General features: G+C 42.9%; 1 protein-coding gene across 3 annotated transcripts; it reads left to right on the top strand.

Annotated features, from left to right (window-relative positions):
* The first annotated feature begins 6,453 nt into the window (after positions 1–6,453).
* On the top strand, positions 6,454–64,543 carry kcnc2 (potassium voltage-gated channel, Shaw-related subfamily, member 2). Of its 3 annotated transcripts, none has more exons than XM_036520095.1 (5): positions 6,454–7,913; positions 52,430–53,363; positions 55,511–55,681; positions 60,797–60,893; positions 62,297–64,543. In XM_036520095.1, the coding sequence occupies exons 1-4, from the start codon at positions 7,353–7,355 to the stop codon at positions 60,856–60,858; spliced, it is 1,728 nt and encodes a 575-aa protein (XP_036375988.1). In that variant the 5' UTR covers positions 6,454–7,352; the 3' UTR covers positions 60,859–60,893; positions 62,297–64,543. The 3 variants fall into 3 exon arrangements, with proteins under 3 accessions (XP_036375988.1, XP_036375987.1, XP_036375986.1); XM_036520094.1 differs by having other exon boundaries at positions 62,216–64,543; XM_036520093.1 differs by lacking the exons at positions 60,797–60,893; positions 62,297–64,543 and adding an exon at positions 59,803–60,099.
* The last annotated feature ends 1,048 nt before the right edge of the window (positions 64,544–65,591 follow it).

Genomic DNA, 65,591 nt, shown 5'->3' with positions numbered 1-65,591 from the left:
TTGGCCCAAAAGATTTTATTCTCTGTCTAATTTGCCTTTTCTCAATCTATTTTCCATTTGTAAACAGATATGAAATTATTGTACATTTTACATCTTGAAACGTTTTTTACCTACTTTCTCCTGAAGTACACCTAAATTGTCGAAATCACAATGGAAATGGCTCGGAATTGTTCCATTCAATATTTTTTGTGTTGCCAATTTGAAGTATATTTTGTAATATCAACAACAGCTGGGTGTCTACAGAACCGATGGAATATGGACCCACAGAATCCTTACTGCTTAACAACCTCATAACTGCACCATCTGATAAAGCGCTACTAATGCCTGAGGTTCTGCCTGCGTTTTGTCCATGTAAAGTTGTCACGGTGCATGGCTGTTTCCAGCGTTGAAATATCTACCGACGCTTGGAGTGTGACGGGTCTGGGATTTGACACCACAGATTAATCTGGTTCCTCCAATTAAGAGACCGCATTTCAAAGTGCTGCGTTTAACCAAGGCAAATGGCAGACATGATAGGATTTGCCATCTGAGCGTGCCTTAATACTGGGGCTTGTAATTTACTGGGAATTCCCTCAATTAAAATCTCACAGCTGCTTTGGGTATGATCGCACTTGTGAGCCTGTGTTGTGAGACCTGGAAGGGCTCAACGGAATGGTCTTTGTCTAAAAATGGGCACATTTATCCTTAATCCCTCACAGGGAAGCTCGCTCATGAGAGGAATTTTCATTTAACAATTACAGGTCCTCCCTTAACGGCCTACTTTTTCCTTTCATTTTTTGTCTCATCCAATCCCGACACCAGAGAATGTTGGCATGGTGAGTTTTCATTGCAGTGTTAACCTCTGGGAAACCCAAACTCTTAATATCATTCAGTCTGTCCCCACTGTATTTTCTCCTTGTGTTGGTGTGAATTTTTTTATCCAGAACCTCCTCTTGAGTAGTAAAATGAGGCTTGGAATTGTGGGAATGTTGAGGGAATGGGGAAAATCTGCTGATCTGAGAGCATTAGCTTGGGGGCTCTGTGTTCACACTCTTTGCTGTTGCCTTATCTTTCTGCTGATCTGAGATCAGTAGCTGGGGGGTTTCTGCATTTCCTCTCTTGGAATATGTTATTGTGAAATACGCCTGCTTGGCTGCGGTGGAAAGTAGGCATAAATAAACGTCCTTGTGAATTTTGCAGGTTTTCCCTGCTCTCCATTCATGAAGCAGGTCTAATTCAAGCCCTGTTAGCATTCCTGCATCAAATGCATACTGTGGGAACATGTCTGTACTTTATTATAGGGTTTGCTGCCAGACTGACTTACAAAAAAATAATGAACTGGAACCTCGTTGTTAAGAGTGGGCTACTTTTGTGGTGCAGCCCGTGAGCAGCAAGCAGTAGCTGGTTTTGTCATTTGTGACTTAACCTTTTTCTGGAATTCAGTTTCCATAACGAATGCAAACCTGAAGAGCCAGTGTTGCTTTTATGCATGTTCTTAATTCAGGAAAAAAAAGGAAAAAAATGAAACCTCTTTGGACAAATGGCAGCAGTCCTTCTAGAAAACCCTAAGAGGTGGTGTGGTGATGTCCTGGAATTTTACATCCAAAACGCTCAGAGTCCTGCAGGCGATGCACCATTTCCAGGTTAACATGGGTCTGCTTTGGTTCCGTGCAGCAGTTAAACTTGGCCTAATCAATGCTGATACAGGGTTCTTACTACAGCTGCTGGAGTGGGGGGTGTGTAGGAGGGGTAATCTACTGTTCAATCTCCCCAAATACCCAAATACTATTGAAACAACCGACTGCAATCATCTCCTGCTAGGTAGAGGACACTACTCAGTCATGTGCGTTTAACTTTCAATGTGCACATTGTGGAAAATTACAGGTTGCAAACAACACCATAGGGTATTGGTACTATAAATATTGAATTAAACTATTGGCCGTACAATATTACAATATTTGTGAAAATTATTGTTTTTAATAATTTAAGTCAAGCAAGTATATATTTAGCTCCTGCAGGTTAGAAGAAAAACTGGTGAGCTGTAAGTAAAAATCCTGCATTGTAAAAAAATGGTAAAAATATCAATCTCTTGTATTTTACCTGTTTGTTAAACAATATATTTATTAATTACACAGCTCAATGAAAGGATGCTAAGCAGATCAATTGATTCTACAAGTATACAACATGATACATATGTGATAAATAATACGATTTTATTGTTGCTGTTGTTACATAGTTAAAATTCAGTTTTCTTACACATATACGATTTTGTATATTTTCTTGTGTTGTCATGCACGAATTTCTGAATAATAAATTGTGTATGGATACATTTAAAAACAGTTGTTACACACACAAAATAAATGACTAGTTTATCTTAGATTTCATTACTTTTGCTAGATTGTTGGAACTGAACAGAGAGTAATTATTTTCCTGCTATGTGCACAGTTGTATACAGATAGAAATTGTTACTAATCAAAACTCGATAAATATATAAAATCAATCCATTAGTCATATATTATGAACCAATAAAGCCATAATTTGCTTACTTTTCAGTGTTGTTGAAAGTGGAGTAAAATTAGGACCTAATTCTTAAAACTAGTTTTAATTATTAATAACTCACTGAGATATGCACTGGAAGAGAAATCCCGTTGGGAAAAAATGTTTCAAAATTTCCGTCATAATCTAGAGTATTTTATCATACCCTTAACTTTGATTTGCTTTAACTGTTTATGCATAATCCCAACATGGGTGCTCTTTCAAGTGACACCCATAACCATGTATATGCAAACTATATTTTTAAAAAGGGTGAAGATCAACAAGAATTGTAAAGAAATAGGTCCCCAGGGCTGTGCGCTATGAATGTACTCAGTGTCCGTCATCGTCTTGGGCCTCCCTTAAACTGAGAGGACATCCTCTGAAGTATGACGCCTGAATTGGAGGGACAGAGAAAGTCAAACATGAGTCCTGTTTGTGTGTGTGTGTGTACGTGTGTGTTTGGGGGGGGTGCTGTTGGATTTACAGATTTGAACGCTGGAAGAGTTATAGCTAGATGCTTGGTAATAGAATCATTTAAATGTCAGCAAGATTTTGTAGCAAGCCCACAGGGAGAACACAAGTGAAAGTGCCTGGATAAAATTAGGATGGGTCGAATATGACAGAGGGTGAGAAAGTGAGGGCTTTCGCACTGGAAAAAAGTATGAGGCTGTCAGAATGTCCGTTTTTAGGAACACATGCATCCGCTCGGACAAGGTCACATTCCTGCAGTCCTGTCCAGGAATTAGATGAACCCGGGTTCAAATCTGCCTTCTGTGTAAATTTCAGGGAACCGTGAAGGAAATGGTTTCACATTTTTGTGCAGTTCTGAACAGAACATTTTAACTTCTGTATGTGTCCTGCACCATTGGTCAGTAACAATGTTAGACTGTAGAATTTTCAGGTAACTGGTCTCATAAATTTGTGACAGAAAATTAGTATATTGGCTCCTGTTATACTATTAAACTGTTAGATTATGCCAAATAATTGGAACGGCTATTGTATAAGTAAGTGCTACTTTGACAGGATTACCCCATAATTACACAGCTGTGAGTCATACCGCTTTGAGGGTTTCCTGTAGGTATGACCAAAGTGGGCCCATGCTTACTGGCACAAATGCAGTGTAGCTCATTATGTAGCCCTTGCCTCTACGTACAGTATTGGCTCTCCTCTGTACCCCGTCTTAGTTTTCTTAGTTAAGTAGCTTGTGTGTAGATACACAAGCTTTATTGGATACTGCAATACTGATAATCATTATTAATATATAATTAATAATAATTATTACTCCTGAGTTCCCACATGTAGTGTTGATTAATAGCCAATACAGTTAATTGTATTTTGGAAGCTGTGTTTTTCTCCTCATGCCTCATGTTCTAAAAATAGACGAGTGTTCAACACAGTCACAGAAATGACCAAGAATGTTTATCGAATGTAAAAATAAATTAGTAATGCGCAACACCCCATTTTCAATATGCTGTTATGAATAATATGAATTTCTAAATATGCAAACAAATTCAGTCTATACTTTATGTACTCAGTTATGCATGTGTCTGTGTTTGGGTTTGTGGGATTACTAATAACATGTATATACAGTTTTACATTACAAAATGAGTGCTGTTTTATCAAAAGTGATTTCAATGAATAAAAATACCAAGTCAATCACTTCACTTGCTGCTCCCACCTATCAAAATATTGGTACTTTTTGAAGACTGTAAAAGCAATACCCAAAATGCTAGTGATATAAACACATTAGATACTGACATCTTAAATATGACAAATAGTTGTCTAACTAGTGCAATCCAGCTTCTCTGGATGGCTTCCCTTTTCATTGGGAAATCTATTTCCACATATTAAGATCTGTTTCATTAGTTTCAATAGGACATTCCTGTTCCTGTTTCATTTTTATATGGCACCTGCCAAATCGTAACTTGGCTGGAAGATATAGCCACTGCCCCGATAAAGCGAAACGTGATCATGAACATGAACATCCGAAGACCCCAGATTTTGACTGTCACAGCACGCCACTGCGCATGAAACAGAATGTCCAACCCCCCCATCGCCAAAATAAACAGCTAAGTTTGTCCTTGAATCGAGCCGCTGCTCCAACAGGAGCCCCTACAGATGTGTCAGGAAGACAGGTTGTGCACGTGAGGTGTTCTTGCAACAGACCGTTAAATGTTCAGGCATGGAAGCGACATGGCCCCCAGCTCTTGTTGGGCGGAGCCTCACAGCCGAACTCAGGAGAAATATGTTGCTCCAAAGCAGAGTCGACCTTGGGTGCAATCCTTCCCTGTGGTTCTCATTGTGAGCATTGTAATTATCAAGTGTGGCCTGGAAGTGATAACTGAAATGGCTGTTTCTTTGACCACCTAGAACTGGAGACTGAACATACGATACTGTAAACGGGTTACCATCTTATCCACTGCTGCTCTGTTATACTGAATGTTGTTCTATCAGTAATAGCATCTTCATATAGAAATGTTACTCTCCTCTCTTTTGCCTCCCGACCAACAATTTGCCATTATCTCTTGATAAAGATCAGCAATTTGCTGCTGTGTCTGAGAAGGCCGTTTTTGAGAAATGAGAGAGAAAGAGTAATGAATGGGTATGGCATGGCTGTGGTGGTTTTTCTGTGTGCGTCGGCTGAAAACAGTCCAAAGCTACAGCTCCTAAGAGATGGGAAAGGCCAGCGAAACCCCGCGGGTCGCACCTGAAACCGGTGTGCCGCGGAGGTAATGTGAGCTGCCTTCCTATGAGGTGATGAATCACCCTATTAATGTCTGGCAGTGAGACATTGAAGGGTTTGGCTATTCGCCTCTCCCATCATTATCCAGCTGGGATCCCCCCAGTCAAATTCTATGAGTTCCATCCCGCACACAGAGACTGGGACTTCCTCTGGTCAGGTGCGGCAAGGAATCGCACCCCTTGCACCCCTGTTGACCTATGCAGTTTTATTCCTATGCCAGGGTGTCATTGAGTGTGGGCGTTGGAAGCCTTGTGATTACTATTGCTCCACAGAGCTTGTGTCAGAGTAGCACTTTTTTAAAAAAAAAATGTTCATCTCTTGTACCTGAAAGACGGCAATTAGAATCGAAGAACAATTAGCCCCTTTTCAGATAACGACGGTGGATTAATTAGACTGTTTGATCACAGCATGGCAGTTTTTACAACCTCAGGGAATTCATTGTGTATAAGTATAGCAACTGCCTTTCTCCCTCCTTTTCTCTGGTGATTAAATAATTAACCACTAAAATACCCACAGAAGCATAAAGGGCAATGAATCTACACTTTAAATTAATTCAAACAATGACTAAAAAGGCTTGATGGTCCGTACTTCTGGTGAAGAAGCCCAGAGATCCCACAATTTCAGACACATCGTAATTGAAATGTTAAGTGTATCTCTTTGTGGAAATACTCGATTCAAGTGAGTTTACCACCTTTCGCACTAGGCTGTAATTAAAATGTCATCGAGTTGGAGAGGTAGAACGAATGCAGACACTTCAGTTGGCACATGGGTTTAAGGCTCACGACGGCTTGAACTGTGAATAGAACCCAGGGAATAAATATCTCGGGAAATTTGTTTGAGAAACACTATCACCAGGCCAACCGTGGTGAGTCCTTTTATAGCCAATCCTGCGAGCCGTTAACTCGCTAAAATAAAGATCACATCTTATCGGCCTGTTAACAAAGGAAACATTTCAGATTGAGTCATATAGAAAAGAAAACCTCAACTGTCTAATAAGGTTCTCGATCAGAATATGAACCCTAGCCTTCTTGGGACGTGCGGATCTGTCGCTGTCCGTATTGCGTTTCAGTTGCTGCTGAATGCGACCGGGCGTCAAGTGTGACGGAAATCAAAATGTGTGTGCGCGTGCTGAAAGGACAGCTCCCACGCTCCGGCGGGACAGGGTTAACGGCGCACCATTTCCATCATGTCAAGAAACTGCAGAGACGTGTTTGAGTGCAAGAACTAATTCCACAAAAATAACTCAGAAGTCAAAATATTATTTGAGTAACAATATAATAATCAACGGGTTGATAGGACATTGCGGAACCTTTTATTTGTAGGCTGACGTTTACGTTGTCAGACCTGTTGAGAATATAAATGCGCACAGAATATAAATATACAAGGTCATCTAATTCCCCCTAAATCACCAGCAATTGAGTTATGATGCAGCAGGTAGCAAACAAAGTACTATTAATAGTTCATTAAAAAAAAAATCTTTGTCTGCAACCTTGAGTAATACAGCGCGAACAGAAAGTCATTTGCCCATCTGACGGAGTGTCTGAATGAAGAACGCATGCCAATGAACGAGGAAGAAAAGGGTGTGCCGTCGACGCTGTTTCGGGGGGAAATAAACTGGTTTTAAATTGCCAACGTAAATTACGTTGGTTTGATATTCGGACGCTCGTGATGGCCAAGCCCAAGGGGTAAGAGTGTAAAGGTGACATGTGAGTAGTGAGAAGGATCTGTCATTCCCTTTGACTTAAGCTTCCCGGATGGGAAGCGGGGAAGAAAAGAGCGGGGCTGATACGGAGAGCCAGCACTGCACGTTCTCGAAGAGCTCCTGGCTGAGATCATTCGCACGAGGAGAAACGAGAGGAACTCTGACAAGCTGCGAGCTCCTTTTCCCCCCGCTTTATATCACCAGCAACGATGCGACTGCCTGACAGCTTGGCAGAGCTCGCGGAGAGCGGTTTTCCTCAATCACCGGTGACTGTCTGGGCAATTTCGAATGGTATGCTGAACTGCTGATCTCGTTGAAACCAAACTGCCTGTGATCATCGTTACTCCTAAGATACACTGTACTTCTTTATCGAGTCATGTCTTACCCAGAGCGATGGGCAAGATCGATGACAACGAGAGGATAATCCTCAACGTTGGGGGGACCAGGCACGAGACGTATCGGAACACGCTGAAGACCCTGCCGGGCACGCGACTGGCTCTTCTCGCCTCCGAAGCTGACACCCAGTCGGTGTTGGATCAGCTGCAACAAGTCCCTGGCTTCATCGAGTACAACCCGAAGAACAACGAATACTTTTTTGACCGCCACCCGGGGGTTTTTGCCTATGTCCTCAACTACTACAGAACCGGGAAACTTCACTGCCCGGCAGATGTCTGTGGTCCTCTCTTCGAGGAAGAGTTGTCTTTTTGGGGTATCGATGAGACCGACGTGGAGCCATGCTGCTGGATGACCTACCGGCAGCACCGAGACGCCGAAGAAGCGCTCGACGTGTTTGAGATAAACGTGGACAATGGAGAGGGAGAGGACGAAGAGATAAGTAAACGTCTGGGCATAGAAGACGTGGTGTCTCCTGACGGTCATGTCAGTCGCTGGAAAAAGTGGCAACCAGTGATTTGGAATCTATTTGAGGATCCCTATTCTTCCAGAGCCGCGAGGGTAAGGCGCGCCGCTGTGGTTCCCAAGCACGCGGAGAAACGTGGAGAGCGCGTATGGTTCAAGCATTTAAAGTTCCCCTGTTTCGTGTTTTCTCAGGAGAGTGGAATGGAATTCATTTTTATTCTGTCTTAATCAAATTCATTCGATTCATGTACATTTTTACTACCCCCGTCAATGTTAATGCCGAGATAACACGAACAAGTCCAAAAAGCATTCAGTGTCATTAACTATTAAATAACAATTCGCAAGCCATGCTCTCGAGAACAAAGCACCAGAAACGTGGCTTTATTTTGATTCTCTGTTGTTCTTGGAAGCAAATATATTAGCAGAGATTTACATTATCTTTGATTTCACATTTAATATGATTTCCCCTGCAATTTCAACAATGCAAGTCAATGTGCAGACCTGCGCGAGACATTACTCCACCCAGACAGACACGGAAGGTTGCAGAAGGGCGTTTAACTCAAGATGCAATATTTGGAACGAACGCAAATTCACTTGTTAGATGAGTAAAATACGAGCATTTTTATTCGATAAAATGAAAGTTAAACGTTGAAATTAAATTGAGTGTTGAACCGTCGTACCGAGCACAGCAATTAATGGACGCTTCTCATTTCCGAAATTTAATCTGAGGTAATACGTCTATTAATAGTAGTTTATAGAAATTCAAACGGAGGTTGTTATGGAAACCTGTTTTGGAGGAGGCGGTGTGGCTGAAGGGGGTGGGTGTTTTCTTTGAAAGGACTCTAGGTGGTATTTGGAAATAAAATCAACGATGAAAAGGGTAAATATTTATGCAGTGCAGTCTGTGTGTATTCAGACCTGCGTCTCAATCAGTTACTGCTGTTCATCTTTGCTGGTTATCAAGCTGTAATAATAACAGTGATAATGATAATAATAATGCTCTTTATTTGTAACGTTGATGACATTAAGTCAACAACATGTAGAGGTGTACTGACGTGCCAAGGTATGTATCAATGTGAAATATTTAATATTTGTTATTTGCTATACACCAGAATCTGTCCATTTTGACAGAACTACGTCAATATGTTATGCAGTTAGGTGGATGACACTAAATGATGGTGAGACAACACACATTTTACAGTTGACTTAAAAATAAGTCACTGTTATTAAGCACAAGTTACCTGTGCCCTTGGAATTAATCAAGGTCAGCCCGTGTTAGTCTAAAGTTAATTTAATTGCTGTACTCTTAGGTGTTAATTCAGAGAAGCTCTGCTCCACCCCTCATTAACACTCAGACCCCAGAGGAGATCGTAAAAAGCTGAGGTATGACTTTCCCCTCTGTGTCTGATCACCGCTGTTCCCAGAGCGTGTCTTCCAGTAGGCTGAAGAACTCAGAGCTGCAGTGGGAAAACAAATCGCCCTTACATTGACAGTTAATGGCAGACAGCAACATGTTGGGGTTTTGGCTATTTTCAGGACATCCATTCATTCTTTGGGGCTGTCAAGCCTGCTCACCCAAGCCTCCCCATTCAAAGCAGGGTTTATTTATACACAACCTATATAAACCTGGCACCCCAGGGATGAGACAATAATAGCCTCTTCAGGGGCAGTGTGTGCGTAGTGCTTTGGGAGGTTTGGCCCTGAACAAGACGGCCTAACATTGGCCATCTGAGATGACTAAGACGAGCTGTTGGCACCTGCTACACTTTGATATTTAGTGAACACTACCCCCCTGAATAGCTATGACAGATGTCTCTCTCTCTGTGTCTTGTGAATGTGTTTCTGGATTCTCGGATTTCAGATCAGCCTTCACTCAGCCTAACAGTAATTACACTAGGATTGAACATCCATGATTGTACTCTGTGAGAATGAAGAAAATGGCACCCTCGCATTGTCTCTTACTGTCGATGTGATCAATAATTAATTGTTTCTCTAGCTGTCTAATCTAAGACTCGGCCAGCAATCTACATTTTTAACAAGGTGGGACTGGGGAGTTCGACCTTGCCTGACGCACAGAGGATTTTGTGTTTGCAGTTTGCAGTGGCGTAGGCCGATGTTGCCGGAGATTGTGCAAACTTTGGCCCGAGGTCGATGTCTTGTGAGAAAACTTTCTACACAGCGGGAGCAAGAGACAGCAAGTAGAAGTTGAAATGACCCGCCACCTTATCTGGAGCAGGGAGTTCGAAATTGCACTCTTGAAAGGGTGTGTAGCATGCTGTGCTTCACCGTGACTCGTGAACGGCAAGCATGGAAATCCAATTTGGGGGGGCTGCGCTGCCTGCTTCTTTGATTCTAAAGCCTTCTCATGTTATTTCTGGGTTCCTGGCTGTACTTCTGCGTGCGCTTGATATTGCGCTCCTCTCCAGACATCCTTCGCAAAAAACGAGCGATCTTTAATCCTGCTTTGACAGGGTCTTAAGGTAGAATGATGTGGAATTATCCATACGGAAACTAAAATGCTACTTCTAGCTGTCCCTATGCCCCCCCCCCCCCCCCCCCCTCCCCAACACACACAGTATCTGCTGGAGTCAGTTCAAGAGACTTAAGAAAGAAGACTGATACAGAAAGGGCTAAAACAAGCACAAGTTTTTTTTTTTTCATCCAAGAATTAAAATGAACAGGAAGATGAAACCTCCAGTGTGCTGCATGTTATAGCAGACAAGTATTGCGCGGGCCATTACACACAGAGGAGGGCTGTCCAGCCCAGGTGGGACAAACAGATTTGATATTTTGTTTGAGTGTGTTGTCAGCTGGTTTACTGGTGTTGTTCCTCGACTCTCCCACTTTCCAGCTGGATCTCATACAAGACAGGAAACGACGACAGGATTTCCCCAAGGAGGAGCTGCCCATTCAGAACTCAGAGTGATGATGTCATTCACACATTCACAGTGACCACACCATCTACCAGCTTTGTGAATATGATCATTTCTTAGCTGCATTCCAGCCAGCACAACCATGGTATTGTATTGGAGAAAGTGCGAGAGGGAGGAAAATGACAAAGCTACTCTTTGTCAAGAAAGTACTGTTGTGCCTAATAGTAATAACAATAATTAAAAAGAAAAATATACCAGATGGAAGTAAAGATGCATACAGAGGATAACTGAGAGCATACACTGTTTTACAAGTAGATATCACATGCCATAATTTGCTTTTGCTTCCCTCCATAAATATGTGTAGAAATGTGTCTTTTAGTTATAAACACATTTTTTTAAATGTAAACTGCGTGAGGTTGTTTCATTTGTCCATTTAGTTACCCCTGGTGCCATACTGTGATTCTTTCATTAGTAAGCTCCTGATGCGACAGGATTGGTTGTCCTGTCACATGGCAGGGCCATCAAATATCAAAGACAATGACCTTTTCTCTTTCAGTGCGCTTTCATGTGTGTCTTACACAGACAGTGTGGTTTTCCCATTGTTGCAAGGTTGGTTGTAATGCAAGTGATGAATTTACAGTGGGCAGTAGGTGTTTAACATCTGTCAGCATGTCCTGATTGATGCTTGTGAATCATTTGCTTGTGCTTCTAAGCCCACTGATAAATGGTAGCTTTTATGCTTTTGCTAGACACCGATAGGAGTTATTGTACCACTGTATGCCTGTTATTACTATGATGTTGTCTCCAGACAGCAGAAGAATGCATTTTTAATATTTATTCTGTGGTTTGTGTGTGTGTGTGTGTGTGCACGCACGTGTGTGTGTGTGGTAGGGAGGGGGGGTATTTAATATTGGAAGTTATTATTATGGAAATAATTTTTGTTGTCCTTGATGATTAATGTCATGTTTGCATGCAGACGGGCTCAGATAATTAGCTCATCCATTTGTTCCTGGTCTACGGCTTTGGAGCTGAACAGTTGGGTGTGATGGCTTGCAATCACTGAAATGATTTGGTGGTGAAAAGATTTTCTCTCAGGGTTAGAGCTAGATAGAGGCTCCCTTTTAACCCATTGAACAGACTGGTAAGGATCCAGTGTCACATCACCAGTGAATGCATATTTCTGTCATTGTGTAACAGAAAAGAAATCTGAAATCATTGTGGGTAGCTATTATTCAGACCCTCGCTTAATTATGCACCAGTGGAGTTTTCCATTGAAGTCTGCTCTTCCTCTGCTGATTCCAAATTCTGCCTGTGTCCTCCATTGTAAATGTAAACCTGTTATCTGTCTTTTTTTATTTCTGTAGTTATCCACTGTGGGACTGACATGGTAAACCTTTTTCGTTTTTTTGGCATCCGATGTTTGAGTTTCCTTTTCTGGTTCTGTTGCTTTTTACAGCCATATATGCACATTGCACATCGCTGCTGCTTTTTGCCACTTAAGAGGTTAAACCGGTTGCTGTCTGGGTGTCTCTGCACGTTCAAAGATGCTACCTCGGCAGGCTATGCTTGTTGTCATGGCAACATTTCGCTCATGCTTTCCTGTTGTCATTGAAAGCTGCCCGGTCTATGAAACCAATTGATCTCAGGAACTTGTTCAGCCATGAACGTCACTTCTTAACCCTGCAAACACTGCATATTTGATGTGATTGTTTTGTTGGTCACTCCTGTGGACCCCGACAAGCCTCTGTAATAGCTTTGAAGGGGCTACGCAACAGTTATATATAGATGTATACACACAGTTGTTATTATAAGTGTAAACAAATGTTTCTGTGTAATTTTGGAACACATATTATCCACCAAGGAGAGATTTGTATTGTCTTTGAATGAACATTGTTTTTTTTTGGAATGAAATTATCAGTTATCATTTTACACATTCACCCAAAAAACTTGCAGGCAAAACTTTAAGATTTAATATAAAAATGTAGGTCCTGAAGGTTTGGGCTTCCCCTCACAATCATACTGGTCCTACTTATTAACAAACTTAGGTGTCCATTTTAGTGCCTGCTGTTTACTTTGCTGCAAGGGAAAATGCATGCGTTCAGTTTTTACATGAAAATGTGTAAAGAAGTGTAGGCTTTAATTAAGAAACTGATTTAAAACAAATGCACAGCAGGAAGCATTTTATGAGAAGCAGTGAGTAGGATAAGTGTGTGTGTCACGCTACTGGATGTTTGCAACCACTGCCAGTTATTTCAGTGTGACCAATCAGTCATTCCTGCGTTTATTTAGTTTGATAGTCAGGTCATAATTTACGTTCCCCTTCAACAACAGTGTGAAAATAGTACTTTCGTCCTCCATACGCACCGTTTAGATCAAAATTAGGGCTGCTGAGTTTCAGTAAAGCAGCTGAATTTTTCTCTTCGTCTGTGCAATGAAACACATGCGATCCGCAAAACTTGGTGCTAAATTATTTAAATTGCAACGCTTTCTCAATAAATTATTTAACTGAAGACAAAGGTTTTGTACTGAGTTTAGAAGACATAGTCTGTGTGTGTTCCAATGCTTAAATCATGTGAGTTTGGTTTGTGCAACTTGCTCATTTTATGTGTCACCCTGCTTGAATATACTTTCCTTTCAAAACCCTTCAAAACCCTTCCCACTTATGTGGTGCAGCATCTGCTATTCCCTTTCAACATTTTTAAAAGGAGAGAAGAGAGACTCGGGTTTGGTAAATGTGAGAATTGTGAGCATGCGGCTATGATGGCCAACTAATGCATTTCAGCATACTCATGGTTCATCTATGTAGATGAAGTGCCATAAGCATGAGCTGGCCTTTGAAAAGAGTTCCTCTGCGTGGAGTCACAAAACTCTTGCATGTTTTCCTCTCTGTGTTTTTTTTTTTTTCCGAGGTGTGTGCTCTGCAAATGCTTAATATCACTTAACCCCGTTGGTCAAACATGACTGCATGTGGGAGCTGTGGCTGCATGTATAAGAATGAGTTGCTCAGAGACAGTGATGTCTGATAGATTGAACGGCATCATGGTAAAACTCGAGACATGAACTTCCTTGCGAACGTGTGAACACTGGGCCCTTTGAATCTGAATACTTCGGGCATATTCTTTACAGAAAACCTTCAGTTGTTTCTGGGAAAGAACAGCATTTTATTACAGGATAGAATGCATTGGGACAATACAGTAAGTAACTCACTAATCCTGGAATTAATGTTCAGTTAGTTATATCAACACCAGACAGATTTGCAGACAAGCCGCCTAAGCATGTAAAATTGAATGCATCCACCAAAAAGCCACTTCTGTTTCCAGTTGTAAATGCTTATTGACTTTTTCCACTCGCTGCTCAGTGCCAGTTGGAGGCATTGCAAATGAGATTTGATTCACAGCGTGATTCAGCTTTTGTCTGTTGTCGGAAACAAACCCGAGTTAAACTTTAATGGCCGTCAGCTTCAGCGAGGAACGTTGAACTGGTGTGGATGTGGGGCTGACTGGACTTTCGGACGCTGGAGAGAGAGACTGGGTGACTTCTCTTTCTGACGTCTGTTTGTCTCTCTGCAGGGAATTAGAATTACAGCTGCGTTGTCTGAGCTCTCACAGAGGGGTGTGGGCAGCTTCCGTTTCTCAAACAGATGTCCCCATCGCAGACACACCACCCCCCCAAAGAATCAGCAGACACACAAAAAAGCCAAATGTGATGCACACCTCCTGAAACCCCCCTGCCCCCATGCTGGATCTCTAACCAGCTGAACTAGTGCCAAATGGGCCCGTCCGTATTTTTATTTGAGAGCTGTCTTATCACCTACGTTTACGCGTGTGGCAGGATATATGTGAGAAGCGTGCACCAGGAATTCGCAGATCACACATGGCCTTGCTGGTGTGACAGCCATGCAGGTCCTGCTGGCACACTCTGGGTGCATTAGCATTAATGGAAATACCATTTGTGGAGGGGTACTACATTATTGATACATCATTCCTTCTCAAAGATGGAGTGCTTCCCAAGGACAAAGAACTTATTAAAAATGCCATATTTCACAGTGATTCTTTAACATGTGCACTAGATTAAAAGTTGATTAATAAAAGTGATTGTAAATTCACTCATCTTTTAAACTGCCATCAGATCGGTTAGAGGTGAGTGCTGTAATCTTTGGATGATAACTTGGCATAATTTAGCTCCACCATGTATCACAATGTCTGCTTCTGCCCATTTCTGTTATCAGCTTCATTCTGGTGGTTTGTCTATGAGCTGCTTCATATTAAGAGACCTTCAGTGCGATGCTTGCAGAGACGGGAGTATCAGTCATGATCTGTGTCCTTGTCTTAATATTCAATGATCGATCTGTACTGTTTTTTTAGGTTTGTGGGTTGAGAACATATATGGATAACTACACCTATTTCCTCTGTGGCAGTTTACCAATGTGATCTGTTTTTAATTTGCATATCTGATAATTGAGTAGAGTTGGAATTAATTTAATTCAAGTCTCAAACAGAGACCAGATGAGAAATATCAAAGGATCCAGCCATAATGAAATGACACTTGCTTAGTTATCCCGACAAGGTGTTGGTCTCAACATCTGACAGCTGCAGTCATTTGAACAGCGGACAGGAAATTAATTTTCAAATGTAAAACGTTGCCATTGCAGTTCTGAAGATTGCTGTTTTTTTTGAAATGCTAATTGCATGCTTGGGTATCCTCTTGCCTGAGCTTTGTACTTTGAACTCATTTACTGATCATTTCCATGGGTTCAAAGTGGGGACTTTAGAAAAAACAGCCAACATTAATGAAATGTTTTTTAGCATGTGACCCCAGCAACTGTAGACTGTGGTGCTGGTTTAACTTGTGAATGAAACAAAATTGAGCTGCTCAGAGCTGGCAAAATGATTGGTTTGAATTTGGAGGAGATAAATTGGGCTGCATGAAGGCCTTCCTTGCTGGTTATTATCACAGTCTATACACAGTGAATAATTACCTCTACGTATAAACCAACAGGACATCAGGTGTAAATTGAGAGTCCGTATAAAATGTATTTCCTTAATTGTATTCTCGTCCTTTCATTAGGACTCAGATTCAGCCTTACAATGGTAATTAATTAAAAACATCAGAGCCAGGGCCTATGTAAGGTTGACTGCACTCAGGGATGATGATGTTCTGAGGGGTTCTCCTGATGGCCAACATCACATTACCAAACATTCGTGTGAAGCACACTGACATGGTTGACTGGATATGTCCAGTAGTCATAACTGAATGTCAGCCATGGGGTAACTATTGGTGCAGAAATCATGCAATAGATAACGGGTGAACTGTTCGTCTTGTAAGGCCTGTCTCGTGCCAGCAAGGCCCCCATCTAAATATGACCTTTACTCCTTTCTGGCATCTGCTAGCTGGGAACTGTCAGAAAACACATATAAGGGATGTGTGCTGTCAAGTCTGGACGTGATTTAATGCATTTAAAATGGCACCTTTTAGGTGTTCCTGATTGTCTGTGGGCTGGATCTACATTTGTGAAGTGCAGAGTCTCAGACTTATGCCTGGGGGATTGGGAGATACAGAGGGGGCTGGCCCACTCGCACACTTCATTATGTGTTTTGTGCAGGGGTCATCTCAGGTCTGCGTAACTGAAATAGGCAGGGATGTTTTTTTTAGTAATTTCCTCTAACGGGCAGTAATTTGAGAATGTAAAGCAATTGGAGAAGGCAGCAAATTACACTCTGTTCTATATCATATACCACATGAGAATGAGGAAAAAAGTGGTTTTGCCTGAATGAACGTACAGACTCTTGCGTAACGCAGCGTAAACGTTTTTGCCATTTCACGCAGATTCATTCACCTTGGACGTTAGCTTCTGCGTGGAGATATGCTTAGTGCTTGTCTTCTCTCTAGGTTTTCAGGTTTGTCACTGAGGGAGTGGCTGTGTTCAGGTATTCTAGGATATGAGGGCTTTGTTTTTAAGAGCTGTTACTCACAGGACCTCCCACCGCAGATTTAGCAGCCCCTCCAGTAAACAGAACCTAAAATCTGACATTCACCCCCTCCATCCCCACTCCAACAGCTATAAGAGATAATGGAGACTTTCTCCTGCCAGGCCACATGGAGTTGCTTCACCTCTTTCATTCTGGTCCCTTAATTTTGTTCAGCCTTGTGGAGTGCTTGTGCCTTCCAGCTGCATTTGATGAAGAAGGCCGGTTTAGACCGGTCCTCCACGGACCACAGGCGAGCCTTTGGGGCAGGAACCTGTTTTGTTAAGTGCATCGTAGCAGTCTGGGCCAGTTCTCTGGTTGCATGCATTATGGTGCGCAGTGCTCTGGATCGGGTGCTGCCCCCATTAGGCAGATCTTCGAAAAGCGTGTGTCCCATGCCCGGAGGCAGCAAGTTCCTTCCTGCTTCGCATGTCTTCTCCTGACAGCTGCCTCCAAGAGGCAAGCTTGAGTGCGTTTTGCGCTCCAGTGCTTTCAGCCGGCGGAAATCGTGATAGAACGAATTCGGGTGGAGGAGGTCGGGGGTGAGTTCTCCTCTTCCTCATTCAGTCTTCAACGGTCTGCGTAAAGTTTGCTCAAAGGCTGTTCCCGAAGCCATACTTCATCCCCTCTTTTCCCGTGTCTAATGCATGTGTGTGCACAGCGCTTTGTGCAAAAGAGCATGCTGTTGAAAGGAGCATGGGGGGGTTTGTAGCTGGCAGTCACTTCTGTGGATTCGCCTGCGATAAAATCATATTAGATTTTCTCAGATGTCTCGGAGGGCAAAGAAAGGGACAGGAGTTCTAGAGATTCCCTCTGGTTGTGACATGTGGGTGGGGCTCTTCAGTGCAAGTTTGTCAGCCACACACACACACACACACACACACACACACACACACACACAAAATTGAGATCCTGCACAGTCCTGCACATTGAGAGAGGGAGGGATAGATTATAGTGTCTGGGCCAGCCTGGTGCTCAATCACAACCTGCATTGTTGTTCATGGAACATAAGTGTCCACCTCTGGAAGCGCACTGGCCTGAAAAAGACAGTTGTTGTGGGAATAACAGGGTAGCAGCCAGAGTCGGTTTATACACTGTAATCACAGAACTGCGGACTGAAATAAAAGTCTTTCCAATGACCGAAGAGCTTACCCTGTTGAAGTCTGTACTTTTAAAATTTAATGTCGATCAATATCGCACACAATGCATTTCATAGCTGGCACAGTTTCAGTAATGGTTTAATAATGGTGTGATATCTGTGTAATATTCTACTTGATATTCTGCTTGATAGAATAGTTAAATAGTTAGTTTTTGGAGTCCTGTCTTTTCTTGTTTTTTTTTCTTTATCTTTGTACAGTCCAGTTCAGCCCAATTTAAATTGAAAAGGGAAGGTGGCATGGGTTATGTAAATTGACCAATCAGATATTTTTTCCTTGATAAATGGATGAGTTACCTATGAGTCATGTCCAAACAACTGGAGTATTTTTCAAATACGATCGATGCAATGACATGTTCAAAATGAAGCTTTCCTCCATTACTGGGCTGGGCACATTTTTTTTTTTTGCTCAAAAACAGGAATTTAGTTGAAGATATATGTGTGCGCACACATGAATATTTACACATAAACATATAAAAATAATATAAAACAACCTTAAATGCAAACAGGTGGAATAATTTTAAGGAAGCATAAGTGGTGTGTGTTGATAAGAGATGACTAGCATATTTGGAGAGAGTAACACAAAACAGTAGTGTATCTGAGCAGAACCCTACCCTTCCCCGTGAAATAAACTCAGGTTCCTTCTGTGGAAGTACAATACCTTGAAGGTTTGTGCACTTCTACTGTCAGCTGGTGCAAACTGAGTGGTAGGAGAGCTGGCGAAAAGGTGGGATTTGAAGATCACCTGTGCTGTGATAAAACATTGACCCGACAATCAGACAGTGCTCCTCATGTGCTTGAGGGGTTAAACTAAACTATTTGTTGCATTTGCTGAAGCGGTCATAAAGACAGATACAACAGATTTCGCTAATTATTTTTCTAATAATGGAAGAAAAAAAAAAAAACATGACAGCCTGTCACAAATTGTCTCAATATGACATGCCAAATTGTTTGTTGTGGCATTTCATGGGAACTAGTATTATATCTGAGTGGCTGATACTACTTCAAGCAATAAGGAGTTGTGATCTGTGAAACAGATTTGTAACTGGGATGTCATAAGTTCACATACTGGGCAGGGCACTGCTGTTGTGTCTATGCACCAGCTTATTAAGTTGCATCAGTACAGATCCAGCAAGTATAAATAGGTAACATTTAGAATGTATGTGTAGCGATTTGTCTGTGAGGCAAATAAATAATGTAACGTAGAATCATTTAGCGTTTATTGCTTGGCTTACTGCCCCGAGGAGCCCTGAGGATGATTAGGGTGATAAGGTCATGGATGAAGCGGAAAGCTCACGGGAAATATGGTGTTATAATTGTGCCATCCTCTTCTTTTGTAAATCACGGTGTAATCTTGCCATCTACATTATAGATGAATTTAGCCTGCCTGACATTTCAACCCTGGCTAAGTAGTTTAAGGGGAGGGTAGGGCTTTATTGCTGGATCAAAGCTTACAGCCTCTCTAACTGTCTGTTATTCACAAACCCTTACAAAGAGAGACAGAAAGCAATGAAAGTAGGCCATAGAGACTGTAATAGTGTTGACAAAGATGAATAAATACATGTTACAGGAGTATGACATGGTAAAGGCTCCAGAAACTACTAGAATCTGACCAAAGTGCAGAGGATATAAGACACGGATGTAGTGGTCAGAACAGTTGGCTGTAGACTTGGCTGTTGTACGCTGTAAGCTTGGTGGTCTTGCTTTCTCTTGCCTTTCAGGAACTGCTTCGATTATTAAGTTATTGTAATTTTTCCTCAGTCTTTTTCAGATGCATTTGTGGTGTGTGTTGCAGCAGGATGTCCGTGTTTGATAACGGCACACGCGTTTGACATTGACTGCGTTATCTCAAAGACGACCTGACTGAAACGGCGATGACACATACAGTCAACAACATGGCCGTAACACTGATCGCCGGCCTTGATAGCAGTTTGGGGGGCGCCAGGGAGCACAGCTGTTATCCTCTGATATACGTGACTGAATGAGGTCTCCTGTGGTGACATCACAGTCACACTTTCATTCCCCCTTACGGTTGCTCTTCTTCCTGTTAAATGGGCCGACGTGTTCGGCTTCCTGGCACAGAGTCATGTGACCACTCTGGCCCTGGCCTGCAGCAACCTTTCAGCTTAGATCTTTGAAGGGGAACGTCAGGGCTCTCTGAACATCAGTCGGTATCGAGCGAAATTAGAGCATTAACAAATACGAGCAGCCAGGGAAATCTTGCTACTTTTGTACTTGATGTACTTAATTACACAGCAGCATCCCCCCCCCCCCCCCCCCCCCCCCCCCCCCCCCCTTCACACCCCCTTTTTAACAACATTTTTTACTATGGTTCACGCACAAGTTCACTTGAAATCAGAGATTGCATCAGAGACAACTCTTCTCCTATCAGCTTTGACCTCTAGTGGCAAAATTTTATAACTGCGCACCTTTGATTGGGACATTCAAACAGTCCGGGCAAAATTCCTTGTCCTTGGGGTGCAGGTAATTACTGATGATTGACTGTAGCGCTTATCCATGACAGTATATATACATATGCAAGTTTTTTTTTCAGATAAATCAGTTTAAAACTGAGACCCGTTTAGACAATATGATTCCTACGAAGGGAGTTTGCTTTATGTGTAGTCTGCTGATGTCAAAAGCAAAGGGTAAAGAAAGCGCGCAAGATGAAGGCATAATATTGCTGATTTAAATCAAGGCAGAACAGCATTGGCTTTTTCTCAAATAGCATTCCCCTTCCTGTGCCACAGATGCCCTTGAAGAGCGTCCAGGGGGGACAGATTTGTAAATTGTTAATACGAGATGGTAATTTACGCCCACACAGACAGACAGTGTTCCTCTGCCGGGCTACGCAGTGAAAGCCCTGTGTAAATGCAGAAAACCTGTGGAGGAGGCATGCCAAGGGGCAAATGTGGGGAGACAAAGGCAGATTCTGAGCTGTGCGTGCAGCAGAGGTAAGCCTCACCACTTCAGGGGTTTTATCAGGAGAAATCTTTTTTTTTTGGGTCCAAGCTCAAACTGTGCACATGAGAGAAGATGGGCGTTCTTCCGAATATCTGCTGAATGTTTTCGAAAACAAAAAGTAAAGCCTTTTTACTTATGCCTGGTGTTGCACAGGTCGTGCACAGCTCATCCCTGAGCGTGAGATGACAATGCTTGTCGTAGCAAACACAGCACGAGATATCCCAATTGACATTGGCCTGCTGCACAAACATTTACCGTCATTAAAAATGCCATTTAAATGCTGTGATCATAGGACAGTTGTAAATTAGCTTGTAAATAATTATGCGAGGTAGAGAGTAGGTACCTCTGATATAATTTAGTCTGATTTGACTTTGTTAGCCAGTTAATCTACATTGCCAGCAACATCTGTGAAAACAGAAGTGCTATTTTTTGATTCCATTAAATCCATCCATTAAAAAAAGCATTAAAATTGCTTGGAACTTAAATGGGCTTATATAAATAGAATGATGGATTCTCCATGGTAGAAGTGACAGTTGACCACAAATTCTTTGGCACTACCCACCATTTAAAGCTGTTCTGAAAAGGAATGAAGAAAATTCTGAAACTGTGGGAAACTGTTCTTCAAGACATGAATGCTTTAGTCAAGTATGAGCCAGAACTGCGCTGTCACGGGAATCTGTGTTTAGTTGTATGTGTAATATTGTTCATCATAATGGATTCAAAGAAAAAGATGTGAGTAGGTTCAGCAGCATACAATTTATTAAGTCATTTAGGCTTTTGACCTTTCATGATCAATATTCTAACCTGTATCAAGACCTGAGTGTCTCACATCCCTCAGAAACATTATTTTCAATCAACAATCAACAATCAGATGATATATCTTACATTTTTTGTTTGACCGGTTTGATGTCATCATTGCTATTGCTCCACAGGCTAAGTTTGTTTAAAGAGCATCATTTGAATTTTACTCGAGTGGAAAATATTGCCGCTTTTGGGGGTGATTGACTCTAAAAAAATTCACAGCTTTTATTCAAAGCCCTGTTGTGCGAGATATTCTTCGGCATGTGAGAGGATTTATCTTAACGAAAGTGTGCCCGAGCACTAATGCTATCTGGCTTACGCCGTTTCTCACGTCACGGGTATTTTCAAAGTAAATATGGAGGGGAGGTTTTAAAAATGTAGAGTCCCGATCTTAAAGGCACGGTAATCTCCAATTATGTTCACAGGTAGGGAAGGGTATTTTTAGCATCCCCAGAAAGTAGGGAAGGCAGGGTTTCTGAGGGTGAGATGGTTTTTGGAAAGCTGCCACGAGGAGCCTCTTCTCTGGGGCGTAATCCGGTGCAGTACCACCGAGTCTAGCTCCAGGAAAGCCAGTGCCCATCCATCAAAGTGAGGGACGCTGGCCCTGTATCATGGAGCCATTTTAGGACTGACCACACGGCCTGTTCATTACACTGTTAAACCTCCCTTGCAGAAGCTTGCATGATTTTTAAGCTTGGGAGGCTGGATCTCAAATTGCTTAAAGCAATTCAGAAATTGAATTTTTATTTAGCTCTTTTATTTAGTGTTTAGAGCTGTCCTGACATTGCTGGCCAGTCCTACATCAATATATGTACCCACTAAGACGTCTTAGTACAAAGTAGTAGAAGAACATTGTCTCTTCTTGAAGCTCAAATTTATGTGCAGTAGCATTACAATGGCCTTTTTTTGCTGGCTACAATAATATATGATTAAAATGATAAATCAGTCAACCTATATTTTTTGGTCTGTCATTAATTTTGTATATATAGATATTATTTTGGAGTTATATTTGTGTTAAATAGTTTTGATAATGAGATATATTCACTAACTGTAGGCCTTTTGGATCAATATGCACATGAAAAGATTATTCTTCATTCCATACACACGTATAAATAAATGACTGTCATGCTCTCAATCTTCTTCATTTTCTATGGCTCTCAGCTCTCAGGATTTACTAATCAATCGGTGAAAACTGGTGAGAGATAAGTCATTTTGTAAGGTAACTTTTAGGAGCTGGGAAAACGAAATAGGATTCAGTTCTAAAGCACATACTGAAATATCTCCAGCCTCCTTCATCACTAACATCACGAGCCCTCAAAGTTTAATCTCACCACAGGAAAAACAAAGGGGCAAAGGCGGTCTCTCTGCCAGTCTTATCTGAGCGACCGAGGCTATCAGGTCTGAAAAGATATCGCTGTCACGCTGATGCTGAATCAGATGAATTCAGGTAAACAGTTCACCTTTCTGGAGCGTGAAGGTTCGTGCTCCGCTGAATCACGCTGTAATTAAAATCTGACGGTGTGATAAGGTTAGAGAACTACAGCGTTACAGCTAGGCATCTCAGTATGAGGGCACTGACAGCACTGTGTGGGGAGCTACTTTGTCTCTCTCAGGTGACTGAGTTTACCTGCACCTCTCTGCGGGGGGGTGAGGTGGGGGGGGGAGCAGAAAGAGTCACTTATTAAATCCTCACGAGGTGTGTAAACTGTAATCTCAGTGTATTTTAAGATGTTACTCCTGTGAGATGTAGGCTGCTGTGAGTCAGAGCTGGGCACAGTGACAGAAAGAGTGTTACGCCAGGATGTCCCAGCTTCACTAGCGCTAAAGGTCCAGCCCCCACCCTTCGTACTGATAAACACAAGCTTACATTGTTGCATACAACTCAGTCTGAATGTATTTAAAACACATTACATGCTCTCAGAATGCCACGAGGTCGCATATCACGCTCGGTGAATAATTGGAGTAAACTACCCACCACTGAATTTAACGCTGAAAACTCTTCAGCCGGTGAAGTGGCTCTTAAAACAGTGAGATAATAACATAGCTATAGTGCATCAGTAAAGCGTTCCTGAAACTCCCGGCCGTGATTTGATGAAAATGCCACTTTTCCTGAAGCGTTGGTACACAGGCCCTCAGCACGTCTAATGCATTGTATTAAACTTTAACCCACACCCTCTATAGACGATTGTATTACTCAGTAGTTGATTTGCTGAGTAGTTCTCTCGTTGGAAGTCAACTCAGTGGTTGAGTGCTCCTGATAGAGGCTCCATTGCTATGATCCGCAATAGCACATGAGAGGCCATTGAAACGATGTGCGGTTTCAGGGTGTCGAGAGCTCACCCCCATCCCTGTCCTCTACACTTTACACTCCTGATGTTTTTCACAGCACCGACAGTCACACACAGCTCCTGTGGAACTGAGAGTCTCTGAGAGTGTAAAAGCCAAGCTCATTTATTCAGCTCAGGCTTGGACCCTTTTATCTGTCCTCTTGAAGATTTAGGAGATTGTGAAGACTGCAGATGCTACACCATACACCTGTACAACTCTGCTGCATATGCATATACCGTAGATCATGTACTTCTGCTCTATACACCTACATGCAATACACATTTACATGGTAGACCATATACCTATATACCCATGCACCTATACACCAGACACCAAACATAGTTAAACCCTACACATCTGAATACTTTAGATCGAATTGGACTGAATAACGATTATCTTTGCTCAGGGGCTCTTAAATGGCCTACAGTTGTTTTGTGTTAAAAGGTGAACCAGGGAAAGTGTTTAGTTGGTCTAAATCTGCCTGTAAGGGCCTCCGAATTTCACATTTAAATTAGCAATACATATTCTGCAGCATAAAGCAATAACTGACTGATAATCAGTAGTTAAACCTGTAGATTCACGGATCACAGATTCATGGATTCATACATGGATCTGTGCATTAGTTAAGCCCGTGATCATGTTTCAGAGCTCATCCCTGGGTGATCTTTAACCCCGGGGCTTCGGTCAAGCGCTGGCTGGTCAGCGCGGGTCTTGTGAGGGGCTGCTTCACTGCGGCTTGCTGCAGGCAGGACTGTGCTTTCCCACTGGAAGATTCCAGTCGCGGAGCATCCCGACAGGAGGGAGAGGGCGCAACAGAAGTCCTGCTTTGACACCATCTGCACCGCGCCTACCCTCGCGTTCTGTCGGCACACGGACCGGTGATCACATGAGGAAAAGCCGCGCCAATGTCATATCCCACCCACCGGCGCCCCGAGGAGCTCGCAAGTTCGAACGTTAAAGGAAGAAAAAAAAAAGAAAAAGGTTGCAGAGAGACGAGGTCACAGGGACGTTGGGGAGAAGGCATTGCTTCTGCCCGACGTTGGCCCTAATCGCCTCTGTCAGGCCTGAAGCTTACTTGACTGAACACGTCAGACGTAGTGTTTGTTCGAGCGTATTTGTTTGTTTTTGGAAATTCAGACAACGAGCCGAGGCTTGAGGTCTCTCACTGGTGAATACAGTTCCCAAGCCAATGAAAAAAAAAAAACATGGCTGCCGCACTGGCGACTTCTGTGGATTTGGAAAGGCAATTACAGTTCTGCTGATTAATATGGCCTATTTACAGGCAGCCTCCTATTTTAGCTCTTAATTTATGGCTTACAGATACATCTCGATCTACTGCTAATAAACATCCTGCAGTATTCAGCCTGTCCATACACAGCCTACACTGTTTTTTTAAGGATGGCATTGCAGTGAATCAAAATGTTCAAAAAATCTTGTTTTTGAAATGTGCCATTTTTATCAACATACAAATGTGAATTTGCTGTGATCCATAGAAATATCGACAATGATTCAAAGACCTTGTTGTTTGAAAGGAAATTGAGGCAGTATTAATTTTAATCATATGTTTAACAGTAGTGAGGGCTATTTAGAAAATAATTTTAAAGCTGTATTTCAGGTATAGTAATGTGCCTTAGGTGCGTATGATAGGTCACCTTTAGAAAAATCTGCAGAGTTGCCTCAAACTGGTCGTTTCAGATTCTGCACCGCACACCTGTGCACAGGTGCTCTGTCACACTACACCCCTGAGTGGCTGTGAGGCACCCATTAACCCAGCTGTCTGTGCCTTGACGCGCAGTAGCAGCCCTTTACAGCTTTACAAAGATTACAGCTTTTAACGCCAGCGTCCTACCTGAGACACCGTATCTCCAGAGTTGCGATGGTGCAGTGGAGACCCGCTAAGCTGCTGTCCCTCCTTTGTAACGCTGTAAATCGCCTCCCTCTGGGCCATTCTGTAAGTGAGTGTCTTAATTCCCCCCAAACAGGCTCAGGAGCCGTGAGTCCTGTTGGTAAAGCAGACCGGCGCCTTCACGCCGGTGGTTAAGTAGCAGAGAGGAGTGTTTTGTGGATGAGATCTGGCAGTATGCAACAGTGTAGGCCTGATTACAGTTGCACTCTGCTTTCTTCCTTTGAGATATGTACTTTAATTAACCAGGTCCGGTTAAGATCCAGCTGTATGGCTGTTCACAGACTGTGTCTAGTAAAAAAAACAGTTTCAGCAAACCCTGGGCAGGGGCTATAGGTTAAGTCCTTAGTTGGAGGTAACAAGCACTTGTAAATCAGCCTTTGTAATCTTTGTCTTGATTTGTGGTGGGCATTCCATGTTCAACTAAACACTTTCCATGGGGTTCATTTTCAAATACTTGCACTTTACACTAAATCATAACTGTTAGGTAGACTAACAATATTATACAATAATATTTCAGAGGATAGCCCAAGAGCCCTTTTAAGGGCTTCTAATGAGGTTATACAAGTCGGGTAGTGTAATACACTATGTGGTGGTGAAGGTAGCCTCATTTTTTTCTTTTTTGGTAAGGACATCTCTGTGACCTTTTGATGTTGAGGTGGCCTCGGGGCAGGGTCGCCTCCACTCTGGGTGTTACTTTTCATACCGCAGCTTTGTCATGTGGGGCGTTCAGCGGAGCGTGTCCCTAACGCCGGTGGACAGTCGAGGGGAGGGGGGGGGGTCCTTGCCGTGATGCTCTGGCAGGGGGAGTGGGCAGGGAAGGTGTCCCAGGCTGAGGTGACACGGCCGGTTTATGCTGCTGTGCGGCAGGTCACCTTCACTGCGTCATGCTGCATAGGAGACCCTCCTGGAGCTCCCTGAGAGTGGGGATTACATTACATCACATTACTGTCATTTAGCGGACGCTCTCATCCAGAGCGACTTACATAGGTTACAGTTTCGCGTATCAATCAAATTCAGTCAGTATGTAATTTTTTATGTAATTTTTTGTCACCTAAATTCAGATATGCAGAATAAATTTAACAGAGACAACAGAAAAGAACAGAAAACCAAGGGCTAATTGGGGTAAAACTGTGAAATTATTTCCTGACTCTGACTTCTTAGCTAATATATCAGTTCTTCGATGTAGAACATTATTTCTTTTCTTTGTTAAAAAAAAAACCTTAGCTTGAATCTGCTAGTCTAATTTCACTTGTAGTATGTCATATCATGACTTGGCCAACAATTCCCTCAAGGAGTTTCCACTGGAGGAGAAGCTGAGGGGGTCTTTCAATGTATTGTATTTCAAAGCATTAATTTCCCCCATAATGCATCATATCCTAAAAATATGACAACATCCAGAATGATAGTGTTTATTCTAACATCCTTTACTAATATTTAATGCAAATAAATCACATCAATAATAATCAATTAATAATAATAAAATAATAATAAACTGCAATAATGCATCAAGTCTGAGGCAGTAGACTTGAGCCTGACTGATATAAAGCATGGTTTCGCTTCCTCAGAACTTCTCCCACTCCCCTTTTTAAAATTAGATTGGACGGACATATCAGGCAGAGCAAAAAATGTCATAAAAGGCCCGAGCTATTCCATCCTCTAATAGCCGGTGATGTGTGTATTTCCCAAGAAGAAAGTTTAGTCTTATAAGGTTGCAGCGAGAGACGGCTGCTTTGGATATTTATAGTTAAAAACAATAATGGGTAATGTCAGCTGCATTACGCCAAGGCCGGTATTCAGTTTAGGGCAATCTCTCACAGGGCCTGGGTCTGCAGTTGATGTTTCTTGGAAGCAGCTTTGGAGAGCGAACGCCTTCCCCCTGGAATGAGGCCATGGCTACACTGTGCAGCTCCAGGCATATTGGGTTTTGGAGTCGAATGGGAGGCCTGCCGTGTTTAAGTAGAAGGCCGGCCTTGTGGGAAATATTAGCCCTCACTAAAGACAGCTTTTATGAGCTGCTCTTTTAACCACTCAGAATAGAGATGGCAAGCTGGCCAATAAACCAGTGACCTGGTGTCTTACACAGGCAGTCATATAGATTTAAAAATTTCACTAGTGATAGTGCAGTTTATCACTTCCAACACCAAATTCAGCAGCTCATTCATTATATGCTTTGTAAGGCCTTTATTTTTCACTATATGTTTCTAATACTTTCTGTACAATAATTAATATGTATAGTGCCAAATTTGAGATGAAACCGAAGAAGGCCAACAGCATGCGCTCTGCCTGATGCCTGATTTGTGTTGCAGTGTGGTTTGAGACTGCCCTGTCTCTAGCCCGTTGTGTAAGATACAGAGTCTGGTCTTAGTGACGGTCATGCATCTTTGACCTTCTCACAGCTGCAGATGCAACAGCCTTGGGCTGTTCCACCTTCCTGAGAATGTGGAAAACTCACCTGGTTGAAAGATCATTATTCTGCCCACAGTCTGTAATCAATACAGACCAGGGTCAGTGCCTATAAAGGCAACTAAGAGTGGATTTCCGGAAGACAGAAATCCAGGGAAAGTATCTGTGAACAAATTGTTTCCCAGGGTTTAATTATGCAATGCTTGTTGTTTATTTACAGAGAATTGTTTAGTGACCATCATTAGATATCTTCAGTGATCATACATTACATTTGTTATTTGATTTAAGCAGCAGCTGATGAGAGCTTATCTTTGTTATTTGAATCCAGTATTTGTTTGTATGAACAGTGGTTAGCACAGCTCAGATATTCACAAGCGTTTGTGCATTGGCTGAAGTTGAAGTTCAGACCTCTGTGTCAGGAATTCTTTTATGTGATTTTGTATAAAGTATGTGATGCAATGAAGTAAAAAATACACACAGTTAATACTCAGTTTATTCCAAACATTGTTTGAGTGTTACTGGAATCTTGAAGTTGAACCGTGACTTTATCAGTTCAGAATTTCTTGGCCTGCGCCCGGTACGGGACTGCCAGTTTCCTTTTCAGGTCAGTTAGATCTGACAGAGCGCAGAGTCTTCCAGGGGGCTGACAGCGCGCTGAGATATGAGGGCATATTAAACGTATTGCGTCCTAAACACGCAGAGTGAGCGCAGCGCTCCGCTGTAACTCAGCAGAAATGGGATTTACCTTCAAGCGAAATAAGCCACGGGCCTCGAATGATTGCCCATCACCACGGTCAATTTTCCCGCTGGCGGTGGCTCCCACGCACGCTGTTATTATGAATTCATAATGCGTTCAGCAGACAGTGCTGGGAGTGCGTGAGTATGTGTGTGTGTGTGTGTGCGCGCGTGTGTGTGTATACAAATAGGGGTGGGCGGGTTAACAAGGGAGACTACACACTTTGTATTTCCTCCTGGTGCAGCTCTAGGAACCACTGGTCAAGATTTGAAATTTTGAACTGAAGTGTTCCAATGACGGCAGTTGCAGTTGCCCAGAAACCAGGCAGAGTACTCACTCCGTGTTCCTTCCTGAACAGGATCCTAGTGGTGATTTAAGTGAAGTGTACGGTTGATGGCACTTTCAGTTCAGCAATGGCAGTGACAGGACTCTTAATGTGAAGCATAGAGAGTCTGCCATCTCGGTTTTCCTACAGTATCTTTGTCTCACCCCACTGCTTCAGTGTTCATCCCTACCACAGCGTGTGCGATTAGAAAGACAATCCTTCACAGAGGGACATGTAAACTGCTGTTATTCACAGTTAGGATACAAATGCATTTCCTCCCATCAGACCTTCAGCATATTGTCATTAATACCCATTGTCACTACTTACGTATATGTATACATGCACTTCAGGAACATTTTGTGGTACTCTGCTGTGCTGTTTTATTTACTGTAGTATACACTATTGGTTCTTACTCTGTCTGCATAGCAATTGATTGTGTAAGCACTGTAAATCTAAATAGTAACATAATCTTTTTGCTGTTTCAAAAAAACATTCATGTAAGTACCCAGGTACGGTTTTGCTTATTTTGCTAGCTGATACTTACACAGCAAGCTTTACTGCTGAAAAAAGCTGCAGCAGTTGGCAGTAATTGCAGAATGACTGTGCATTAATAATTATTCACAGTAAGTGCTACCACATAGGTTGGTTGTATTTACTCGCTTGATGTGGCACAAGCTACAGGTGTGTAATTACGACAGAAATCAAATTCAGAATAACGGAAGGATTTTATGGCCAGATTAAGTAACTCATTTGGATTGATTTTCATTATTTTGAAGTAGATGGAAAATGTCTGGCTGTAACGTGACACACACGTATTGACCAGGGCTGTTGTGATACAGCATAGCAGGAACAGACTCTAGGGAATCCACCATAATGCATCTCAAAAATGCATTGCATGTATCACAGTAACGTGCTGTCTCCTTTTCAGCCATCCACAATAGGGGGCATTCTTTACAGAGCAATCCCAGCTCCTGTGCCCCTCTTATTGGCCACACCTTCCTGTTCAGTCCCCACCCCCTTCCAGCACCAGACTGGCCCCCCCCTCTCTGAGCCATCATATGAGAAGCATCTACATCGTTCCCAATGGGCCTGGCTTGCGCTAATCCTAAGACTGAAGCTCCCTCTCTCTGGAAAGGATATGTTTCCACGAGAGTTTAGAGAAAGCTGTCCTGCCAACCTCCCAAGTTTTTCAGTGGTTAAAGCACTGAGCTGAGCTGAGATCCAAGCTGGGGTGTCCAGACCTGGAGCCTCAGTCTCTCTCATAGGGAGTCACAGAGACCATTCACCTCTGTCACAAACTCACATCACCCCCCCCCCCGGCTTGGATGAATGCATAAATATCCATACAAGGTAGCTCTCAGCACATGTGTCCATCGGCAGCACACAGTCTCTGGAACAACTTTTTTTACGTTTGTGTTTAGAGGTTAAACACACAAAGGTTAAACACACAAAATACTCTAACTAGTAAGCCTAACGCAGTGTTCAAAAATACACCGGGGATTATCATGGGTAAGAGAGCCTGTGAAAAAAAAAGAACGTGGATGAACAGGAATGGAGGGACAGGCTCCATAAAGTAAAAACAGTGTTATCTAAACAATTTTATAGTCTCTTTTCCATCAAGGAGGTTCCAAACCTTTCGTCAGCCAGCTTTTTCAAGAGCACAGACAAGAACTTGGAGAAACGGTTATATTTCCTCTAGATCCATCTCACCAGATCTGTCCTCATCACCTCCAGTAGGAGTGAGTTTGACCTGTGATCAGAAGGTTGTGGGGTGAAATCCCACTGTGGGGCACTGCAGACGTTGCCTCGAGCAAAGGCGCTTAACCTGATTCACTTCAGTGTATTTACCGCTGCTGTACAAAATGGGTGATGTGTAGACTGCGGCCTGTGCAAGTCGAGCCTGTCAGTCCGGCAGATAGATAATGTAATGTAATGTGAATGTCTCACTGGCGACCTGTGGAAGTGTCTTCTGGCTGCACTGGGAATGACATGGCACCTATCAGGGAACAGAGAGGCTGTGATGTATGTGGTGTTTTTGTATAGGATGCTGCCGCATGTGGCGGAGTGCAGCTAACACCCCATTGCTAGGTGTCCCTGGGAATGGCATTAGTCAGGAGGGCTGACTGATGGCGTGCCCAGTGGTGGTGGGTGTCTCGCCATTTGAGTGATGGCTCTTTATTGGGCCACAGAGACAGAGAAATGAACCGATACAGTTACACTACTCTCTCTCTCTCTCTCTCTCGCTGTCTTTCTCTGTCTCTGACCTTGGAAGACGATGACCTTGAGCCGGCTGGGAACGGCAGTATAGCAGGAGTCTCCAATGTAGAGAGCTTGTATTGATGGAGTGTTTCAGGCGATTCATTACAGACGGTTATTCAGGGGATCTGGCCACGTTCACTGGGGGATTTGGAAGAGGGATGGCCGCATCTGCTTTGGGTACAGGGGGAAATATTTAGCAGAAAATACATGGGCAAATGCAGGCTGGTGCTGAAGCCGAAGGCTTAAGACATTCTGCAGGTAACAGAAGTTTGTTTATGGCACCTGAATGCCCTCCTCTACCTGTACCAGACTGTCTACCTATGTACCTGTGCACACTCACATACAGGCTTTTCCATTTGATTTACTATGAACAAGTTCAGGGTTTTCACACCAGGAATAATCTGTGTTGGAACACTTCTTATTTTACACACAATTGCTCCCCAATAGCATAGGATATTGATACTGTTGTCAAATTTATCATGTCACTGTGCTGCACTGAAGTTACCTTTTTGTGTTTTTATAGTGCAATAGAAAAAGTAGCTCAATATTCAATGGTTGTTGTATTGTGGGGTAAATGGGAAAGACTAAGCCTTCATATCAAACATGCCCACGGCCCTCTTTCCAGATACAGAAGCTTGCTGTCTGAAAGGGGAATATCCACTAGTACGTTTTCACAAGGAATATAGGAGCTTTTACGAGACAGACAGACTCCATGATAAATTTTGCTCTGGGGCTCTGCAGAAACCTTTTAATATCTAGCTGTTTAGACCCCCCCTGTTTTCCATCAGCTCTTACACACCGTTCAGGAATCCCTCCAAGCACACAAATGGTTTCTAATGCAATCCATTGCAATAAAGCTGCCTGGACCTCCAAGCATGCATATTTCAATGAAGCATGTTGATATTTTTGTATCCCTGTGCGTGTATGTGTGTGTGACAAGATTTTGTTTTGTCATGCGATATATGAAGTCATGCTATGTCTGTGTGAGAGGAGCAGATCTTAGTCACAGCTTGTTTGTCTGATAATCTTCCAAAGTACATAAATACATAATTAATGCATGGGGAATCTCATTTGTTTTTTTTTTATTCCATGACAAATCACTGCAAATGTGGAAAAAACACAAATCATACTGAAGCCCTGAATTCCTTTTTTATTATCACATGGAATTAATTCCCATTTCACTTGGTGTTTTTAGAGATTAGTTCTTGGATTCATGCTTAAATCATGTGATCAACATCATGCACTCTGCAGGATTTGATCAACATAAACTGTAGAGAATGAATTCTGAGATCTTTATTAATTCTGAATCAATCCATTGGGAATTCATAACCAAAACATTTGAATTTTATGTGCTTTGGTATGAACATTTTAACATAATGTATATTGCTTATCTGGCTCTGATCAAAACTGCCAAGTTGACTTAAGGAAAATTGCCATCCAATCAAAAAACATCCCTCCCAGACGAATTCAGTGCTGCATTATAATAAAGTAGCCCTCTGGTTTTCCCCCCACCCAAAGGAAAAGTGTCACTTTGTCCTAATACGATACTTGAATAATCTACGGAGGAAGTCTAATTTTTTTGATTGGACAGGACTTTCCCTCAAGACGACTTGTCAGTTTGGATTCCATCCAGGGCTTATTATCATGTCATTTGAAATGTGCTAAAGTCACAGTGAAACCCAGAGCGCACTAGCTTCAGTAATCATCCAGCCTGAGAAATATTCAAAATGTACATTGCCTGCTGAGCACATAAAAGATGCAAATAAAGTAAAATAAAAGCACTCACATTGAAAATAATGGAATATATTATCTATTGATTGATCTATATTATATTTTTATCTGTATATTATATATATATATATAGTACTATATATAAAGTATTATATATTATATATAAACAGGGGTACAGAGGGACTGTCAAGCAGTGTTAAAGGCTACCTGTTGTTTAAGAACCGTAGACTAAAGTGGTGATGTGAAAGTCATATGACAGTGCACTGTCTGCACTCTGTTACGTAACACTTCGGAGCCATCACCGAAGGCACCAGCGGATTCCAGCACATTCCTGCATTATACAGGTTTAATGAACAAGCCTGTCAAATGCGTGTGATGCAGTTTAACTCTATTTTTCCCCCCCGCTTGCTGCATTATTTACGGTGAAGTACGCGGCCCGGGCAAAACTGTTTTATCTGTGTTTACCTTCTTGTGGTTATTTGAACAGGAGGACAGGTGATTGGTCTGTGCCTTTGTCCCGTGCCGTTTCATATGCAAGCTCGCGGTCGTGCACTGTGTCTCCGTGCTCACAGTGTGTCAGACACTGCGGTGTAGCGGGCTGTTTAATTCTGTGTTGATAAGCTGGAATTGGGTTAATTGCATTCCCGGCCCCTTGTGCCGCTGGTTTAGCCTAAGAAACGCAATATAATGGAGCGAGAAGATGAATTACTACAGACCCGCTGGTTCGGATAAGTCAACCCCAACGATCCATCACCAGACTCCCTTTTAATAATGTAATAAAAATGGAAATGCTCTTATCATCCATATTCATTTTGCAAATTGCACTCAATTCACGAAAAGTGCGATAAATGATTCAGGCGATTCCATTACTAGTCGAGAATATCCAAAAGGAGGCTGTGGAGTCGGAGCAGCGGCACAGAAGCTTGACGTAAAAAGGCTGATGAGCTACAGGCTGTGTGTCACGCTCACGGTGAGAATGCCCCGGAAAAAAATGGGGCTGTTTTTTAAACAATATTGAAAGGAGCCAATTAAAGTGCGGAAGACGGGACCCGAGACCCACTGACTCTTTTGAATTGAATTGCACAGAAATGAGAAAAGTCCTATTCAATTCAAGTCCTGAATTGGCAGGGGGCCACACATGGTCTCGACCATCACCTTTACTTGTTTTCTCAGGAATACAGAGATGACCCTTTGAGCAAGGAGTTCATATTCTAGTCAGTCTAATGCCTGTTGGATATGGAGGAGGACTCTGGCAGCGTGCTCTGAAGCTTTAGTGTAAAGCCTTATACCTCATCGGATCTGTAGATGCTGGGATGATGTAGGTGTTGTTGGTGTTACATTACATTACATTATTGCCATTTAGCAGACGCTCTTATCCAGAGCAACTTACATAGGTTACATATATGATACATGTTATCTGTTTGTACAGCTGGATATTTACAGAGGCAATTCTGGGTTAAGTACTTTGTCCAAGGGTACAGCAGCATTGCCCCAGCGGGGAATCGAACCAGCCACCTTTTGGTTATGAACCCTTACCACTGAACCACACTGCTGCCACTGATGTTGGCAATAACTGCAGGAACCTCTGCAGCACTGATTTTTCACTCTTAGTGGTCAATATGTAAACTAGTAATTGTTCCCATACATAATAAACCAATTAGTGTCAGAGCAGAAAAGGAGTTTTAAATGTAAGTATAACAGATTTAATAAGGACATGTAGAAATGCTGTGTACATAAGATCTTTATTTACATAGTGTAGTTAAGGGCATGCCCACTATGACATATACAAAGTATAGAAAATATACAGAGTGGCAGCAAAGTGGCAAAGTGACAAAATGCCTTGACTGGTTTTTTCATTCATTTACAGGTCATAGGTTGTAGAAGGCAAACTTTTGTAATCAATTTTTGAGTACTGGTCATGAATACATGTTACATTACATTATTACAGAACGTTATTGTGTTACATTTGACACGATTTTATGACCAGATAAAACCAAGCTGATGAAATAAACTGTGTTGTCAAGATGATCTTCAGAGTTAAATGCTGTTAGATTTTTCGTTCAGCTCTTAAAAAGCATCACAGTTAGATGTGAGATGAAGACAAGCTGATAGCAGGGGTTGTCTTATTGGCTGCCTGGAAAAAATGGAGTGGAAATTTATTGCACCCACCATTTACAGCATTTACATGTGCTCTGCCACGAAAGCACAAACTCTTTCCCCCTGCAGTGTATCTTATTACTTATGTCCACCATCACAAGAACATGTTGTGTGCAATGTTAATGACTCTGCAATGACCCATCAATTATTTCGGGCACCTGCTAGCGCCGGTGAAAAATCACACTGCCTGTGTGTTTGTGTGTTCACAGCGTTGCCACGAATAAAGTCATGTTTGTGTGTGCGCTGTCACGCTGTGTTTGTACATCAGTCACGATCACCATCTGTGTGTGGAATTCGACGAGGCTTGGGGGGGGTGGCAGTTTTGGGGAGGCGGGAGGGTGGACTCTCAAGCAATATCTCACGCAGGTCACATGACTGCTTACATCGGCAGAGCAATCAAACTCTGTTTGTGTTTGCATCTCTGGTGTATTGTAGGCATGTTCTCACGATTGGAATATCAATCGCTTATCTTGGGGGTGGATGGGGAAAAGGGAGGAGGTGCGAGAAGCCGTAACTGTGGCAACGTGGTTGGGAGGCAGGCCTGGATGTTCCTGACGCACAGATGATTTATTTGGGAATTCCACAGGAATGGGATTGCTTCGCACAAGCTGCTTTAGCTGAATCAGTGTGATACGTTTCCTGGTATTCTTTCTTTAGGCACAGTGTTATCTAAAAGAGAAGTATATTTCTTTGATACCACTGGGAATGGACGTCTCATCTTACCATGTTTTCTTAGAGGACTCTAGTGGGCGGCAATATAGCACAGAAGCAAGGAGCAGGATTTGTTACCACAGGGTTGCTTGTTTGATTCCTTGCAGGGGCACTTTTGCGGTATCCTTGGGCAAGGTACTTAACCCACAATTGCCTCAGTAAATGCCCAGCTGTATAAATGAGCAATATGTATGTTATTCATTTATACATGGAAGTCACTCTGGATCAGAGAGTCTACTAAATGTCAATAATGTAATGACTCTTGTTCTTACGGTTTGTTGGCGGCGGCCCACTAAGAAAGAACTGGAAGTTGAATCATGACAACTTCCTGTGACGAAGGAGGAAGGAACAAGGAATAAACCAGGAATGCCGTTTGGCCTGTCATCACTTCCCCATGCCATGCTTAAAAATTCCATTTTGAGTTTGGGGAATGCAGAGAACATTTAACAGAGTTTAGATTTAAGGAGCTTAACTTAGTGAAATATTTATGGTATTTATGCGCGCAGCAAAGTTCATGTAAATAACTTGAGCTTGTTGTGGGTATATTCCACCTTTAATGTGTAATAGCTTACTTTTGCTGTCAAGGGCTTGACAGAAGAAGAACTTAGCAAGTCTTTGATTCTGGGTAATTCTTGAATGTGGATGCCCAGTGCAGCATGGATTTATTCAGGAGCAAACACTGCAAAATATCTATTCAGACATCATGCTGTATGCAGTGATCCCTGTTTTTAAAGCTCATTGGTACCGTTCTGCCCTTTTCTTTGACCGCACTGTTTGTATAGCATTCAGTGAGGGTAAATAACCCTCAGCCTAAAGCATATAAGCCTCCAATAAAGTGACACTCCTCAGTGCAGAGTTCTCACAGCAAGCGATGCTCTCCTGTGAGTTTTCATTTCCACCGGATAAAGTTTCGGCAGATCGGATGAGAGTAAATGAACCCGTCCGCGATGCTCAGCGCTCGGAAACGGTGATGGCCAACAGCAGCTAGCCGGAAAGTGCAGAGCTGTCAAATCATCGGGTGGGGGAGTGGGGGGGGATGATGATGCTAGAGGAATCGGAGGGGGGGGGCGACTTTCCCCTGACCTCAGCAACGGATGAGAATGACAAAATTCTAGGGTTCTAGCGATCCTGAGAAGTAAGCGGTTGTGATAAGGTCATCTGAATGTCGAGGCGGATTTGGGAGACTGCCGCAGTCACATGCAGCGATGCTCAGCGAAAGCCCCCAGGATAACGCCGCCTCCCAGGTCGTCCGTCTCCGTACCCGTTAACAGTGCTATTTCTGTTCCCCTGATATGACAGCTGTAGATGTCTGAACCCCAACACCCTCCCTCTCTCCCTCCCTCCCTCACTACCCACCAGCACCTATAATCTGAAGCCTCTGATAGTCATTGAAGAAAATTCCCTAGCTTCCCATTGGCTCTGAGGGTGTTGTCGCACCTGTTTTCATCGGCAGATTACATTTCACAAAGACTCAAGCAAGTCCCGGCACTTCCCCATCGCCATAGCAACAGCCGAGTCCCTTCTTTTTCCAGAGCAGGTCTGTGAGGACCAGAGCCTTGAGATTATGTGTCAAAAGGAGCAGAAGGTGATTAAAGTAAAATTTTAAGACTCTCACCATCAAATTCAGACAAATTCAAGTGCCTTCTAAAGGTGCATGAGCATAAAATGTAGTTTCACCTTTTCCAGGAGTTATTAGTTTAGCATAATAGCTGTAATGCAGTTCTTGTTATGATTATTATGGGCTGGATGGATGCCCCAACCCAATAGCGCTCTCCTACCGAGTTGTTCAAGCAATCAGCCTTTAAACAGAGATCAAATTTAAATGGCCTGTTGTAGAGAGGGGAGTGTTTTAACTTCCTGAGTTATTTGTTTCTGAGCTGTGAAGGATGCCATTTTTCACTTACTATCCCCTTTGTTTGCTTCTGGGTTCAGTGTAACTCTTACTCGAAAATAAATTCATCAGTGGGTTATTTGGTTCATACTGTGGATTTTTAAAAATATATCCTTGTTTTGACTACATTTGTTTGTGTCTTTGTACTTATTATTTGCACCTTCATATGGCTCTTGCTTTTTTGTACTGATCAATCAGCTAGTGAGTAAATAACGGTATTGCCTTTGCAATCATGGTTATTCCCTCTGCTTTATGTATCCAGACTTTTTGATGACACGGATTCCATGCACCGTGGAGCTCCAGACTGTAAACAGAGATCATTTATTCCTGAGAAGCACGCTTGCCACTGAATAGCTTTCAGTGGCTGTCACCTGATGTCAGTTTGGGAGGCAAATAACCCAGATCCAAACACCATCTGTGCCTCCATGACACAGGAAGAGGACTGTCTGCTTGCCTCCAGAGCCTCGGTGATGGGTTCTCTCAGTTCAAGTGCCGTTTTCTAATTTGGCTTGGGGATCGGTAGATTTTCTGACACTGCGTATGTGTGTGTGTGCCTGTGTATGTGTATGTGTGTGTGTGTGTGCATGCATGCATGTGTGTGTGTGCATGTTTGTGTGCAGTCGATAAGCGCGCGCAAGAGAGAGCGAGACAGGGAGAGAGAGACGGAAACCATGAAAGTTTGATGCTGTTTGCAAGGTTATTTTTTATTCATTTACCCAAACACTGTGATTGCATGAATTTTTTAATTGACGTTAATATATTCATGTATTTAGAAAGCCTTGAGAGGGATTTGCCAGCAGCTGTCAGAGTAAATGGTGGTGTGGAGACAGAGGGGAGAGGTATTTCTTTGGAAGAAGTTTTCCAAGCTCTAAAACATAACTTATATACAACTCATACATGTATAAGTGTACACATTGAAGAATATTCTAACTGTTGCATTCTAAGTAATTATGAATTTGCACTGCACTCATTAACCACAAGACAGCTGCGGGTAATTCCAGACCAACTGACATTCCACAGGTGTCTTGAGTTACCTGTCAATCTGCACCTGGTTTACACCTGCAACACCAAGGGAATAGAATCCCGAGTTATGTGATGACTTCAGTTTACCAGTTTTTTCAGCTGTGATAGGCTTGAAGCCAGTGTGTACCGCAGCCCTCCAGGATCAGACTCACCCCTGACACGCCTTTCACCAACGCCTGGTCTCATACTCCATATCTGCACTCCATTTCCACACGTGACGTAGTGGTAAGGACACCAAAGGTTGCTGGCCTGATTCCAATGTTGGCCACTTGGGCAAGATGCTTAACCAAAATTCCACCAGGAAATACACAACTACATAAATGAGTAATATGTGGTGTGTAATTGCCAGCTGTGTAAATTGTTGTGGGTAAGAGCTTCTGCTAAAGCAAATGTAATGTGAATGTAAATATGAATAGAACAGAATGATCCAGTTAGCACACTTAAAAAAGGGATTCGTTAGGGTTGGGCATTTAATGTATTCTGCTTACTTTTACAGATTTCTGCTCACACTCCCCACCCAACACGAAAGAAACAGAATTTATTAAATCAATTTTATCATAACCTGTCGGCAGCCCCCGCCAGTGGTCGCCTTGCATAACCTTTCACTGTCTTTTCCGATGCGTACAGTTGTTTGCCTGATAATGCTGTCCGTGTCTATTAGCCCGCGCCATGTGTAATGAGTCCCCGCTTGGAAAAGTGAAAACGTCCAAGGCCTGGCGCAGAGCTCGTTAAAGCAAACAATGCCCCGCTCGCCTTAAATTGCCAAAGCGACGCCTTCTCAAAAATAGCAGCATCCCCCCCTTCTGATCTGTGCCGTGGGTGTTGCCAGCAGCCGAAAGAGAACATCGGCGCAGCGGGGGATCGGAGTGTCGAGAAGCGCGAAAAGGAGAGACGAAGAGAGAGAAGGAGAAAGGGAGGGAAAGAGAGAGGGACAGAGGGGGAGAACAGGAGAGAGGGAGAGAGGGGGCGTCTGCAGCTCTTCCCTTGCCATTCCCTTGTCTTCCCCTTGCAAGCGTTTGAAGTGTACGCACATAGATTAAACGCTGGCTGGCAACCAAACATGCATCATGACCATATCAAAGCCAGCACTGTGCGTTAGTTTGTGAAGGATTAGCTGTATATGTGTGTGTGTGTGTGTGTGTGTGTGTGTGTGTGTGTGTGTGCGCGTGCGCGCCTGTGTGTGTGCCTGTGTGCATGTGTGTGTGTGTGTGCCTGTGTGCATGTGTGTGTGTGTGTGTGTGCGCGTGCGCGCCTGTGTGTGTGCCTGTGTGCATGTGTGTGTGTGTGCCTGTGTGTGTGTGTGTGTGTGTGTGTGTGCCTGTGTGTGTGTGTGTGTGTGTGTGTGTTCTGGCTTACAGTCATATTATACACTAATTTGTGATTTCCTGCTGTTCTGTGGCGCTCCTACTGTATGTGTTACATGCATGTCGAATGATTTTAATAGTGGATTGTTGTTAATGATGGCATATTCATATTATTCAATCTAAAGTGATATGCCACGGTATGTTAATATTGGAGGTTGCAGCAGATGCTGCAGAGTGAAATGCACATAATGGTAAATTTGTCTGATGAAATTATTCTGCTGTGGGTTGATCTGATCACAGACATGGTAGCTGGAACAGCAGACTGGATAACTCTGTATGACATATGTCGACTGAAGTCCATTATGACTCACTCTGATAACCCATAACGTGTTACATATATGAATATGATTTACTGTATAACGTATGAACTTGTTTGTCAGCATAATTGCCTGTGTTTAGCTCATGGACTATTTATGTACATTCGTGTCCACTGAATATGTTACACAGCATAGAGGAATATACCATATGCATACAGAGAGTTAGGCAGTGTGGCAGAATGGGAGTGTGCATAATCTGCATATCATGCCAATGTGTAGATTCGTTTGAAGTTTAATGGTAGCTGTCTTGTGTTGTGCAGAGATGCCATGACATAGTCTGAACCAGAGGCTGGGGAACTGGTTTTCTGATCAGGAGGTTGCAGGTTCAAGTCCGGAGGGGCTGTTACCATAGATATAAATAGATATACAGCTATGTAATGTAGGCTGTGGAAGTTGCACTGGGTAAGGGGGACGTGCATAAATAATGTAACGTGATGGATGCTGCTGTTGATATGACTCTATTTCTGCCTTGTCCAGTTCTCTGCATGCACTATACCACGATGTGAGTCAACTGAATATGTTCATCCGTCTATTTTTGTACCTGCTGTTATAGTTTATGTTTGCTGTCTGTGACATTGAAATGGCGCTGACTGGTTTGAGGGGCGGAGCTGCTAGGATCACCTTCCCATTATCACTTTTTAACCCCATCAAACCCTGTTCCGCCCCTGGCCCCGCCCACCCCCAAGGGGGAGCTCCACCTGTCAGTCAAGTATAACGTGCTTGGACGCGGTCAGAGAGTAGCGTCTTATTAATAGACTGGGAGATGTCAGGAGAGATACTCTGCTGCTCACTGAAGGCACACATGGTGGGTTTTCCTCTGCACAATGCCTCTACAGCTCTAAAGAGCCACAATATCCTGCCTGGCAATGATTCAGAAGTCTCCTTCTCCTTTTCTCCTCTTCTTTACGACTCTGTAAAGTAACAATGAATCATTCAAATTAGCACGCCTGAATATTTGGTTGTGCTATTTTTAAAGTCAGCGTCTGGTCTGATGCCAAGAGCTGTGGATTTTAAGAGGGTTTCCCCAGCGATTGAGCCACCGTGATGGGAGGATGTTTAACAAGGGAAGACAAGAGAGGGAGAGGGAGAGAGAAAGAGTGAGTGGGAGCCTAATAAACCTCTTTGTCTTGTGAAAAGAGATTTTTTTTTGTTTGTTATTGTTTTGCTTTTTCTTTTTTTTTGTCCGATTTCCTCCTCTGTCTCATCGATCAGGCCTTTCAATCAGTGACTGCTGTGTGGTAGAATCAGGCACACAGGGAAACCACCGTCTATGCAAAAAAAAAATAAATAAATAAAAAAATAAAAAAACAAAATAAAGAAGCTCCCTCGTCCTCCATCGTCAGCCTGGAGTGTTCCCACTATCGTTCCTTTGCGTGTAACCATGGCACCATACGTCAATGCAGCAAGCAGCGAGGCAAGCCTTTCTGCACTGAAATCCCAGGCTTCGACAGCGATCCTCGCGAAAACAAACAGCACAGAAAGATCTGACAGCAAAACAGACTGTGTAGCCCCCATCTGTCTCTTTAGGTCTTGCCTGGGTGACTACGCAGAAATAATAATGATAATATGATCCAGGGAGATCTTACAGGACATTACTTTAAACCTGTCGTGCATTCATTTTAATAAATGATTTAGCCTATTTTATTAACTGGTGACTGTGGAATACAATAAGCCCTTGCAGTGAATTTAAATGCAGTGTAATCACGGGATGTTGGATGGTAAATAGAAAGCTGTTAATGATGCTTCCTTTGCATACTTTTGCTCTTTTTTGATTGGTTTTGTGTTTCCTATGAAATATTACATTAAAATAACAGTGTATATGAAGAAGGAAAGATAAACTTTCCACTGCTAATTCAGTGCATCACCGTAATGTAATATGGCATTTCAGGTATATTCTGTAATATTATTAATTTTATTATTTGTTATTAGTATTGACTTCTGTTAAAAGTAAAGAAAAGCAAGCAGAAGCATTTTCAGACAAAGGCTGCGTTTACAAAAGAGGTGTTTGCGTGGTCCTGACAGGGCCAGGGCTATCTTTGGCATTAGGCTCAGGGAAGAGATGGTACTCGGGCATTTGTAACTGCAGTGTTCTGCTCTCAGATCTCCTAGCACACGCTCTGCACAGTCTATTTCATAGGGGTGTCGATATCAAAGGTCACAAAAATTAATTTTCTGTTCTGGGTGATTGTTAGTGCCAGTGCATGATGTCATCGTGAATTGACACAAGGGCTTCTGCAACAGGACTCTGTGGTGAGCCTGGCTCCAGTGCTGCCATTGGCCAGCCTGGCTGTAGCTCCTCTGGGCAGTGCTGTGGGCGGTCCCATTGTGGAGCAGAGGTGAGGTTCTGACAGGTCAGTCAGCGCTGTCTGCGCTCTCATTCGCTCTCTCAGTCGTCTGTCACATTAAATGCTGTTTTTCAGTGCATCTGCCCAATGTGATGTCATTCCGTGATGCAAAGGAAGCAGATGACAGAGACATTGAAACGCACTGAATCTGTCACTGATTGACATTCTGTTACTTTGTTGAATTTCATTTAAGTTATGCTCTTTGATACAGTTTTCTGTATTAAGTTTAAATGAGAGTTCTCATTTTTAAATGAAGTGCGGGTCTTGCAAGTAAAGCACTGATGTATTTCAATGCCCTGTAAGGATGCAGAAAAATATCACTTTCCTCTCTTAGATCTTTGCTTTTGATGATATATCTTAGAGTAAGTTATTTTTTGAGAACTCAGCTGAACTCGAGCTACATCACAATGTCACTGCCCATCACAAGAGGTTCACATAAGCTTGTGAAGGCAGGTATTTTCATACAAGTACCAAATAAGCTAGATATTCTTCCACTTAAATTGGACCTGCAATACAACGGAAACCACTGCAACACTGAAGCTTGCTAAAGAGGAAATTCCACCACCCCCAAAATGCAAGTGTAACCCAAAATGACTTAATACAGTATCAACCTTTACAATCCTGAAAAGGAGGCACTCTTGATATGACCTAAGTAGCATGTGCTATACACAACACTGGACATAAAATTCTTGACAACTGATGTTTGGTACAAGTGTATTAATATACACACTGCTAAACACACAGTGTAGCCATTGAGCAAATACTCTCAAAAGCAACTGCTGGCTCCAGATCTCTATATATGCCACAGAATGGAAAAACACTCAATATGTTGGATAGGATCCAGGTTGGTGTTAGAGCCATCGGGGTCCCCTCCGTGAGTGATGACATCACTAAAGTTGGACAGGCACAGCATGTGGATGGCTGTCCAGAACTCAGTGCCAGAATCATATGGAATGTACAGTACTGAGAGCGGGGCGTTTGTTTGGTTTTTTTCGGAACGTCTCGGATTTAAAAGAAGGGTGCAAAACAGATGGTGGCTGTCCAGAGGAGGTGTGGATTAAGAGGCGATGATTGGTTGGATCTGGTGTGTTGTTGTGCATGTGAACAGCAGGTGTGCAGTGCCTGGAGAGAGGGGTTTCTGTGGAGAACGGCCAAGGCTCGTACATTAGGCTTATCGGTAAAGTCCAAAGGGCACAGCGTTTGACTGGCGGATATGATTCAGAACCCTACACTTAATACACTTTATTTACAATAATTATTTACAATAATCCTTCAAATATCCACAGCATGCAAGACCATTATTATGGCTTTTTAATTATAATATTGTTATTATTATATTACATTGTATTATTATTTATTGGCAGACAAAGTCATTCACTGACACTTTTTGACATGCTGTCTGTTTACACAGCTGAATATTTGCTTAGACATTTTAATTTAAAAACTTGAACACCAATGTAACAAGGCCCTGTAAAGCTAATTTTCAAAGTAAAAATCAGAAGTGTATTTTTAAACTTCTGAACACAAATTCTAGAGCTATCGCAAAACACTGCTCCCCTGGACTAGGCTCCTGCGCACCAATGCATCAAACAGGTAAGCTTGAATCTTCTTAAACATGGGGGAGTCAAGTTACTTTGCCCCCGATTTTCTCAGGCCTCAGCGGTGACCGGTTAACATGATTTTCTGTCCATGCTGGTACGGAGAGGGATGGCATTTATCTGGCAAGGCCTACTTCTTGCGCTGCCAGGTTCTCCTTATCGTGAAATGTTTATGCACTGCACTGATAGGCTCTGGATTGAGTTGTGTTCCACACGGCGCAGTGTGGCTGCATTATGTATGGGCAGAAAGCTGGACTGAGGAGAATACTGATGGAGTGCGTGGCAGGGGCCTTCATTCAGGGGAGAACATCAAGGCCTTTATGGGGAAGCCGTGCCGAGCACACGCTCGCTCTCACCACACGCCGCTCAGCATGCAGAGGGGAGGCGTTGGAGCTGCGCTACCCGTAAACCCCGCTCCTCGCATTTATAATTCCTGCGGTGTGTGACCTCCTGTCTGCGCATGCAAATCGTTACGAGCCAGCGGGGAAGACAGGTTTGCATTATCTAATTCAGGCAAGTCGGGCGATGTTCTATCTCACTTGACTGTGTGCGTGTGTGTGTGTTGTGTGTGTGTACGCGCGTACGTGAGACAATCGTGCTGAACAGTTAGATGACAGGGCTCATTATTCAGAGCAGTGTATGGAGCTATGAGGAGGAGAGGCAGAGACTGGATTCAGCTCTGGCCTAGTGTAGCTTATGGGAGCGTGCAGGTGTCAGTGGTGGCAGGTGTGTCCACCACACGACCCAGCCTGAAGTCTCCCACCTTATTGAGTGATGCAGGACTGAGAAGTGAAGAGATTTGCATTAGTTTATCTAATCTGCTGAAGCACACACACACACACACACACCTCCTCGCTCAAAGTGACAGATTATCAGAGCTTATCTGTGCTCTTTGAGAGGTGAGAAAGAAGAAGAGGTATCTGCAGTTGTGCTTATGTACCGTAACCTGCTGGAGGTTCAGTTCAGCCACAGAAATCAATAATGAGAACCGATGGCTGTTCCCTGTAAGATTATCTTAGCTTACCTTGCAGTTGTCATCTAATGTACATATCTAAATGAATTTTGAATTTATGATTGCTTGCTCTGGAAAATGTCAATACTTATTTGAATAGAAGGCCAAGTGTATGTTGGAATCACAAAGTATATCCCGTGTTAACCAGTTGCAATGGTTAACTCCAATAGTTAAATAGTTAAACTAGTCATAACTAACAACTAAAAATTAATTTTGGGGAATGATAACACATTTTGCCTTTGTCTGTTTGCATGTGTATTGCTGTTGACAGTTGCATATGTATTGCTGGGATGAACTCACCAAAATAACATGCAAAAAGTCTCGGCTTTGTTAAACATGTGCCTTGTCTCCCTGTAGGAATATTAAGACACAGGTGAAAAAGCACTTAAAATTCTTATTTTTTGAATGAAATGTATTTTTTATGAAAGCAGCGGTACAAAGAAACTCAACGGGATTCTCACAGCCCACAAGTACACTCCAAAAAATGCCTGGTTAGTTAACGCTAACTTAAGCTCATGTGGTAGCTTCCATGCTTTGATGTATTGGTCTGCGTGCCAGAACTCCCTAAAATGCAAAGTTAAAATGAATAGTGAAAAAGTCCTGACCATATATAATGGATAAAAGACAGGCAGACTACTGGTTTTAGTGGGATGTGGAGTAGAATGACCTACATAGTGTAAATATATTCTGACGCTGAGTGAGTCATGCTGCCAAAAACATTACAGTGTGGGGTGTCTTCCAGAGGTTTGGGAAGAAAGAGAGAGGTTTGCGCTGTGAGAAGCTGTGAGCTCTGCACAGTCGTTACAACAAAGACAGTCCTACAGTGTTTCCTGTGTCTCAGACTGCAGAAAAGTCTAAAATTACCTTCAAGAAGTGACGGAATGTCTCTGGTGCCGGATATATACAGTGGCGATGTATTCAGAGATGAAGCTAACCCAATTTGAAACAAGTTTATGTTCCAAACGTGTTTCATGTTCAAGTGCCTTGTACTCCATGATCACTGAGTGATCACCGTGTTTATTTCTGACTGTTTAAAGCCCTGAAATTCATTTCCCAGGATGCAAAGCAGCAAAAATATGCAGAAACATATTAAGAAAGTTGTGTTTGCAGGAAATAGAATCAAACTAAAACATCAATTATCTTTCCTAGAGATTTAATTAGGAGTTACAGTAATTGCCTTCGTGGTTATCTTTTAATGTTGTAATTATAATATTTACCATGATGAGGACCTCAAATTCAGATCTTACTAATTCTGTGGTTTTCATTTGAGTGAATTGGATGATTGAATGAGCCACAGCACAGTAAAGGATGACTGTATAATCTAAAGCATCACTCAATAATATTGTGAAGGAATGCTCAATGGACTAAGACATGACAGAATGATCAGAAGAATGTCTAAACGACCTAAAATATGGACAAATGAACTTATATATGAGTAAATGCTCTCAGAATTACCTTATTTCCCTTGGATATATTTTACAAGCTCTAGACCTTTGTTGCATTCAGATATATGTGATGGATGGTTTGTGCATGTGAATTAGTGCTATTATGAGGTGGTACCCCAGCTGCGAATGCTGATATGAAATAAAATAAAGTAAATATCATGACATCACAGGTGCAGTGTTGCTGTTGTACCTTCCAGCAACATACTTAACATGAATTACTTCAGCAGTGGTCCAACTGCAGAAACCAGTAGTTTGTAAAAATTGTAACCTATTTCAGCTGCCCAAAGTAAAGGTGTCTGCTGAGCAAATGAATTATTTAACGATGTAGTGAGGGAGCTAAGTGTCACTGTTTCTGTCTCCCTGCTTTTCTCCTTGCGAGCCAAACACAAGTTCAGCTGTCTGAAACGGTTACACGCACAATTAGCCCGCATCAATATTTATGCCAGCCAAAAAATTCCGAGTGGTCGGTCACCTTTTGTTTTATACATGAAGCAGGTGCACAGAGGGCTAACTCTTAAAGTTGAGTCTGGATCGAGTCACTTCATTGCTCTTCATTGGCTGACGTTAATGGCATTAATGAAAAATTCCAACAGGCACGAGGGACCCAGGTGGGCTATTCAGCCTGAAAGGTTTCAGCCTGACTTTGCTGCTGGAAGTGGTTACCACAGTGAGGGGTACAGATTGTCCACAGATAGCCATTCCTCCTGTTGCCAAGATAGCCACAAGGACGGTGTGCTCTATTTGCCTCCGGCGAAAGCCAGACACCATCTCTCCTGTCCTTTAAACACCTGGAAGATTAATACAGCTAAACACTGTGGGGAAATGGCCACACCTTTCAGGGATGCAGGGTGGCATAGTCGTAAGTGAGCAGGGCACTTAACTGAAAGGTTGCTGGTTCAGTTCCCTGCTGTGGGAATGCCATTGGATGCAGGGTGGCATAGTCTTAAGGAGCAGGGCGCTTAACCGAAAGGTTGCTGGTTCAGTTCCCTGCTGTGGGAATGCCGTTGGATGCAGGGTGGCATAGTCGTAAGGAGCAGGGCGCTTAACCGAAAGGTTGCTGGTTCAATTCCCTGCTGGGGGAATGCTGTTGGATCCTTGTTCAAGGTAGATAACTCACAATTATCTCAGTGAATGTCCAGCTGTATAAATATACAAATTGGATAAGAACATCTGCTAAATGGCAATAATATAATGGATGCCCTCTTTCATGTCTCACTGGGGTACAGTCACCACAGTGTTTTGTAATCATTACAGTGGAGCTACAAGAAGCATGGCAGAGCTTAATTTCTTTTTTTTTTGTTGAAAGGGCCTTTAATGAATGAGTTTGAATGGAAATGAATGCATGTGTCAGGGGAAACAGGATCTGAGAAATGGGCTTCCACAGACCACACACTGCCACTCATAAAGTCACCTTTTTAATCTCAGACCATATACTTCAGATGAGTGTTTCCTTTCTATTCGGGCTGGGCATTGTGGTGTCATCGTAAGTGTCGTGCCGTTTCCTCCTAGTGAATCCTGAAACATTATACAACAAATAAGGCATAAAGCAGACAGGGATGCTGGTTTACATATTCATTGTTCATTGGACAGACCGCTCTGATTAAAAATTGTCTTGTGGTATAGCTGTACAGTGCAAATACACATCCGAACGGATCCAGCCAGCTCACTGCCAAGGTCAGTTCCCCGTCACCCGCAGCTGAAATAAGCTCCGAGAGAACGCCTGGGAGCGCTTCACGCCTGACCGGCTCAAGCTGAGGTCACCGCGGCAACGCGTGAGCCAGCCCTCAGTCTCCGACACGCTGCTGCATGCTGAACAGCAGTGTGTGCTGAAGCTCGGCCAGGCTTCACAGCGTGAGGGAGATGCAACACGAAACACTGGAGCCTGACCAGAAGATACTGTGAACCAAGGCTGGCGCTGTGGGGGCGCTTAGGGGTGCGTTGCACCCCCAGACAGACCTCAGTGCACCCCCAGCTGTCTCCGTATATCCCAACATCTACATAGTATTTATGACTTTTTGTGCACCCCTCTGTATTGTCTCCTGGTGCCAAGCCTGCTGTGAACACACTGAGCCGTGTGTGTGTGTGTGCTGTATGTTTGTGTGTATATTTCATATACAGTGTATGGTTGTTGCATTATCATATTCACGAACTCTGACAATAAATATCATGGGGACAGGTGTGTGCTTTCAAATGGTGGAGATAGTCTCCTGCCCAAGAGTGATAAATAAAGCAGTGGATCTGCTTGGAAGGCATCTGTATTGTTTTGCTGGATATGGATTGTGAGCAGAATGCTTAAGACCGAAAGATGAGTCACCCAAGAAGCAGCAGCTGCACCTTACACAAAGTTACGTTTCTTTAATTAGAAAATCTGCGCAATTCAGCAGCTAAAACTAAACCGCATCTCTCTATGGGACCCTAGACTGTCTAGTTTTAAGGTGGTGATGCATTCCAAAACAAAATGTGTAATTATGAAAGCAGATCCATGGAGAATTGTTGATTTGCCGTGAAGATGTCTTCTTTTACCATGTTAAAATGTTGTGGATGAAAATTATTTCAGAAAGGGGTTTTTAAGAACCTGGCATTATACATTTCATAACAGTATATATACTATATATTTTATAAACTAATGTTGGTCTGGCTGTACACAATATTACAGGTTTGTATTTTTTTTTTTTTTTGCATTTTTTGCATTTTGATAATTGAAATGACAGGACAGTATAAGGGAGCACCATGATAACAGTAAAACCGGTTTTATGAAATATGGTTTTCTTTATAGCTGTCAGGAATATGTTTCTGCATGGCCAGGAAATCTCAGTGCTACTTAATAGGCATTAAGAGAATCTAATTATGAAATCATCAGTGAAGGCCAATCAGTGAAAGGTAAACATCTGCGTTTTTTGTTAAATGTTTTGTGTACAGAATTCCAATCACGTCATGCACCATAAATTTGAATATGGAGACGTGCTGTCTACTCTTACCTTGGAACATTATAACATTCCTGAACAATGGGCCATTGTAGTGACTGTCTTTAGAATCAACCTTGGAGCCTGAGGGTAGCATTGTGACATCCAATAATGTCTCAAATATTAACATCTGTCATACAGAAACATCTGAAGTGGACACAGAGCTCGGTCACCCCTGGTTTCACTAGCTCTTTGTGATGCGCTCTGAATTTAAAGTTGCTCGATATGAAAAGTTTCAAAGGTATCTGTGATATATTTGCTTTGAACAAAAAAAAAAAAAAAGCAAAGAAACATTATGTACGCCATGTAGAACCACTAGCTTCTGGGGTGAATACGATACAATGCTGACAGTTCTGTTCTTGGTTTTTCTTTTTTACTTTTACTTAGATCTCAAAAAATGTGTCTACCCATGTGAAGAGCATCTGTCCAAGACATCGTGATAAAGTTTAACTGTCACATGTTTAATTCAGGGAGATAACTGGGACAGAAACAAAACATCACTCAAGGTTCAGAATCCTGCTAAATAAGCTACTGTATCACTGAACTGATGTTATCTGTTGATGCTGTCTTGGCATCCATTTTTTGTCACCCAATGCGTACTGGTAAAACATGGCTGCCATAAGGAAATTATTTTAATTCTGCAAAAGAACACTTGGAGCTGAGGTTAATGTGTTATGATTAAACATGTAGAAGCCACTGCTCCAAAGCCATCTTAAACCATAATGACCCCAGACAACTTGTGATCACAAATGGGATGTTAAAAGCCTGCAGCCTTGAAGCAGACAGTCCTCGGGCTTCTTGACTTCTTGCCAAGGGCAGCACAGATCAATTACGCTGACTGAAGGGGACTGTGAATGTATATCTGTCGTGAATTTGTTTATCATCAATGGTTATGTAACCATTAGCCACACTATGTTTAGAATGTTTTTGCTCTGAGAGGTGGGCAGATGAACACAGACAGCATATTGAGACTTTTCAGGAATTTTGTGTGTGTGTGTGTGTGTGTGTGTGTGTGTGTGTGTGGGACCAGTATTGGCCATACATGGACACAGCAAAGGGAGAGAAGTGGTGGAAATACATTACATTATTGTCATTTAGCAGATACTCTTATCGAGAGCAACTTACATAAGTTTACAGTTTTATCCATTTATACAGCTGGATATTTACTAATGCAATTGTGCGTTTAGTACCTTGTCCAAGGGTACAACAGCAGTGCCCCAGTGGGGAATCAAACCAGCAACCTTTCAGTTAGTAGCCCTGTTCCTTGCCACTGCAACACGCTGCTGCTTCAGTATTGTAATGTGTTGTAGTGGTCGGTCAACTAAACTAAACTTAACAGCTAAAATCCCAGCCCATCAACCAAATCTCAACTAGCAGACACTGCTGTTATACCTTTCACTTTGTAACTGAAATGGAATTGCTCCAATGCAGTTAGAGATAAGTATAAATCAGGGGTAACTAAATTTAATTCAATGTAAGGATATCAGAGGTCATCTGCGAAATGAATTAATGACAATAATATAAGGAACATTTTCTTAGGTGCTGATAACCACTTGACCTGTAACAATATTTTAGTCAGATATCGTAAATGGGCAAACTGACACAGGCGTGAGATTTGACTGAACACTTGAAATATTGCTGGGTATCCTGTAGTGTTGGGTTTGTACAGATTGTTTTCTGTCTATGCCTGGAGTGCCTTAGAGAGATGGATGCTGCTATCAGTTCTGATTGTTGTGGGAAAGATAGATGAGACTGCGGACAGAATGGCTGCTGTTGTGTCCATATCCTGACCCAGACTCTCTTAAATTGAATTGGCCTCTGGGAACTCAGATTCAGTGGCATCTAATTACCGCTGCTTGATTGGCAACAGGTAATGGGGGCCAGGATTGCACCCATAGTCTGAGGAGGATGGCACCTACCTCAGTCATTGGTGTCAGCAGCAGAAAGTGTTTTGGACATTAATTACATTGGTGGAATGGTAAAAGAAGGCAAATTACTCAGATCCTTTATAAATCTGGCATTTCACATCAGTAGAACCCAGTGAGCTCATGATGTCTGATGTGTGGGTTTTTTTTTTTTTTTTTTGAAAAACCTTGTCACAAAGACCTGTTTGAATAAAAGAGACTGTCATTTCAGGACCTGATGCATTAAGGCTGGCAAACAAGTTTTTCCACCCCATTTGCGAATGCCAATCTGCTACTTTGCTGCAGCCAACATAAAAAGAGCTTGTGTTCCTCTCCCTTGATAGTCCACTGTGATGTAAATGAGTAAACTTGAGGGTGTTTGACGTACGGGGTGTTTTGAAATTTAGCTGAACTCCACCTCTTCTCTCTTGCAGTTTGTGGCCTTTGCTTCCTTGTTCTTCATCCTGGTGTCCATCACCACGTTCTGCCTGGAGACCCACGAGGCGTTCAACACCATCATCAACAAGACGGATCTGATCTGGAACGACAGCCTCCCAGACCTGGGCCCGCAGTACGAGATCGAGACGGACCCGGCCCTGACGTACGTGGAGGGCGTTTGCGTGTTCTGGTTCACCATCGAGTTCCTGGTGCGGGTGACGTTCAGCCCGGACAAGCTGGAGTTTGTCAAGAGTGTCCTGAACATCATCGACTTCGTGGCCATCCTTCCCTTCTACCTGGAGGTGGGCCTGAGCGGGCTCTCCTCCAAAGCCGCCAAGGACGTTCTGGGCTTCCTGCGCGTGGTGCGCTTCGTCCGCATCCTGCGGATCTTCAAGCTGACCCGCCACTTCGTGGGGCTGCGGGTGCTGGGCCACACCCTGCGGGCCAGCACCAACGAGTTCCTGCTGCTCATCATCTTCCTGGCGCTGGGCGTGCTCATCTTCGCCACCATGATCTACTACGCCGAGCGTATCGGCGCCAGCCCCAACGACCCCACCGCCAGCCACCACACCCAGTTCAAGAACATCCCCATCGGCTTCTGGTGGGCGGTGGTCACCATGACGACGCTGGGCTACGGCGACATGTACCCCCAGACCTGGTCGGGCATGGTGGTCGGGGCCCTCTGTGCCCTGGCCGGGGTGCTGACGATAGCCATGCCCGTGCCCGTCATCGTCAACAACTTTGGGATGTACTACTCCCTGGCGATGGCCAAACAGAAGCTCCCCAAGAAGAGGAAGAAGCACATCCCCCAGGTGCCCCAGGTGGGGTCCCCCACCTACTGCAAGACAGAGCTGAACATGGCCTGCAACAGCACCCAGGGCGACGTGTGTCACGGCAAGGCCAACAGGGTGCTCGAGCGCAACAGATCGGGTGAGCCGTGTGGGGTGGGGAGGGAGGCTGCAGATGGCTGGCCTGCCATAGAGGAGTCAGAAATATAACCTTTTACACAGTCGTTTATCTCACCCTGTTTTCCATTGTCCAATCAGCTGTCAGGCAAAATACCCTGTACCCATTAGGCAGTGATTCTCATCCTATTAATGGTATCTCCTGTGATAGTGTTCTTTTTATTACTGCATTTATTACAGCGTTTAATATAGTTATTGCACAGACCACATTTTTAACTGTAAGAGGAAGTAAAGTAGCCTTTAATTGCATAATGCATACTCGTTTGAGTCTGAAGTATGCCTAGTACACAAAACATTGAACAGAAAAGGATAGTAAACTCCATGCAGAAAACAGTTGCATTTTCATGTAGGACCTGAGCATTGTCAACATGCCATGGCAGTTGGCACAGAGAATGAACAGTAATCTATCCATATAGTCAAATAATCTGTGAATGTGGGAAAATACTGCACAGTCTGACAGAAAGAAAAATAAAGCTACCACAAGATACAATCAGAGAAGGTTAATTGGCTGCCGACCAGTACAGATTAATAAGATAATTAATTCATTGCTTGATTGCTCATCAAACAAAAGAAGTAAAAAAACAACAGACTGAGAGATGATCAGGTTTAATAGTAAGCTCTCTCTGCCTCCTCTGTCTCAATATCTCCAGCGATCACGGGCTGGAGAGGCCATGCACTGCAATGTAGTCTCTGTCAGCGAGGCCTACAGGGGTCTGGGGTTTTCATTCCATCTCCAAACTAATTGGTGATTGAAAGATACCTATAAAACCAGCAGTGATTTCCCTGGAGGACCGACGCTGTCCGCTTCAATACGAGCCGCGACAGGCCGGGCACAATGTAATAGTGGCCTGCGCCTCGTTTTATTTCAGCCTTTTGTTTCCAGAGAGAGAGAGAGAGAGGGAGAGAGAAAGAGAGAGAGAGAGAGAGAGACAGACAGAGAAAGAGAGAGAGAGAGAGAGAGAGACAGAGAGACAGAGAGAGAGCAAGAGAGAGAGAGGGAGAGACAGAGAGAGAGAGAGCAAGAGAGAGAGAGGGAGAGAGAGAGAGAGAGACAGAGAGAGGGAGAGAGAGAGACAGTCTTGGTGCGTTTGAGAGTAAATCAGCGCCTGGGACAGAAATGCCTGCTGTGGGATGCTTTCATTTTTAATACGCTGCTTTTAAAAACTCCTGGATGAAACGGAAATGGCTGGCTGGCGCTGTAACGTCATGCCAGATGCTGCTTCATCTCAATTCCTTATTTTGTTTTAAAGGATTTCCTTTATAATTCACTCTGACATGTTGGTTATGGATATAAATGCATGCAAACCTTTGTATCTGTCTGTTCTCCTTCAGTATGACTGATAATGTGATAATTACATGCAGACATGCTTTGGGTCACACATGAGAGATTTCTGAAAAAAATATGCATATTATGTGGAATGTACAGCTTGCATATCATATCCATGTGACATAAGCCATGATTGAGCAGTTTAGTGGTTTATAAAATAAGCAATAATAAGCCAGTGGGATGGACATGAAACAAAGATGGATTATTCCTCGAAAGAGAAAATAAATACACCAGAAATGCCATTAGTTACCAGCCCGGCAGAAAGCATTCACAAGTTAACATTTATGTGACAGTTTGACAAATATTCTCTCAGTATTTGAGTTTACTGTGCATCTGTGTGTGTGTGTGTGTGTGTGTGTGTGTGTGTGTGTGTGTGTGTGTGTGCGTGTGTGTGTGTGAGTGTGAGCATAGTTGGTACGCTCAATGCTGAGAAACAGGTTGTTACCATTCTCATTATTGATCGTGTCCCACGTCTCTGTCTGGGATGGCTTTAAGGTTTATATTTAACAGTTAGCCAGTGGCACAGCTGGGTTTTCACTGCAGCGGTGAGGGTGAAATGTCTTGTCCGGGGGTACCACTGTAACATTCCATTTTGGGAACTCACCAGATAAGCTTGACAGGATTCCCTTACTGACCCCAGGTGGTGTCTATTTCCAGGCCCTCCCTGCTCTTTCGCCCCCCTGCTGCGGTCTGAGCCACTCCGCGTTTGTAGCGCGGGTTTGATCTGAGTGTTTGATGTGTCCCGTCTCTTCTCTCCCTTTGCGGTGGCCTCCGCCGACGCCCAGTGCTGTCAGCTGACTGCAGCGGAGGAAGTGACCTCACAATGTCCCCCGAGGAGCGGCTCCCCATGCGGAGGTCCAGCACCCGCGACAAGAACCGCAGAAGCGGCGGGACCTGCTTCCTGCTGGCCGCCAGCGACTATACCTGCGCGGCAGACGGAGGGATCAGGAAATCAGGTAAGCAGGTCCTAAGGCTTTAGGGATGCCCATAGAATGACATCAGATCTGACCATGGCTAAACGCTCATCACATAATTCAGAGATGATGTCATAGTACTTCATCTTTGCAGTGAGATCCAGCCATACAGATGGATGATATTAAAAACATGAGCCAAGTCACCCTCGGATAGGAGTGTCTGGAAAACAAATAAATAATGCACAATAGTGAATGTTTAATAATGTAAGGTAGCAGATGTTTAATAGATGAACTCTAGAAAAATTGATTGAATAGAAAATTAATAGCAGATGTTAAACAGAAGTAGGGGTACAGTGTGTCTCCGAGAGAAAACGGCTTCGAGCAGACAGACCATTGGCGTGGCTGAGCCTAATCCGTGCTTAGGATCAATCGTATTTATTACAATATCGATCATTATCATTGATCAGTCAAAACATGAGTAGAGCAATAGGTGTATGCTCTGTGCCTTGGAGCAGAAGGGAAGACTTCCGATCAATAGACTCAGTCTCGTTCACTCAACCCCCCAGTCGTCCGATACAATTTCACTCCTTCCCAGAAAGCATAGCTGCTCCCCAGCCTGTTGTTCCAGTGTGCATAAATAAGCCTTCCTGCAGTTCCGCCAGCATGTGCTGCCAATCAACCACTGATCTATCACACGTTCCCCAATCGCCACCCCCAACTCCCCCCGCAAAGTTGTGCTCCACCGCAAGACACTGACCCGTGCTGCATGCCCGCAGGCCAAACAAAACCCTCCCCCGGGAGAGGAGCGCTTCAGACCGTGATTGGCCACGACCGGAGCCACAGCAGGCCTCTGCAGAACGGGTGCTCTTTTACCCTTGCCTTTTAAACGCGCCGGTTTCCCCGTCCGGCGCCTAACTAAGCATTATGGCCCGGGGCGACGGAGCCACACAACCGCGTCCCGCGGGACCGAGACGGAGGGAAAGGTCAGCCGCGCTCGCGCCCCCACCCCCCGCCCGGCGTGGGCTGGCACGCGCCGAAGGGCATCATAATGTTAACGTCTGCTAAATTATGTGCCTATTAGTCACAAAGCGGCAAAACTGCATAATAAAACCCTGGTGTATTTCCCCCAACCGACTCTTTCAGCCAAAATATTTATAGTTTTCTCGCTGAAAACAATGCAGTCTGTTAAGTGGACTCACTGCTGACTCTGATTCAGACAAGCATTGAGTAATGAGAAATAAATGGCCTAAATATGTCTGTCCTAATTTCCTAACACTGATGTGACACAACCACCCATAATCGTAGCTTGCTCATAATTTGAGTGATAATATCAAGCATTTGTTTTGAGGCCCACCAGACAGATTTTTAAAATGAGGACAAAAATCACTGCTGAAGTTCAGAGGTGATATTTTCCTCATAGTCTGAAGAGAATGAATCGATACTTTTTGAGTGAAAATTATAGTTAATGTTGTGGCAAATACAATTGTATTTTACGTTAAAATCAAAATGTCTTCTACATATTAATTAAACATTATCTCAAAGATCATGGAAGCGAATGTTTAATTAATCTATAGTGTAATACGGGACTCTTTTAAGACTAATTACTAACAGTCAGGATTTAATTATCGCTCAAACTAAAGTCGGTACTCTCGTTGGCTGAATATAAGACATTTACATGCCATAAATCTCCTCTGAAACTGAGTGAGACTGCATTCCAGTTTCTCCTTGGAGAAGATAACCCGCAGTGCAGTAAAACATGCCACCTGAGCATGGGTTTTACCCCTATGAAAGTAATCACCTGAGGGTGTCTGCAGAGCGAGTGGTATCCTCATTACAAGATATAATGACGAATGCTCACGAACTTAACCACTAAAAGGACACTGAGAGGCAGTAACAACCCGGAGTGAGAAGGGTGATTAGTGGTCAAAGATACTTCCTGATACCCGTTTTCGACTCGAATCACATGTAGAATACCTTTGTTACCTGAATCTGCTCATTCAGTGTCCCACCAGCAAATTGAACCAACATCCCTGTTGTCACAAGACTGGTGGCCCCTCCAGGAGTCTCCAGGTCTCCTCACCTGGGTTGCAGCGCACGTTGTGAGATGAGGGCACACGCCCCAGGTGAATTAACCCTGCAGAGCGCTGACCAGGTGACCCCGGCACCCCGGTGGAGAGGTGCATTGTGGGGCATATGCCTGTTGGATACCACATCATTGGAGGCAGGAGAGACAGGTCTCCTGTTGCGTGTACACACCTCCGCTGTCTCTGTTCACAGCACAGTCAGACGCGTGTTGGGGGTGTGGGGGTAATGCATAAAACATTGTGCCTTTTTTCCTCTGTCGGCAGAGACTGTGGCTACCTTTTGTTCTTCTCTGCCTCTGATCTTTTTTTTTTTGCAAATCCTCCCTTTGGTTTCCAAAATTCACACAGGCAAAACTCAGCCGAGCGCTTAGTCTGCATGGCTACACGATCATTTCACGATTTTATTGACCTTGCTTCCTTTTCAACCTGTCTACGAAAACAACAAGCCGTCAAATCCGTGGCTGCTGAGTTCACAGAACGCGGTGGTTCACAGGCAAAAGCAGAGTGTCAGATTTAAATACAGCGCAAGCCAAGCGATTCAGGTCACATGGTTTGTCTTTTCCAAGGTAGATCCCTCAGCTGTTGCCATCATTGTTGAAGAGCAACAGGGGCCATGTGTGACCAGTCATGTCTTACCTGTCCTGCAAATTATCATTCTAACAAGGTGGTTCTGCTGGGCCCATCATTAATGCACCCCCTCCCCTCACTCCACCCCCTGACCCAAGGGACTACAGCAGGGGGTCCCTCATATCCCTCCTCACAGATCAGCTTTGATACTCAGAATTATGCCTCGTAACACTTACGCTACTGGTTCCTGCAAAAATCAGGTCCTGAATTTCAGGCAGCTAAACGTCATTTAACATACTCTAAACAGAATTGGGGATCTTAAAAGATATATATAGCGAAACATAAATAATAAAATATATCAAATGTACTCACAAATATTTCTAGAGCAGTAACATACTATGGGCTCATTGCCACGTGACTCCCAGCATTGCAAAACACACAGAACAACATCAGGGTGCATCAGGGTGCTGAGAGGACTAGAAGTAAATCTTTAAACACTCACAACCAGAGTGTTACAGGTTCAAGCCATGGATGGAGGTATTGCTGCTGTACCCTCAAGTATGGCATTAGCTTGAAATGCTTCACAAAAAATTATTATGTAAAAATATAAAATTAAATTAACAATTAATTAATAATAATCAAATTATGTAAAAAATATAAAATATGTAAGGGACCCTCTGCGAAGAAATCTGACTCCAAACAAGTTGCTGAAAATGCAGGCTTTTACTTTTTAAATAGCTGTGATATTACTCGAGGCATGTTGTCTCAGGGACTGTATATCTCATGACATGCTCATCTGCTTTATCACAGTTAATGAGAGGCACTGACTGGTTCATGTTTCGTAAAATTATCTTCCATCTGTGTTTAAGTTAATCTTAATGATGTATTAATGAAATTGGCTACGTGTTTTTGATAGAAGACCTTATAAATGTGCACTCAAAATAAAGAGTCACATGGGATATTTAATTACAAGATCATATATTATAGGATCATTAGAAAACATGTTTAATATTTTAGAATTTTTGAACATTTTAAGTTCCAGTATTGATTTACATTATAAAAACTGAAAATGAATGCCACTAATAATTGATGTATGTTTGATTTTGCGATCCACTTGTCCATTAATTAAAATGGGTACACTAAAACTTGCTGGACTTCATTGTCACCTGCACATGATTAATTTTTCATTATCAAAACCAAAACAGGTGAAATCAAGCTGTGAATGTAATCATTTTCAAACACGCTGTCACCTTCTGTAAACCAACACCAAAAAAATTAAAACATCTAACCCCCCCCCCCCCAAAAAGAAGGAAACGGTTGCGCATGCACAATTGCACTGAATCACAAGTGATCATGGACATTTTAATTAATGGACACTTGCCCGTTAAAGCACTGTTTGGACACATTGTTTATGACTCTGCATGTGGTCTGTGCTGTTGCACCTTGTGTCCTTGTCTCCTGGCTGACTCTCGGGACTGATCTGTGTGTCTTGTGCATTCTCTCGCATTGAAGGGTATGAGAAATCCCGAAGCTTAAACAACATAGCTGGCTTGGCTGGCAATGCTCTGAGACTGTCTCCAGTAAGCTCGCCCTACAGCTCGCCCTGTCCAATGAGGCGTTCTCGCTCTCCCATCCCATCAATCCTGTGAGGTGCGACCCCCGCCCGTCTGAAAGCCCCCCCCCTCCACGACGGCAGGACGCAAGGCCGTTCCCGCAGAGTTCGCTGTAAATACCCATAGTCCAATAGGAATTGTTTATGGTGTAAACTGTAAATATTAGGAGCTGCTTTGTTTAAATCCCGCCCAACCCTTTCCCCATATTCTAGCTATTGATGTAACTATGACGCTGTAGTGCTTCCCCTTAAATCCTCTGGTAGTCTCCTACTGTGGCACTAAAAGGCAATAAAAAGGACTAATAGTTGCTCTTGGTAAGGTCATAACATATAATAACATTATATTTAATCAGGGATATTATGTACATAGCTATATTTAGATAAATTAATGATGTGCTTCCAAAAAGATCTATTATAACTTCATCGGACCTCATGTCTGTGAATTTTTTCCATTTCTTTATTTTGTTTTTTTTTTTTTGAAATCTGGAGATGTTCCCGGAGCCTTGTCTCGTTTCACGCACACACCACCCGCGCTCCCCCCCCCCCACCTCACGCCCCTCCTCTCCCTTCTCACAAACTCACAAACGTCTGGGCCTCAGTCATGTCTGCATGGATCATCCTGTCTCGTCGTCTGAAAGCAATGTCGTGCAAAACGAAAAACAAAACAAAAGAAAAAAAAAAAACACCTGATGATTATTCTGGGACATGGAATGTGCACTGGACTTGTGTGTGTGCGTCATGCCGTTTGCTGAAAATGAAAAAAGCATTGTGTGTGGGGGGGGGGTGTATCTGAATGCCTCTGCGAACTGTCTGTGCATGTGAGCATGCTGCTGTCCTGCTGGTGTTGGGTGGCGACGAGGCCATACTCAGGCGTCTCTGCTTGTTTGCGCGCAGAGAACTGCAAAGAGGTTGTGTTTACGAGTTACACACAAGCAGAGAGCAGCGCTCTGTCTTAAAGGCTGAGGGGGAAGGCACTGAACATGACAGAAAGGTAACGCTGTCGTTCTGCCCCGCATCCAAACACTACACAGACAATTCCACGTGCTGTGCTACTGTGAATTGATTTTTTTTGTGCATACATGCGTGTGTGCGTGTGTGTGTGTGTGTGTGTGTGTGTGTGTGTGCATGCCTGCACGTGTGTATGTGTGTGCATATGTGTGGTGGAGGTAATTCAGCAACTTTTATCCCAGTGTGTTTAGAAGCAATACTGATCGTTTACTATCAATATTTTTAATGTTTCCATTTACATAAAGAGTGTATAATGGAAAGTCCATAAACAGGGATTGATATCTGAAGCACAGTATTAGAATTGTACTGCCCTAGAAGGACCACAGTCATGGAGTGGCAGTATGATGATCAGGGGAACAGTATGTGATCTTTTTTATCAGTGTCAGCAGAGGTATTTCACTCTGTTGAACTGAATTTCATTTAGAACTATTGCTGTTTTCAAATGTAGGTCAAAACATTGAGGTAAACACTACAAAAAAGATAAGATGGTTATACACACACACACACACACACACACACATACACACACGCACACACAGACATACACTCACACAAAGTTTTTGTTTTTTATTGTGACATTCTGCATTGCATTCCATTTGGAAATGCTTCTGCTGCAAGGCATGACCTTGCAATATTGTGGGCGTGACTGATCTTGAAATCAAATCCAAAGGGGAATGGTTTTTCTCATAGCAATAATACACTTCTCATACATTGCTACTGATATGATTTGTTCAAACAGGTGTTTCACATAGGGTCTTACCATCCAGCAATATGCCTCGCCCTACACTGTATGTTACCTACAGTAACAGGGGCATGGTTGCTAAGCAACTGGCACAAGCTCAGACGTATGCTTGAGCAACTGGCTCTGAATGGCACATAGATACAGCTTAAGCACACATACACATAAAACACATATACACACACACGCACACATATGGAATAAATTGTAATTCTTAACAAAAAGATATGATTATACTGATGATGAACTAAGCTACCAAAATTCTGCATAAATTTATTAAGCTGTTGAATTACCCCCTGTGTGATGTTAAGGATGTAAGACTTTGCATTTTCAAATATAAACAAAAATATAAATGCATAGAGAAATATGTATGTGTGTATATATGTATATATATATATAAATGTATATGATGTTAAATTATAAATTATCTGTACATAGATTTAACCTTAGAGCATGAATCTGCATGTCACCTCTTGTAAAGTACGTTAAACTATTTCCACAGAAACATTTCTGATATTTAGAGATGCGCACTGTTTATATTTTGATGTGATGTTTCTTTTGAAAAGTAAATAAATAAATAAATGAAATGAACACCATCAGCGAGGGGAGATTAATGGAATATCTGACGCCGCTGTTGTCGACCGCAGAGCCGTTCCGTGTTATTCGTGATTTAAACCCTGCAGTCACCGTGGACGCTGGATGTTGAGCTTAACAGCACAGCTTTTGGAGGAGGAACTCTAACTGGGAGGGCGGGGCCCAAATGGAGAGACCTTTGGAGACTCAGTGAACCCGCTAGACTGGAGAACGGACGGGAGAGTCCTAGCCTTTGGAGAGACTGCTGTCAACACAGTCTGCAATCAACCCCTTGGCTACTTCAACAAATACAGCCCAACGCTGAGGACAAATGCATATATGTTGAATAACACATAGCACATTGGTGAACAAACCGGTCTTGACTCCTGATGGTAGAGGATTGCCGACATTGCGTACAACGACTGACGTTCAGCGTCAGCCTGGCTATCATACATTAGATTCCCGCAATAAATGTATTAAGATGTATAAACCTGGGACAGATTGTTCAGACACAAGAAATATATATATATATATAGACATAGACAAAGAGAGTCGATACATATATAGAGACAGGAAATGTGACGAGATCAATAAATGTGACATGGTCATCAATACTTTCTTTTATCTCGTCAGTAATTTGGTGGATTCTTTGCTCTGGTGTGTTACTTAATTATGTGTTTATTTATTTATTTTTTTAATTCCACTGTGGGATCTAGCATATTGACAGGGGAAACTGAGCAATCTGCCGTTTGGGTGCCACTGCTATGAACTGTCTGAGTTTTGCTGAGAGAGTGATGTTCTTGTCATGCTGAAATAACAGCAAGTGGGAGGTTACATGTGCACTTTAATGAAGGGTAAACTTATATTACTATTTCACTGGATTCACTCACCATACATGTCTCTATGCAGCTGAGACAATGACTTCCTTACTGAGTTTGCCTACAAACTAAGGCTTGAATTCACCTTAACCATAACACATTTTGTCCTTAACTCTGAGTAACAAATTAAAATATTGCCTTTGTTCTCCTTTCTTATATGATGTTTTTGGTTTGGTGGTCATTGAAACAATGAAAACACTGTAAGCTCTGAAACATAACCCTTACTTTCACTATATTTGTAACTCACTGTTGAGGACAAAGTGCATCATGGGTATATTGAATCTGGGCCAAACCCTGCTCACTGGTTGGTCCCAAGAGGTCGAGGGGACGTAGCCCGTGTGTGTGAAATTTGGTCTTACTGCAAAGTGATTAGACCTTGCCTTTGAATAAAAAATAAGCCTTCCTTGTTATGTAAGCTGTGTTACCTTATGAGTTTGGCATTCACTGAAACAGTAATAGTGGGAAAAAAAACTCATTCTGTCCATCAATGAAACAATGATCAAGTGTATGATAGTTAAGGACAAACCGCTTTGCAGTAAGATTGAAATCTACCCAATTTCACTGTGTACTGTGTCATCCAGGTTTATGGTGAGATGATGTGTAATGCATAGAGTTCTCATTGCCTTTCAACACACCTGCATAAAAAATACCATCCTGTGGTGTTGAAAGTGCAGGTTTTAGTTGCTGCAAGTCTGGGAGTTCCCAGGCAACCTCACTCATTTCACTTCAACATTGTCGCGTTTTGTACAAGAAAAAAAAAGAAAACACAAGAGCGAGATTTATGGGATTAGGGATACGCTACAGGTGCATGTTGGCTTTGTTCTCCATTTTATGTCTTCAGTGAACCAACACAAGGATCAAAATCAGTTTGCAATAATGATGCAAAACATGTACCAACTTGCACTGTGATTTTAGTTCTGTATGAATGGAATTATATTGAATTGCTCACTTTATCCCTATGATCATGAGGCTATAGGATTCTCTCTCTCCTGTGAGGAATTTGCGTTTTTCACATCAGCAATTGAGAGATTAGTAACTTCACGTTGGAGTGACTTGCACACTGACTGTGCATACCGAACTATTTCCACTTTACCCCCTCAAGCTCTGGGCAAAAGAACTATCCGGAACATGACTTTCTGTGTATTTTGTCACCCGCTGCTTAAATCTTTAAAATTATCAAGGGCACCATCTTAAAAAAAGAAGAAGAAAAAAAAACATTCCAGAGGAAAATGTATAATTGTACTTACATTTAAAAAGAATATAAAAGAGAATTTTATCTGAATCAATATCATGTATTTCTGTGTCTAGTGTGGAGTGAGTAGCCTGGTTATGTGTCTGTTTTTAAAGTCATTGTGGTCTAATGGTGTGCTTCTCTATACAGTCCACAATTGTCAAAACTATGATCCAGGACTTTGTTTTTTTTTTTTCTTGTTTAATTGATGTGGGGAGCTTCAAGTCTGTATTTTGAAGCCATTTTTGGCATTCTGGAGTGCATGCACAACCAGTGATGAAACCATATCAAAATGTAAGAACAACATATTTCACATTCAGAACAATGTGTGTAGAATAAAAGTAAATACAATGTGAAAAAAATTCATTCACATAAACATATTTATCATTTTAAAATGTGGTTCCTTTTTTTTTCCTCAAATGTATCTCAGATCAGTATAATCACTAGGCTCTGTGTTGTAAAGAGATGCGAATCAGCTTCTGTTCGTTCCAGGTATTTTGCAAATGTATCCAAGACATTTTCACTAATTTCAGAGGTTATTGGTAACCCAGTAAAATGTATAGTAAGGGCGTATAAGGTTGAACACACAGAAGGCTAAATGAAGTACCTCTTGTACATCTGCTCACAAGCCTGAACATGTAAATCAGAAAGTCAGGTAACTTTTTAAAGATTCCACACACCCTGCATGAATTGGTAATGATGCAAACCAGCTATGGTCGTGAGAATTTTAATTCCAAAACCGAGGCCGCACTGGAGATGGCCCACGCCCTGATATCAGTTGCCTGTGTGCCCTTTCTCTGCTCCTCATCCCTCTCCTTTTCTTACCCTGCATTCATTAAATCCCCTCTCCAACAGCTTCTCTCACAGGAAACCTATCCCCGCCATTACCGCCAACTATCTTCACTCCCATCACCATGGAAACAGTCCCCAAGTCAGGAAGATGTAAACAGCTGGGGATGGAGAGTGTTTTACAGAGAAGACGTCAACGACCCCCCCCCCCCCCCCCCCCCAACCCCCCCATCACAACCACCACCACCACCACCCTCCCCCACCATAACCCCCTATGAGCGATGCATTTTTAGGCGTCCTGGGAGAAAGAGAGAGGAAAAAAAATGCACTGCGCCAGGGGCGGAATTTCAAAAAATACGTGAACAAAAGTCGTGACCATGAATATTGAATTGGAGACAATTATCGCTCCGCCACATGGAATCCAGTTTAAAAGCCATCTTCTCCTCTGGGTTTGTACACAAAACACAGCAC

Source organism: Megalops cyprinoides, chromosome 25, assembly GCF_013368585.1.
Source record: "Megalops cyprinoides isolate fMegCyp1 chromosome 25, fMegCyp1.pri, whole genome shotgun sequence".
In the NCBI taxonomy this organism is placed as follows: Eukaryota; Metazoa; Chordata; class Actinopteri; order Elopiformes; family Megalopidae; genus Megalops; species Megalops cyprinoides.
This window is presented reverse-complemented; position numbering and strand designations above follow the sequence as displayed.

Coding starts and splice junctions, on each gene's coding strand:
- kcnc2 (XM_036520093.1), top strand. CDS start 7,353: ATGGGCAAGATCGATGACAACGAGAGGATAATCCTCAACGTTGGGGGG. Junction 53,364..55,510: donor GCTCGAGCGCAACAGATCGG/GTGAGCCGTGTG, acceptor GCCGACGCCCAG/TGCTGTCAGCTGACTGCAGC. Junction 55,682..59,802: donor CGGAGGGATCAGGAAATCAG/GTAAGCAGGTCC, acceptor CTCGCATTGAAG/GGTATGAGAAATCCCGAAGC.